Source organism: Pimephales promelas, chromosome 23 (assembly GCF_988280905.1).
Source record: "Pimephales promelas chromosome 23, fPimPro1.hap1.1, whole genome shotgun sequence".
NCBI lineage: Eukaryota > Metazoa > Chordata > Actinopteri > Cypriniformes > Leuciscidae > Pimephales > Pimephales promelas.
In genome coordinates this window covers 9,557,233-9,628,990 of record NC_142791.1, presented here as the reverse complement: position 1 = coordinate 9,628,990, position 71,758 = coordinate 9,557,233, and the positions used below count along the sequence as shown (strand labels likewise).

General features: G+C 38.2%; 4 protein-coding genes across 11 annotated transcripts; 3 read left to right on the top strand and 1 right to left on the bottom strand.

Moving 5' to 3' along the window:
- Positions 1–29,933: 29,933 nt before the first annotated feature.
- Positions 29,934–32,615, bottom strand: avd (avidin). The gene is made up of 4 exons (XM_039675635.2): positions 32,460–32,615; positions 32,157–32,367; positions 30,347–30,467; positions 29,934–30,262 (listed from the first exon to the last, which is right to left on the bottom strand). The coding sequence occupies exons 1-4, from the start codon at positions 32,586–32,588 to the stop codon at positions 30,226–30,228; spliced, it is 498 nt and encodes a 165-aa protein (XP_039531569.1). The 5' UTR covers positions 32,589–32,615; the 3' UTR covers positions 29,934–30,225.
- Positions 32,616–38,075: 5,460 nt separating this feature from the next.
- Positions 38,076–50,333, top strand: trpc7a (transient receptor potential cation channel, subfamily C, member 7a). Of its 2 annotated transcripts, none has more exons than XM_039675333.2 (12): positions 38,076–38,576; positions 40,651–41,413; positions 44,938–45,120; positions 45,201–45,365; positions 45,468–45,684; positions 46,032–46,076; positions 46,474–46,738; positions 47,733–47,928; positions 48,018–48,239; positions 48,313–48,390; positions 48,476–48,551; positions 48,752–50,333. In XM_039675333.2, the coding sequence occupies exons 1-12, from the start codon at positions 38,179–38,181 to the stop codon at positions 48,889–48,891; spliced, it is 2,748 nt and encodes a 915-aa protein (XP_039531267.2). In that variant the 5' UTR covers positions 38,076–38,178; the 3' UTR covers positions 48,892–50,333. The 2 variants fall into 2 exon arrangements, with proteins under 2 accessions (XP_039531267.2, XP_039531266.2); XM_039675332.2 differs by having other exon boundaries at positions 46,032–46,265; positions 48,752–50,332.
- Positions 50,334–50,976: 643 nt separating this feature from the next.
- etf1b (eukaryotic translation termination factor 1b) lies at positions 50,977–58,745 on the top strand. 4 transcript variants are annotated; one of them, XM_039675340.2, is made up of 11 exons: positions 50,977–51,182; positions 51,515–51,620; positions 53,138–53,313; positions 53,550–53,689; positions 53,772–53,910; positions 53,994–54,184; positions 54,268–54,397; positions 54,538–54,708; positions 54,802–54,866; positions 57,103–57,250; positions 57,332–58,745. In XM_039675340.2, the coding sequence occupies exons 2-11, from the start codon at positions 51,535–51,537 to the stop codon at positions 57,412–57,414; spliced, it is 1,329 nt and encodes a 442-aa protein (XP_039531274.1). In that variant the 5' UTR covers positions 50,977–51,182; positions 51,515–51,534; the 3' UTR covers positions 57,415–58,745. The 4 variants fall into 4 exon arrangements, with proteins under 4 accessions (XP_039531274.1, XP_039531273.1, XP_088982449.1 ...); XM_039675339.2 differs by having other exon boundaries at positions 50,981–51,182; positions 51,512–51,620; XM_089126323.1 differs by lacking the exon at positions 50,977–51,182 and adding an exon at positions 52,896–53,000 and having other exon boundaries at positions 51,512–51,620.
- Positions 58,746–59,164: 419 nt separating this feature from the next.
- On the top strand, positions 59,165–71,490 carry LOC120481604 (F-box and WD repeat domain-containing 11-B). Of its 4 annotated transcripts, none has more exons than XM_039675334.2 (13): positions 59,165–59,322; positions 61,932–61,991; positions 63,523–63,763; positions 64,291–64,477; positions 64,706–64,796; positions 65,137–65,274; positions 66,446–66,564; positions 66,705–66,954; positions 68,041–68,159; positions 68,451–68,561; positions 69,205–69,283; positions 70,401–70,565; positions 70,644–71,490. In XM_039675334.2, exons 1-12 carry the CDS (start codon positions 59,284–59,286, stop codon positions 70,560–70,562), a joined length of 1,596 nt encoding a protein of 531 aa, XP_039531268.1. In that variant the 5' UTR covers positions 59,165–59,283; the 3' UTR covers positions 70,563–70,565; positions 70,644–71,490. The 4 variants fall into 4 exon arrangements, with proteins under 4 accessions (XP_039531268.1, XP_088982446.1, XP_039531269.1 ...); XM_089126320.1 differs by having other exon boundaries at positions 61,932–61,996; positions 63,549–63,763; XM_039675335.2 differs by lacking the exon at positions 59,165–59,322 and adding an exon at positions 59,589–59,698.
- The last annotated feature ends 268 nt before the right edge of the window (positions 71,491–71,758 follow it).

Genomic DNA, 71,758 nt, shown 5'->3' with positions numbered 1-71,758 from the left:
ATAAAACTAAATTCAAATTTCTATTTTTTTTTTTTTTTTTTTTTTTTGAGAGCCTGGTTGCAAAAAACAAAAGTCTCCCCATTAAAAGTTATGTCACAAACACACAATTATAAAGTTCTCATCATAATTGTATGTAGCCTGACTTGCTGCACATGTATTTTCCTTTTTGAAGTGATTTCAATCATATTTCAAGCAATTCAAAACCATCATGGTGAACAGTGTGCATCTGAAGTGTCTACAGGGAATATTCCAATATTTATTGGCTTTAATAAATCGGGCACATTTTCTTATCAGATATATTGTGCATCCCTAGTATACATTGTAATATAATATTTTTTTAATTGAGTTTAAGGGGATAGAATACATATATAAACTTCTTACACACTAAAAACCATTACGCCTTATACATTGTAAAATATATATATATATATATATATATATATATATATATATATATATATATATATTTTAATTGAGTTTAAGTGGATAGAATACATATATATATAAACCTCTTACACACTGAAAACCATTACGCCTGTCGAAAGTTCCCGTAAACAACATATGCCAGTGTCTGTGTGTGTGTGTGTGTGTGTGTGTGTGTGTTTGATGTATTTGTAAACATTTTAAGGAACACTCAATATTAATGCAATTAATACCACACTATTTCTAAATAAGCCTATAATTATATTAACAATGTAGAGACTAAAATCCAACTAAAAACTAATACTTTGTTAATGATTTATAAGTACTTTAATACTGTAGGCCTATACTAATTATAAAGAGTTACCATATTTTATTATTAGGCCTATAGCATACATGCAATGTGGCCTTAATGGATTTGAATGGATGGTTAAGGGTCACATATCGCATCTTTTGCGCGCTCAAGTTCGTTATTTCAAATGTAGGCACGCGGAAGCGACCGGTAGCTCGTTTTTTTCTAAGCGCGTCCGCGCCGCTTCGAGATAAAAACATCTCAACTTTTCAGAATGCCACAAGCGCACCATAAGCGCACAGTAGGTCACGTGACAAGATTCAACCGGAGTGCTACCGCCCTAGCACTTTGGAAAAAGGAGAATGCGGCGCGCTCAGCGTTTTCTACACGCTTTTAGGCGCTATATGTGAATCCGGCCTAACTCTTGACCATTGTTGTTTACATTTAATTCAATATTCAACAATAATATTGATCTGCCTGCATTGACACTATTATACAAGAACTGAACTGAGCTGGACGATGACATCACGGTTTACTCCAGAGCATATATACTTTTTAGCATTCTTTTCCTATTATCTCCGTAAAGCTGCTTTGAAGAAATCTGCATTGTAAAAAGCGCTATATAAATAAATGTGACTTGACTTCTTGACCAAATATTCATCCTGTTGAAATGAGGGCATCACAGCACTAGTCCCAACCAAACAGACGTGTCTCATGAAACCAATCGCACTGCAGCAGATGTTTCAGATAGCACCAATCACACGGTGGCAGATGTTTCCCACAGAGCTATTTGGATACAAGCAATTACCTCTCAACATAAGCATCTAATACAGGCCGATGTCTCTTGCCGTGTACGTCGCGGTACAGGCCAGATGTTCTGCACGCAGGCATGAAGCAACAGCATCTGAAAAGTTCCAGCCGTGGTCTAAAGGAAACAAGGAACCGAAAGCGACGCTGTTTACAGAGAGAGATAGAGCTGTCAAAGCATGCAAAAGGTCAGGGTGTTGGTCAGGTTATAGTGCTGCTAGTGAACGCTGGCATGTGGTTTAACAACACAGAGGACACGCAGGGTCCTCCCACGGACTAAAGATATTGTGGATCTCGATGTTTTCACAGTTGTTTGAAGGCAAACAGCGAAGGTTGAGTTCTTTCTTTACTCTGGAAGGACGACCCTGTGAGAACTATTTCAGAAATGCTTTGAATGCCAGTTTTGCACATAATGATGCATGATCTCCAGCTGTACCTGTACCAATCTGAGTGTAGGTCATATTTATGAAAGCAAATATGGCATATACAGTATATTGGTACATTACTGCATTATGTGCTGTAAGAACGCAGTGACACACACACAAAAAAATGTTTAAAAAAAAACGCTGATGTGATGTCTAAAACTTTTCTTCTATTCACCTTTTAGATTCAGTGGAGAGCAAATGGAGACTTTCCTTCCTTTAATATAATGGCAGCTATATTGTTATGTACAAAGACTCATTGATACTGTGAGTATTAATATTAAGTGATTAAAGAAAATAAAATTAATGTATTTTTACATTGTCATTGCATTTTGGTTTTACCATTGCCAAGGCTGAAACCAATTATTAAAATTGTGTTTTTATTTATATTTCATAAGAATCATGAGTATATATTCATTTTACATTGATACTAGCTATAAACAGATTCACTTTTTGTATCACACCATACATTTTTTAAACCACTATTTATATTAGATGTATAGAATAAAAGAGAAAAAATATCAAAAACATTCATTAGTCAGTGTTTTCAGGAGATTTTGTTTCTAAACAGAAATATGACATTTATAATGCTACATTGCTGATACATTCTGTAAGATCACAGTAACTCGGATGCAGTGCACTGGAAAAACACACTGGAAAAAAAACACCCCTAAAAACTATGTTTATCAGAGAGGTTGGAAAAAGCTTCCATCAGTGCAGCCATTTAGAAAATAAAGCTGATTTTTACCCCATGTTTATGTTCTCTTTTCCATCCCTCCACTTTTGAACATGCCATACTCTGACACTTTTCGTCTAATGGAGATTTATGAATTCGCCCTGATGCCTGTAGCGTTTAAAACTTTTGGATCACACAAATGAGATAGTAACTCTTTCCATAATGTATATTGAGGGCTGGAGCCGGTACAGGCAGTTTGAACTTTAATCCTTCTTATGTGTCATCAACGCGTACAGACAGACTCCCATCTGTCATTACGAGACACATCAGAGGAAAAGAGAGAGAGAGAGAGAGAGCCAAGAAGAAAGACAGAAAAGTGGATGGGGGGTTGGGAGGATTCTGTGCAGAAATTCTGCCTTGGTTGAGTGTAAAGTACAGTGACATTTAGTTTGAAACCATTTGAATATATTGTAGAAGAATATCTATCTATCTACCTGTCTGTCTGTCTGTCTGTCTATCTATCTATCTATGAATGAATGTATGAATGTATGAATGTATCTACCTATCTATCTATCTATCTATCTATCTATCTATCTATCTATCTATCTATCTATCTATCTATCTATCTATCTATCTATCTATCTATCTATCTATCTATCTATCCGTATTTTGACCGTATTTTGTGACCGTATTTTGTGACCGTATTTTGATAGATACTCGAAGTTTACTCAAAGATGCCTTATTCATTTCCAGCCCATTCTCACCCCCAAGGCGTCACCTAACTGACGCCTTGGGAAGCATTTGGACATGCTTCAATATCTGACGCTTTAGGCGCCCTTTAGCGTCAGTTAGATGACGCCCTGGGATCGCGTGTACCCTACCCCCACCCCACACCTAAACCTAACCGCGTCCTCTAACTGACGCTTTCCTTTAGCGTCAGTTAGATGACGCCGTAGGATCGCGTCATGTAAGTGACGCTAAAGGGCGCCTAAAACGTCAAATATTGAAGCATGGTCAAAGGTGACGCCTTGGGGTGAGAATGCGTTGTCATTTCAATACATTTAAAGTAGGCTATGCCTCCTCTGTATGGACAGAAAATGGTTATAAGACACAAATTCGGATAGGCTTCTCAGAGATTACTCAACATGTTTTATTATGACATGTTTCAAAATTGGCTTTGCACAGCTGCACTACTTCCTGAACTTAAGCCAGCTCCTTTGTTTCCTGTCTGCCATTATTGGCCAAGCTTGATTAATTCAGGTGTGTCTGATTATTGTTGCCTTGACTACTGAGGTCAGGCACACCTGAACTTATCAATTTGACCAATAATGGAAGACAGGAAACAAAGGAGCTGGCTTAAGTTCAGGAAGTAGTGCAGCTGTGCATAAAGCCAATTAATGAAATAATGATCGAAATAATGTCTCTTTTGTATTAGAAAAATAATAAATACATAATAAATAACCAAAACAAATACCTCCAAATTGAACAAAAATAGCTCTAACAGACTCATAAACAAAAAAAAAAATGAATTAACAAAATACATTTATATCTTTAGTTTTGTTCCTCTTTATCCTGTTTTTCTTCCTTATCCTCCTTGTTTGCCCATCTATATTTTTCTGTAGAGCTGATCTTTCCCAGCAGTTTTTTTGAAAACCAGGACATTTTCATCACTTTATAAAAAAAAACTGCACGGAAAGGACGTGAAAACAGGACATGTCCTGGGAAAACAGAACTGTTGGTCACCCTAGGGGATATAACATACAGTTTTTGCAGTATACAAATCTTTATGTCTATTGTTAAGTCCCTGTGGTTGTATCTCTCTCTCTCTCTCTCTCTGACATTTACTTAGGCTCGCTCCACCACCTGTGGTCTGCTGTTGGCTTGGAGGGCTGTCTGTTTCTATCAACGGCGTGATGCCACCTTCCCCTGCAGCTAAAAAAGTTTCCTGCCCACAGTTAAAAGGAAAAGATCTCGGTTGCCATCTCGGTTTTGAAAATTGTTGTGATACTTTTCCTTTTACGTTCCATTTCTGCCTTTTGATGCCGTTGTTCGGCCAAGACAAAAATGGACAGGTCACATTACTTACACAAAACAACACCTAGGTATATATAAACCCTATGCCACCCTCTGTATGATTTGTGTATGTTAGATAGAGTATTTAAGTTAGGGCGGTTCAATCTGAAAATTAGATGTCTTTTTTTTCTTGTATTCAATTAGTTAAATTAGAGTAGAATGAGTTTTGTTTTGTTCTTTTCATTTCTTTTGGCTTCACTAATTGCGTCCCTTTTGTCTCTTGAGTTATTTATTTATCTGATAACTTTTTGATCTGTAAATATTTTGCTTATTTTTTTCCTTGCTTATATTCACCATTTTTTTTTATTATTACTATTATCCATCTTTCAGTTATGGATAATTGTCTCTTGTCACCTCAATCACACCAAATTGTATCATGACCTCAATGTTACCTCTTTTGACTATAGATCATAAGAGTTCGTAACATCTATGGAAAGTCCCCATAAAACATGAAAACCCAACATCAGATGAGTATATGGCTCTATATGAGCAAGGCTGTGATTAGGCCATAACCACGAGGTCATCAAAGCTGTGCTAATATAGCCATATCACATGATTACTAATGTGATATTGTGTTTATACAACAGGTCGACGGCACAATCTATTTGCTCTGGAATAAATAATAGATTAATATGACCAAAGATTGGCTGTTAGAGACGAATTAAATCTCATGTTTAACCACTAGACATCAGACCCAGCGGCTAATTCCAGAAGGACTGGCTGAGGTAACGCCGTGTATAGAAAAGTACCCCATGCCTGAGGTTAAAAATACTGCTGGATATTTAATGTTTTGTGCCTATTTTTATTTTTTCTTTGGACATCTTGTTCAGATACATGGTATTACACTCTAAAAATGCTGGGTTGCTTTAACCCAACTTTGGGTCAAATACGGACAAACCCAAACATTGGGTTAAAAATGTAATTAAAAAATTGAACCCAATGGCTGGGTTTGTCCATATTTGACCCAAAGTTGGGTTTTAAAGTATATGGATTCAATAAAAAAGATAAAAAATCAAAACCTGATGGCTTCTGCAGGAAATCTTATAATTGGGCCTTGGTTGGATCTTCCATCAGGACAACGATTCAAAACAAAAATCTGTCACTGAGCACAAAATGACACATCTGCCATGACCGTTGAAAATGAGTGGAGTAAACTGAAGAGAAGAAGCACCAACATGGATCTGAGCAGATTCTGTATGGAGGAATGTTCTCTAAACTCATAGGAGAAAACTCAAAAGGTTTTATCTTGGCAAAATGAGGTCGCAAAAAGTATGAAATAAAAGGGTGCCAATAATTATGGCCAACGTGTTTTGGAGAAAAACATTTATTTCTTAATGTGATTTCCTAAAGTATACCAAAGTGTTTTGCATCATCCAGTTATGGAAAATAGAAAATATGAAAGAAGATCTAATTAATCGAATGTTACCATTTCGTTAATTTGTTGTCTCATGCCAGAGGGAAGGTTTCAAAAATTGAGGCAATCGTGAAGAACCTTAGGGCGACAGCTCAGGATGTGGTGTCTTTACAGTGGTTAACGTCAGCGTTCATGAATAAATCATCAGCAATGCACTAAACATGACTGGTGTTACAATGAGATTATGAAGATGGAAATCCTTCCCTCTGAGAAAATCATTTGAAGTTTTCCAAAACCAGCGACTTCTGCAAGAATACTGCGGACACAAAAGTGAAGCACTTTTAGTGCAAACCTCAAAAGAATCCCATCTCAATATAAAGAATGCATTTTAAGACCTCTGGACTCAGTTGGTTCACAATTATCATGAGAACACAGATTTTGTAGAAAACCAGAAAACTTTCCAGTCTTTTATCCAACAAAAAACATGAATATTGGACAGATGAATATAGATGAAAGCATGTTTTATTTTTGTGCTATTTCTTCACTCATAGCCTCTTGTCAGGACACGGACGACAATCAACTCTCATTGCGTAACCTAACACAGATCATTTTGAAGGGTTCTCAAACTTTCAACGCTTTATATCCTTATTTAATTTTCTATTTTAACAACTGTCACTGGCACTTGCGTTTCATCATGTTAGGAAAAAATAAATAAATGTCTCAAATTTCCCGAGTCCTGTTCGGTAAATACATCAAGCCAAATGTTCGTCCCTCACACTGATATCAGTGTTTCTAATTATGTATGTGATTTGTTTGAACAGCCTCGACTAATGCAAATGCAGCATCAATTTACATGCAGCTATATTCCACAAAGTCATAGACACAATATTTCTATGATCATAGAGTTTGTTTGCCTAAGTTATTTTGCATGGAAGGCCTGGAAAGTTTTGCATGTTCTGGACCATTTCTCTGCTGCAGAACTATAGTGTCTATAAAAAAAGCCTACTCACCTATGCTATTCAATTTCACAACCATGCGATCATGTTACTGAATTTGATTGTGGAAACAGTCTAACACAGCATTTATTTTCTGATAAATCTCGCTGTTGTACTCACATATGCCTTTTTGGGAAGCTTGCAGGTGGAAGATAAGGTATTGCCACAATGCACAGATGGCTGAGAACAAAAACATGTTTGTTTTTTTCCCCACAGAGAAACTGAAACTAATAGGTTGGTTGAACAGAGTGAAATTTGTTATTATAAAATGATCTTATTCTCAAACACACTGTTCAAACGATACCTGGGGACATTTATTTCAATATTATACAAACATGGAAGACCTTTTCATATCAAAAATGACGTTTTAAAATGTTTCTTCTGTTCACACTTTAGATTCAAATGGAAACTTAAATAAATGCCTTCTATAGCGACTTTCCCATTAATATAGTCCAATTCCAGCCCAATTAAAAGGTTAGTTCACCCAAAAATGAAGATTAAGTCACTAATTACTCACCCCCATGCTATACCAATCCCACAAGGAACACAAATGAAGATATTTATGATTAAATTTGAGAGGTGGATCACTGCTACATAGGCTCCTAAGGGATTGAAACTTGAAAGTCATTGAAGAAAATGTTTAAATATTCCATGTGGCTCAACTATAAGTTTATCAAGCGACGAGAATACTTTTTTGTGCGGAAATAAAACGAAAATCAACTATTCCTTTTCTTCCTTCTGGGCCTGAGACAAGATTTTAAAGAGATTTCCACAATGAATGCGCAAGAATTGCGCAAGAAGTAGAAGAATAAGCATAGATAAGAAAGCAATTCTCACGCATGCGTCGTAGAAATCTCTTGAACTCTCGTCTCAGGCCCCGAAGGAAGAAAAGGAATAGTCGCGTAGACATCCAACGCGCATGGCACCCTTTAGCGTCAATATGAGACACAGATATATTTGTGGCAGAAAGCGCCTCCTAGTGGTCTAACCCTAACCCTACCCCAGACCTAAACCTACCCATAACCGAATAGTGTTATATTGATGCTAAAGGGTGCCGTGTGCGTTGGATGTATACAGTATATGTCAGTATATGACGCCTTGGGATGAGAAAGCGTTTTTTCTGTGGAACAAAAAAAGAAGTTATTTTAAAATAAAAAATAAAATAAAAATGTTTCAGCTGTTGTGTCCATAAAAACATACAAGAAAATGGTGTCTAAAACAACACTGGAGCAATGGCCATTTTCATTTTCACTAAGTCTGTATACAGCGCAAACATGCAGACACGCAAACATGCAAACAGGAAGTTTGTATACTAAAGCTGAGGCTCTGAAGAGCCAGCTGGACCAGAGAGCCTTTACAATCCCTGCCTAAGCTATTGTGTCTCAGCTGGGAACTGGTCAAATCTGACCTGGCAGGGACCGGAGCCAGTGGAGGCCGAGGAGTCGCCAGATATGGGCCATGATCCGGCAGCCGAAGACCAAGACTGTTGAACAGGTTTTGGAGTATGGTGACTCTAATTCCAAAGTGACACCAGCTGGATTCCTGACAGGAAGTGACCCGAGAGCAGCGGGAATGAGCCAGGACCCAGATGGAGCAGCTCAAAGGTGTGAATCCTGTTCTTCAGCAGAGTAGCACTTAACAATCTCTTTGTTATGATAGCTATGGTTGCAGCATATGCATCGAAAAGATGAATCCAAATAGGAAACAGAGAGGTAAAGGTCAACACCGCTTTTTGACGAGGTTTGTGCTTCATCTCTTGACATATGAAGTAAAGATATAAATGCTCCATATTTTTCACTCAGTTTATCTTCCCCTCAAGTTTATATTCTCACCTCCCTGCCTCTTTCTATTAAGACTGTTTTAATTGAACGACAACACTGTCTCATTTCATTTTTCTTTTAATTTAATTGATGCCAATGTCACTGCAGTCGTAAAGGCCAGACTGAATTCCAGCAAGAGCCGAGTGAGTGAATGCAGATGGAGAAGGCTGGTAATGAGAGAGCAGAAATGAGGCTCTGCTTTGATAAGATGTTTACACTGAAATGTGTGTGTGGGTTTTTTTATTTTTTTATTTTTTTATTTCAGCACAGTAAACTGAACTCCGAAGGTCTGGAGGGCAGAATGAAAGCGTGGGAGAGCATCGCAGAGCTGCTGAAACATTAGAAGTAAGGTATTCAAATAATTTCTTGTTTCAAGCGCACAAATTAGACCTTGAGGCCGTCAATCACAGGTTACAATCTACAAACATAAGAAAAGAGAACATTGCTACGGGTCCGGCAGACCAAATCAAATTAGATAAAGATTGTATTAAAACACTTCATGTGGTAAGAAAGCGTCAATATTACTATCGCATAATTTTTTACGCAAACCCCTTGACACGCTTAAGTGACTGTAGAAAGAAGATGATGAATTGTCTAAGTCTTTAATACCAAACTCAAGGAGAACTGTCAAATGCACGGCTGACACAAACAATAACCGAAAAAGGATAACAGAACAGGGAGTATAAAAACACAGTAAATGAGGACACTGATCGGATACATCTGACAAGAATTGACTTATTAGAAAACATAGAGACTAATTGAAACATAAACTGAACTGAATAGAACATAATTGTGACACCCCTAACCTTAAACGGTAACACTTTACTTGAAGGGGTGTGCATAAGACTAACATGACACCTTCATAATCATGACATGACATGTTATGAATATGAAGGAAGTTTTATTCATGTTTGTGACAACTGTCATTAAGTGTCATTCACTCAGTTATGACATTTTTAATACAAATATGACATTGTTTGAGATGTCAATACATCATAAGCTGTCAGTGTCTTTGTCATGACAACTTGACATACAACACAACCTGTCATAAACATGACATAGCATATTCATTATCAAACTTAAGAAACCACTTAGCTTTATTGGTTAACATTACATAAAACTATTAGGTGGTTGGTTTTGACATTGGCTGTCATGAAGCCATTATAACTTTTGGTCCCACTTTATATTAAGTGGCTTTAAGTACTATGTACTTACATTGAACAATAAGTACAATGTATTATTGTGTTCCTGTTGTGTTGTAAAACACTTTTGCTGATATTGAGGTGTGATACGGGTAAGGTTAGGGACAGGTGTGGGGGTATGGGTAGGTTTAAGGGTAGGTTAAGGTGTGAGGGGAGGGTCAACTGTGTAATTACACATGTAATTACATAAAGTAATTATAGCTGTAATTACATGCTGGAATTTTAAAATGTAAGTACAATGTAAAAACATGTATGTACACAATAAGTCCATTGTATCAAATTATTAATTTCTATGTAATTACATAGTACTTAAAGCCACTTTTTTTAATGACAAATTTAGTACCACTGTAGTTTAGGTCACGAAAAATATTCATGACACAGTTATAATGCCCTCATGACAGCCAATGACAGTTTAACTTAATTTTATACCAAGTTGTCATGACAAAGACAATGACATGTTGTGATGTTATGGTTTATGTCAAGATCATAACAAAGACATCTCAAAATGTCATTATTGAGCGAAAGACACTTATTGACAGTTGTCATAAACATGCATAAACCCTACTTCATATTCAAGACATGTCATGTTTAGGTGTCATGTCAGTCTTATGCACACCCCTTTAAGTAAAGTGTTACCCCATAAACATTAAAATCTTGAACATAGCTCAACCCACAACACTTGTCCTACAAACAAACCATTTTATATAATACAGCATATACACCTTTCAAAGAGTCATTTAATGCAACAAATGAATTATATTTCAAATTAATCCTTGGAAATATGGAAGTAAAAAAAAGAATTGAAAGTGATAAATTGGGCTTAGCAACCACATAACAACACCCCTGCAAGCCTCCAGAGCACCTTAGCATTCTGGCAGCAACATTTGCATGGATAAGCAGCACTCCTGTTTACTTCAGAAAATACAAAAAATTCGAGTTTTGTCTCTTTCACTTTCCCTTTCTACATTTGAAACATTATTACACAGGCTACCATACAGAAAAGCAATGATGTTTTGCACGAACGCAGCACTGAATGTAAAGCAGTTCTCTGTGAGCTGAGGAGAAACATCTGTATGTCTTTGTGTTCTCTGCTTCTTTTCTTGATTTAAGACAGATCAATTTCATAAAAGTTTGAACATAGGCATGCACAATGTATTGGCTGATATTAGCATTTTGACAGTTAATACTAGATATTTAATTGTTTGTGCTCGTTCTTTCCATTTTTATATTTAGATTACAAACATTAATAACACATTCAAATGCAATCTTCAGTGAATACTAAGACGGATAATGTTGTTATGCATGAATTCGCTTTTTTAGCATTTAGAATGGTTTCAAATTCTATACAACCATATCATTTTCATTTCAAGTCAAGTTTTAAGTCATAACATACTGTAAAATTATAATTACAAGCTTATTGTTATGAGGCTGGATTTTAATAGCCTAGTGAACACATGTATATGGCTGAATCCTGTATAACAGGGTTTAATTGTCACAGTTATCACTTTTCCTCACTCACATCACAGCATTTCAGTGTCTACAGCCCAGACTCCAGGTCTAGAAGCTCTGCAAGTCAACAACAGTTCTAGTCACAGATTCAGACAGAAAAAACAGACACACCGCAAGAGCTCAAAGCCGAGGTAAAGAAACTGAGAGGGAGCGAGCGAGCACAGGTAAAACATACTCTGTTATTCAGTTCTGTTTACTGCATCACACACAAACAGCTCGTGACAGGACAGAAAGAGATGAAAGGGTCTTTTTGTGCTCACAGACTGCGTACTCGCCAAAACAACAAAAGCTACTGGTTTTCTACAACCATCCGCTGGTGTGACAGCACAGACACGTCCATTGAATTCAGTCCAAATAAAAGACAAGATATGTCTGTGAAAGTATGCATTTGGCTTGCTTTACCAGTTTTTGATAAAGCATCTTGACATTGCTTTATTCTTTCTTTCATGAGGATTTACACATGGGGCCGTGCTGATGGAACAGAAAACATTACAGTAATATGTATAGCTTTGATGCATAGGTTCATGATTAGCAAACTAAAATTCTCTCTCAGCTCTCCAGTGTCCTCTAGTGGCCAATGGATTTCCATTTTCAATCAATTTTATATGGCAGAGAAATAAAATATGGAGTAATTGATTAAATGTTATAAAACTTGGACGAATATAAAATAGCCCTATAATACAAGCAGTATCCTAAACTCTCAAAAAGTTCAGCAAGTCATACTAAATAAGCCCGACTAATGAGCAACTGTTTTGCTGAATTCGAGTGCTGCTCATTTGTTCTCAAATCCTGAAGCTGTGATAAGCCCTTAAATCTTGACGGTAGCCCAGGCCTTGGACACTGAGACTCCACAATTCCACTGAGAGTCTGTCTGAAAAACAACATAACAAGCTGCGGAAGCTATCTGAGCTGGATGAGTTGCGTAGTTAGCAGGTTATCGTTAACTTGGCTGATAAGAGGTGGAACGCTATATTTTACTCTCACAAAAAGGTTTTGTGACAGCACCATGGTACAGTATCATCATGGTACCATCATGATAAACATATTCATGTACTATAGAATTTACATTCTTTGGTTTTTTTGGTCATTTAATTTGGTACTCCTACCCTGGAGTAATGTAATGGCACAGCGATTTTAGTACAATCCCTTAAAAAACACATTGGCACTTTGATTTCAATTGGTAATATGTGATGAATTTGGAATTGAAATATACCATGGTGCCATGGCCTTATTTTATATTTTATATTTGAACTATCTCCTTATATTTCAAAGTACCATATTATTAGCTTCTGTTACTATCACTAAACTATGGTACTGCCACAATAATTTTCTGTAAGGTATGTTCTTTTCATATTTGTGTGATTGTACTTTATTGTACAGTGTACAGAGTACTTCGTAATTTATGGAAGCACAGACTTAACTTTAACATCCACTGAACCTTTCCATTGCAAGAAAGGTTCTTGACAGTGGAAAAAATATTTACTAAGAAAAACATGGTTCACTAAAAAGGTACTTTGGAGAACACAAATTGGTTCTACTTTGGTATCGCTGATGCTGTGAAAACCCCCTATTGGAATCTCTAAATAAACAACGAAGTGTAAAACAAGAAGAGCCCATTCAAAGGTAGTTTTTTTGTTTGTTTTTTTTAAATGAACAACCATAACCAATGTCCAGATAAATGGATGTTAGAAATTGTATACAATACCAGCGGTGGCCTGATTCTACTCATTCATGTTTAATGAGGATGGAGTCTCCCCCAAGCTCTGTAATTACCTGAGTCATTTGCCTAAAATATAAAAGGACTGCATGATTCCCAGGAGAGCTGCTTTTGTCTCCCTTTGCCTCATTAGGGCGAGTACACAGATCTCCAGCTGTGGAGCTCATTGTAAGAGCTTAAGAAAGCCAGGCCAGGTAATTGGGAGGTAAGCCTAGGCTCTGAATTCCTGCGTTTGTGCTCTTCTGTTCGGTTTCCAAACGACACGTGCTGGGAGTCTTTAGCTCACCCACTCTGGCATTGAAATCTCTTGAAGTGAGGTCAAACTCAATGGAGAGGAAGGCAGCAAGACGAAATTGAGATGACAGCTAGAGTGCAGGAACTAAAGAGACAGGCTTCAGGTGTTTAACACCATCACTCAATGTCTGCATGCTCACATATTCATTGTTCTCTTACGAGAGGTTCTCTTGCATTGCGTAAGTTGCTTACGCTATTGGTAAAGTCATCTTTTCTCAAGATCTGAAGCCAAAAAATGTTCCTTGATATTGTATTTATTGTCAAAGCAGTGCAGCGAACAGCAGACCATCGCAGGCTGTATAAGCATGCTCATTGGCTGTCCTGCAGCAACTGCTGGAGCCTATCGGTGAGCCCCGCATGATGTTACGCCCAATGAGGGGCTCGCAGGCTGAACTCTGGTTTTCATTGACTGAAACGAATAAGCTCATGGCGTGAGCACGGCAGGTTACACAATACTCGTTCCCTCTTTTAGAGAGAACCGAGGTTACATTAGGTAACCAAGTATGTTCTCTTATGCAAGGTTTTCTCGTATTGCGTAAGTTGCTTACGCTACAGGAACCCCTTGTCAAGGCCCGTGCGCTCCAAGGGAGACCTGTGGAACAAAACATGCAGGACAACAGGCGGCCTCCAACGTGGGCCAGCACATGTAATAGACACTTGATAGGAACACAAAGCGGCTCTGCCGGCCTATGTATAAACATAGAATAAAGGCGGCCAGCAACGCAGCCCAGCACAGTTCACAAGCACATAATAGGGCAGATAATAGAGCTGGACTAGAAAGCATTACATCTTCGCGCAGCTGAATGGGAATAGGCGGTCAGCAAAGCGGGTCCTCACAGGTATAGCAGCGCGTCATAGGGAAATACAGACCGGCTCAGCCGGTCTATGTGTAGCGAGTCTCAATGATATGAGAGTGGCCTGCACATTAACAAGTGAGCAGAACATACACATCACTTTCGAACTTTCAGGTTATAGAATCTCACGAATGTAGAGGGGGAGGCCCAGCCTGCCGCCATACAAATATCGTGAATAGATATCCAAGGACCAAGACCACGACAAAGCCATACCTCTATTAGAATAATCATAGGGCACTGCAGGTGTTTGGGTGCGTAAGCTGCTGCGATAGCGTCTGGACAGGCTTTGTTTCGAGGCGGAGAGTCCCTTGGTGTGCCCTTCAAATGAAACATAGAGCTGCCCAGAACACCTGAAGGCAGCGGAGCACGTGATGTAAATTCTCAGAGCCCTGACGGGGCACAGAAAGTTACCATCGTCCTCGGTATCGGATGCCGGCAGCCGATAGGGAGATGACCTGTGCTCTCGCCGATAGGGAGAGGCGTGCCAATCGCCTTGGGGACGTAACCATGTCTCGGTTTGAGAATGACTTTAGAGTCATTTGGTCTGAACTCGAGAGACACGGGCCTGATAGACAGTGTGTGTAGGTCCCCCACACGTTTTACTGATGACAGAGCTATCAGAAAAACGGTCTTGAGCGAGAGGTATATTAAGCCTATGGATTCCAATGGTTCAAAGGGAAAATCTTTCAGGGCCTCCAAGACCACAGAAAGATGTCAGATTGGAACCGAAGGGGGCCACGGGGGATTCATCCTCTTGGCTCCGCTGAGGAAGCGAATGATGAGCTCGTTCCTTCCTATTGCGCGACTGAAAATCGACTCCACGAACACAGCAATAGTCACAAACGTACACTTTGAGTTTGGAAGGGGACCTGCCCTTGTCCAACAGCTCTTGGAGGAAGGAAAGTACCCACGAAACCCCACATGTGCGTGGGTCCAGGCTTTCAGTAGCACACCATTCGGAGAACACTACTAAGACGGCGGCTGAGCTGGAAGCTGGACAGAGCTTTGTGCAGGCTGTGTGCAGCAGAGCTAGATCGACGAGGCAGGAAAAGATTCATGGCCTGGGTGGCCTTTTGTACCTCCGAGAAGCGGTCCATGATCCTGCTGACCGCTCGGCCGAAGATGCCGTGGGTGAGAGCGGGGCGTTGAGGAAAACAGCCTGCTCGGATTGATTCCGGCGAGCTTCTGGGCGCCACATCTGTCTCTGTTGGCCTCTACACTCTAAAAAATGCTGGGTTGTTTTAACCCAACTTTGGGTCAAATATGGACTAACCCAGCCGTTGGGTTAAATTTTTACATTACATTTTTAACCCAACATTTCGGGTTTGTCCATATTTGACCCAAAATTGGGTTAAAACAACCCAGCATTTTTTAGAGTGTAGGAGTGGCACTTCTTCCTGTACGGTTCAGCAGAGACTGGTGGAGCACCAGCATCGTCATTAAAGATTTCAATTCGAGCTCGCAGACATTGACATCATTGAGATCTTTGCGCTCAAGACAGTCGCCCAAAGAGAGTGCGATGGCTGCGTGCTCACGGCCAAGACAGAGAGCGCAGATGAGATGGTGGCTCGAGCCACAGGAAGAGAGATAAAAACGCCTCGCGCTCTATTAGAAATATTTGTGTGCGTCACAGATGGCCGACTTGCCCAGACGCTTCCTACAAGCTTGTTGGTCGCTTGCTTCGACGGTAGCAGCTTCTCAAGATCCAGCGATGCGAAGAGTTTGGCTGAAGAGATGAAAATCAGAGTTCAGCCTGTGAGCCTCTCTTTTATATATGCTTGCCACTCGCATTCTGGCGGGCTGTGACGCGTAGAGGGCGCAAAGCCCCCTCATTGGGCATTATATCACGCGGGGCTCATCGAAGTTGCTGCAGGACAGCCAATGAGCACGCTTATACAGCCTGCTATGGTCTGCTGTCCGACACACTGCGTTGACAATAAATACAAAATTAAGGATCATTTTTTAGCTTCAGATCTCGAGAAAAGATGACTTTACCCGTAGCGTAAGCAACTTACGCAATACTCGTTTCATCTAGAGAGAACCGATGTAAATAGAAACCAAATTGATTAATTCAGGTGTGTCTGATTATTGTTGCCGTGACTGCTGAGGTAAAGCACACCTGGATTAATCAATTTGGCCAATAATGGCAGACAGGAAACAAGGAGCTGACTTAAGTTCAGGAAGTAGTGCAGCTGTGCATAAAGCCCATTGATTTATTTAATAATTTGCTTATTTTACTTCTATATATTTTTTTAAATGACCACAATAAAGCAAAGATTTTCATTATGTAAGTATATGTACACCAGCAGTACATACTGTCTACCATCTAATTTATTCGATACAATTTTAGCGTTAAGCTCAGGCAGTTGGTCTGAAACCCCTAGAGAACCAATCAAAGTTCACCTGGAGTCACCTAGATGAGCAAGAAACTTTGCTTATAGGCTCAATGACTGAAAAAAAGAACAACTTACTGTAATAACCTGGATTAGAGATGCTCTAATGAATGTTCTGACATAAAAAAAGGAATTTGAGGTACGAATCATTCACAAACACTTGATATTTACTGTATTTAGCGCTGATTGTTTGACTTAACATTGTATTTGAGATTTGACAGTGTCATGCTAGATTATTAGTCTTGGATCTGGATGACTGTCAGACTCTTGTGTGATTAGGCACTTGATGAGACGTGAGCTCTACAGGACGTCAACCGGAGAGACAACAGACGGGGATTGTCAGTGACAGTGCAGTCTTCTGTTATTCACACAAAAACACCAACAACAAAAAAATGACATCTACGCTGAACCACAGATGTGCTGGAGCCTCACAGGTACAGTTTTTCAAATTAAGACAGGACTCACATTTTTAACACACCTCTATTTATAATCACAGATCTGAGAGCTGTGTGTCCAGTCTTGTTAGATATGATTCCATGTTAGTTTGCAATTCAAAAGTTTGATACTTCAAATGTCTACATCTGAATATCAGCCTTTTTTGCTTGTCCTCATTCAAACAATACTGGGTTGCATTAACTAGTGACATCACTTTAATTGAAGCTGTGTAAAATACATTAAAAATATATATTTAGAATTGTTGTCTAAACACTTTATTCATGTTCAGTTCAACCTTGTTCAACACAATTATAATTAACCTTGTGGTTCTTTCAGTATTTCATCATGTACAATGACATTGGCCTTGTCAAGCTTAATAGTTCAAGTCTGTTATTTTTATTTAGCCTATTTATGTGCCCTCATAATCTTTAATCAAAGTAAGTGAGGTGTTTATTGGCGAGAGGGAGGGGCAACCTGTCACTCACATGAGTTCAACCAATAGCAAACCACAACTAAACAATCAATTCCCCACAGACAAAATCAAGTCCCGTCCTAAATGTTTTCTTACTAGAGAAACCGTTTCACTTGGATATACATCACAAAACGATAGCAAACGTAAAAACTATGAAGATTTAACAATCTTTTGGATTCTATGCAAATAGCGAAGTCCACAGCACAACAAGAATAACGACACATAAAAACAGTATCATTGGAATCACATTCAATATGATTTTTTTCAGCTGATGAACAATAAAAACATGAATAGACAATCAGAATCGAGCATTTAACGTGGCAGATGACATAACTGCAGCATATGCTTAATAAATCAAACGTTGTCATCCGTTGGTGTGGACGATTGTTATCGTTCTTGATGTGAACGAGGCATAACCCTATTACGTTTAGCCCCAACACATGTTGTACACACACTATAACTGGTAGGCTATGATTCGCACTGCAGTTTATTGTGTAAAATTGTCCATAGAGTATTCAAACAAAAGAGTAAGCACAAATAAAAGGCTTTGACTCAACAGTGAAATGACAATGACTTCCAAAATGAATTACTAGATGAAGTGGTTTTAGGCTACTTCCAGTATTATTTAAACAAACCTCTTTAATTTTACATGAGAAAATATGGTTTACTTAGTTTCTACCTTTATACCCCCAGACCACAATTATTAATGATATTTACCCTTATCCCTGCAACTCACCCTTTGCTTTCCTGCCAAAATCTCGCTGCAGTCTCTTGAGATCCAAAATGCTGCTCCTCAAGAATTTTTCACACAATTTGTCTTTTTTTCTCTCTCTCAAGTCTCGTGTTTCCCATAGCTGGCACTGGCACAGTCAGGCTCATGTAAGCAACCAACAGACTTTACCCCCTGCTGCTTGCAGCTATTATCAAATCATGTTTCAAAACTCCAAACGTGTGCAGTGCGGGACCAACAGTTCTGGCCAAAAAAACACAAATAAAACGCCATGGGCTTCAACGTTTGAGTAGCACAGACCTATGACCCTAAGTTATGTGGCCACAGACATTTTCTTGTAGGAGTATCCTCTGAGAGCATGTTCAATGTTTTATGATATTCCAGCTTACAGTTTGGCCCTGAATTCTGCTGAAAGGAGAATCTGAGCAGTAGGCAGCGGGTGAACGAGGCATCTGTCCCTCTCTGTTATCTTTTGAGCTCAGATAAACAATATATTTACATACTTATTTACCCAAGGCAGATATGGCTTAGATAACCAGTTCTTCAGCCCAAAATAAGAAATCCACACTCTTATTGGGACATTATTTGTATTATGCAAACAATCAGGCCATCAGACAGCAGGATGAGTCATCTAATAGGTGTGACAGGAGCATCAGTGGGACTGTCATAATACAGATAGAAAGAGGTCACAGTGCCCTCAGCATCCCAACAGAATTCAGCCATAGACGCTCGAAATCTTCAGCCAAAGAAAATTCTGCTGTCATTTATAAACATACATTTATGGAGCATTTTGAGGCGTGCAGATGAGTTAAGTGGTTTTTAATATTAAAAAAAAATGATGAAGTTAATAATGTGTTTTGTGTCAAAATAAATCATAAAAAAATGTTTCAATCTGTTCGTGATGCAAGTAGTTTTAATGTTTCACTCCATGGTTCCATGTTAGGAGAGTGATATCACCAAGAAACAAATGAACATCTGCTTGCCCTAAAAAAAAGAAAAGGAAAGAGGGCAGAAGCAGTCGTCAACAGCCAGACAAAACAGAGGAGCACAACTATAACTTACTATAACAGAAAATAAAATAAAATAAAAGAGGAGGCCAGAAATAGTGTACAGGTGCAACATACACACATCCATCCATCAATATCAAGAGACCAAGCATGCGGAAAGCAGCGTCTCAGACCTTAAAAGAAAACTTTCAAGTCTTCTTATGCTTGAACGGACAAATTCACACAAAAAAATGATATGAACGGTCAACATGCCCATCTTTGTGATTATACTAGCAAACATAGTAAGTTATGTCTTAAGTGAATGTAAATAGAGAAAGACAAAGCACTATGTCACGAAAAAAATTGAAGACCGAAAGTACGTCTTTTAGTAGGGATACGGCTCTTCCACTTAGCTTTTTAAAAAGGTGGAGTCTGTTAGATACCACTGGACCAAATCTCACCGCAACCTGCCTGAAGTATATGACGATGTGGTTCAGAGGGTAAATGAAAACTCTCAAGTGAGAAAGCGTGAAAGCTGGGGTATGGCTGTCTTCGTCTTGATGCAGAACAACAGCCGCAGGTAGCTCTAGCCGTTTGCCAGAAACGTTTCCATGGTAACAGCGAGTTGGACCAATCAGCAGACGTTGCTGCTACGCTTAGGATTGTGGGTAGTGTAGTTTTTTTATTTCCATAAGATCGCAGATAAAACATGTTTTTCTTTAAACGTGGTTGAGTTCATACAAACTTATAGCTTCAACAGGAGTAAAAACCTTTGTTTCACAACCTCATAGCTCGTGGTCTGTCTACCTCAGATGCTTTAGACGTTAGGGCTGATAATCTAAATCGAGAAATACTTTTGATCTGTGTCACGTTACGGAAGTCTTAAAATGGCAGCAGCCTCAACGCATTCTCATCCTAGGGCATCATCTAACTGACACTTTTGACCATGCGTCTAAATCCGACGCACATGGCAACCTCTAGCGTCAGTTAGATGACGCGGGTAGGTTGAGGTCTGGGGTAGGGTTAGGGTTAGACCACTAGGAGGCGCGTTGGGATGAGAACGGGCTGGCAGCCTAATGAATCTTCTGTGTTTTTAATGTTAATTAAACAGTAAAATGCAAATAAATCACTCACTGTTGTAACTTTAACAAGGATTACCTTTAGTTTTTACTGTGAAGATTATATGCAGAGTTACTTTATTCAATATAGCTGAAAACTAGTTAGTTCTACCTAAAAACCCTGAAAAGCAACGTGTATTTCATTTCTATCTTTGCTCTTGCTAGGGTTATTTAGGTCTGTTTAGTTTTATTATGTTTTGTTTTGTTTTTCCTGTTCTGATTTTTCCTGTGCTCCTGGTCATTGTTAGTTTCTATAGTTACTTATTAGTTCCTCGCCTGTTCTCAGTTCTGTTAATTACTCTGTCCGTGTATTTAAGCTCACAGTTTCGTCTATTCATTGTTCCGTGTTGTTTTGGTTTATGTGATTTTGTACTGTATTACTTTGTGTTCCTTTTGGATTTATTAAAGACTTGTTATATTCTCCGGCATTATTGCGCACTTCTACAGCCACAATACGTGACTGCTCTAATCTTAGATCAAGGTGTCGATCTGAGAAGCATGTGTGTTGATACGTAAGTTTAGGGTGGAAAGGTGGGAGAGCATTTTATCTTCATCCAAAACCACAACATAAAAGCCTCTTACATGAGACCCTGACATTGAAGACTCAAGAGTCTCATTTAAAACTGTCAAGAGAGAGCAGCCATGAGAGGAACATGACACAATGTGGCACCGAAATATGTATTAACATCTAAGCCTTACAACATTTTCATTGCACTGGATAACAAAATATCAAATGGAGCATTCATTTTAAAAGGAAAAAAAGTTGTGCATGAAATTAAAGCGAACTGACTTCCATCCTAAAAATAATTTTCCCCTTGACACCAGCTGTTTAAAAGAAAAAGAAAGAAAAATCAATGAAAATCATCCTCTGGTTTCACAGACTTAAGCCTAGTCCCAAATACATGTTTAAGCAGTTTTAACTGAAAGTAATTTGCACTGACATATGTTAAAATATGTCAATGTCATGTCTCAAGTTGTACACCAGTAATGTTTTTTTTTTTTTTCGAAACCATGTTTAAACCTAATGTCCTAATTTAAGCCTAATCCTGGCTTAATATAAACCCTTTCTGTAAAACCAAGCCAAAAATGTTTTAGCTTAAATATCCAAATACTTAGGGCCACAGCAACCAATGAGAGTACTTCTGAAGGGTGTATTGGGAGAAAGAGAAGTGACCCTCGTCACTCTTCCTGGATGATCATCCATCTGGTCTGAAAATAAGGTGTTGCTGTGCACTGTGGGGTCTGGACTGTACGTTTAGCGGCGAGAGTCTTTAATGGCAACTCCTCTGGTGTTTCTAACGGCAGGCGAATCCCAAAACAAAGCCATGAAATGAGATTTCAAGTTCAACTTCTTCAGCATCAATAAGCAAAACCAACACCTGGGCTGAAGAGTAGGGTCAGAAGGGTAATAATGACTCCGGGGAGGTTTCTGGAAAGCCAGGTATAAGATAGAAGTGTCACTGGAAGCTGGAGAGGTGGAGGTGGTGTGGCAGTAGGCCATGATAGTGGGCAGGTGGTGCAGCGAGGGGCTTTCCGGGTCAGAGGACAAAGGTGTGAGGTCTGGACCCAAGCTGGTGGGTCAGAGAGAGCCAGCTGGCTGACCACACCGCACAGCTGAATGACTCAAAGGTTAAAATCAAACTGTGGAAAATGGAAAAGCTGAAGAAATGAAGGTAAATACTCGTTTTGCTCGAAAAGCAGCTTCTGCATCATTTTATTTCTGTATTTTGTACACAAACTTATGGAAGTATCTTTGAGCTAATCATGAAAAAGTCTGACATTACTTTTCTATGCTAACGACAGTTATTTCAGTATGCATGTACTATTATACCATGAATTAATATAAATATATTAAGCTTATAAATATATAAGCTTTTTGATATTTCATTTCAGTCTAATTTCCATGAATTTGTAATTAGTTTAATATTTTCATGTGCTTTTGTCATTTTTAGTTTATTTTTTTGAGAATTTTGTGTGCATTAATTTGATCAATAATACTGTTATAAAACGGTACGCTATATTGTGAAATACTTTATTATTTATTATTATATAAGTAATTTATCACATGAGCATCCAGTGTCATGATTCTTCAGAAATCATTCTAATGCAGATTTGGTTTCTTATTATTATCAATAGTAGCTACATTTTTGTTAAAACTGTGGTTTTATTACATTTTGATAAATTGAATGTGCCTTGTTGAACATTATTTTATTTATTTTTTTATTTTTTTTTCACAGACCATCAGTGAGAAAAGCATTGGGCTTAAAGTGGGAGTAGGAGTGCTTAAAAAATGTTTTAAGAGCTTGAAATTTCAGCCTGGAATGTGTGCACAGATGCCCTGAGGATCAGGTCCAACACTATCGAGGTTCAAGCAGTAATGATGGATCTTACTATAAGCAGTAAAAGCCTCGAGCAAGCAAAGTGTATGAAAACTCTTTAACGAGATACCAGAGAAGATTCAACAAATATTAAGGTAGAATAAATGTACCAGTATGTTTAACAGAACACGATTCAAATACTCCAGAAAAGCCTCGAAGCACTAAAAGACAAACTCGCTAGCTCTGTGAAGTATAATACCACCGTGCTATACCACTTGTACACTAATAGACTGTGACGTACTGTTCCATTAGATTACCCTCTCTCAAGCTGTTCTTTCCAATCTGCTTCAAATCTAAAGTCAGACCGTGAACATGGTGTCTCTGTGGCCTGACTGTTCATGTGAGGTCTTTAGCGACGGCTAAATGTGAACCTAGCGCCGGAGGTGAATTGGCCTAAGGCGAAATTCTCGTGTGATATTATTCATTCAGCCCGTTCTCATCCTTTAACGTCATATAGAAGGCTATATGACAAAACGGCGCTATACTACGCACATGGCACCCTTTATCGTTAATATAACACGCGAACCCAAGACGTTATAAATCCTTTAGCGTGAATATGACACGCACACCATACCCCACACCTAAACTTAGCCCTCACAGCACGTGTTATATTAACGATAACTGGTGCCATGTCCGTAGTATAGCGCCGTTTTGTCATATAGCGTTCTATATGACGTTAAAGGATGAGAATGCGTTGATCCATTGCAGCGGTGGACAAAACCAAGCACTGACGCAGCAGCTTTATAAATGAGAACAGCATGATCAGGTTTTATTTATTGTTGTCAAAGTCTCCCTACAAGCATTTACATTTTGCTTAAAAAGGCTAATTTGTGCCTTTTAACAAAGTCTTGGTTTGAGTCTATAGGACAGGTTTTCATGATTGTTCAAAAAACTAATTATTTTTCACATACTGTTGCAGCGCCTCTCTTCACAGTCTGTCAGTAACGCTCTGTTTAGCTCCGGTCTCCTTTATGAGAGCTTGTTTTCCACCACAAAATAAAAAAATAAAAAAGGTAATTGCGACTTGTTATCACACAATTTGGACTTTTATCTCAGAATGAGCTATATGCATGCAGAAGTTCCGCATTTGATGCAAGGATGCTCTGTGGAAATTTACTGTCCCCCCGTCTTTGAAATGAAACTTTCATAGGTTTAGATGTAATTTTATATATAGTAATATTTATTTAATATAATTTTAAAAAGAAGCATAAACACAACGGGGGGTGTCTGTTTTATCTGTTTTTGTGACTAACGTTTCTTTAGTATAACCATGGAGTTTGAAATTCAATATAAATTCTCGGTATTGCATTGGACTCAACGATCGGCCGAAGTTATCGAGCATCCTTAGACCTTCACAGGAAATACCGCCGTGCATAGAGCCCATTGTGTGATATTAAAGTAACACCAGGTAGTTTTCGCTCTCGACGTCCCCTATACAGTTGGGAAACAGTATTGTCCTCTACTACTGTCGTAAACTCTGTCGTACATGCACGTGCATTTGTTGACAACCATGATAGCCGTGAACACTGTAGGAGGTGGTCACATGCAGGTGTTCTGCTTGCGTCGCATGTGAAATGTCTTCATCCCAGGTACAGTGGCATATATTTCAGCATGTCATATGAATATAATGTCATGGGTTTTATTTATTTTTTTCTAACGACAAATGATCGCGATGCTCATGTTTACAAGCCAGTGTCATTATAATAGCCTAGTCTTTTGGTTCCCATTTTACTGAATCTATTTGATACTTCAATGCAATGTTTGGTAGATAATAACCATATATCGTCAATATTATAATATCAATTCGTCATCTGAAAAAATTGCCACAAGAATCCTGTTTTCCTCTGTAGCTATCAATAATCGGAAATTACACAAGTAACTTTACACATGTACAAATGAGAAGCTATGAAAACAATGATAATACTAATAATCTTCCTCCTTTCTTTGAACATGTTGAGTAGACAACACTTTTTAGGTCAAACATTTGCTATTTGCATTTCATCGATTGCAAAGTTCAAATCGGAACGAGAATGCTAGCAATGGCTAACCATCAAAACTAGAATAGTTTACTAGCTAACAGATTGATAATTCGCAACTCTATCATTACTTGATTCATAAAGCTAACCGGAGGATAAGATAGCTTCTGTAACATAGTCAGGCAGACAAAAAACAAACAAAGAGATAGTATGTAAGCAATATACTTAAAATTCATAAACGTCCTGTTGCATTCTACATGTTGTTACTTGTTCTTGAATCTATCCATCATTGTCCGACTCCAGTTTAAACATAAAAGGCAGAACAGTTTCTGACATTTTTTTGCTCGTCTTCACGAGGTAGTCAGAGCTGCTATCACACACACACACACACACACACACACAAGCTCTTGAAGCTCCGCCCTCAGCGCCTGGAGCAGCAGCAGCTCATTTGCATTTAAAGGGACACACACAAAACAACATGTTTTTACTGATCCTCAAAAAAGAGACAATTTTAAAAATTATGTGTGAAGTATTTTGAGCTAAAACTTCACATACACACTCTGGGGACAACAGAGACTTCTTTTACAAATCATTAAAAATATATTATTTTTCATTATACCACATTTGAAAATATAAAAAAAAAAATCATAAGGAGGATTGATGAGAAGGCCAACTCCAGAGACAAGACAGAAGCCTGTTGTATTGACAATCTGAGGAGACAGAACACAAGTAAAAATCAGGCGTTTTCTCAAGGCAGAGAATATTTAAGGAGACACCTGCCTGCAAGCATTTGCCATCCTCAAGGCATTTTGGTATTGTTAGTTTATCTTCCAAAAATAATTTCGTTCTCTGTTTCCAGCTCAAAGAAACTGAAAAACCCGGAAAGATGGGAGCATCTTTTGGAGGAAGAGTCTGGTTCTTCAAAGACTCGAAGACATTGGGTGGTGAATCTCCGGGGAGAGGTTGACATGCTGAAGATAGGAAATGCGGGTAAATCAGATTCTGCTACATCTTTATTAAACAGATCACCTCTTTCTTGCATCCTGAGAGCCAAGGGCAAAAATCTAATTAGAAAGAAACTGGAACAAACCAAAATCGTGTTATATGACAGAACCCAGACATATGACAGAATTAATGATTCGAGATGAGTCGGTTTGAGGAGCTGTCAGTCACGGAAAATCTTTATGACAAGTCAAACTCCACAACAAATATGATTGGAGAGCTGAAAGTGTCTGCTATGGATAAATGGTTTGAAGATGAACAGAGAATGCATTGTGACCGTATGTCCTTTTGCTTTCTATACTGAATGCATCTTACTCCCACGTCTCACAGTTACTAAAGGATCAGACAGTCTTCGCTTTTTGTATTCAAAACGGAATACACTGAAATATAATACAGAAAAAGGATGTTTTTGTCACCTCGTACATCTTTCATGATATTTTCAATTCAAAGATTTTAAAAAGTTGGACACCTTTTAAAATGGAAAATGAAATGTTATTTATCCTTAATCACAGTACTTATAAATAAGAGAAGTGTTTCCACTGATATTCAGAGTCTCAACGTCAATTTTGACTCCAGTGGTGCGGTAAATCACTAGTTATGATGATTTTCATTTAATCTCAAAACAAATTCAGAAAATCCTCAACCTAGCTGTCATTTAAAAGTCAATGCTTCCACTATACAGGTAAGTGCCAATGCAGTAGAAAAGATGAATGTGAGAGGATATCAGAAGATCACTGAAAGCTTTTCAAACTAAACAAAAGCCCCAGCTATGCACAATATTTTTTACCATATTGGTTAAAATGACTGTATTATGTAAGTAGAAATTATAGTTCTGTTCATATTTAACACTAATTTGATAGAACGTAATTTATTCTTGTATATATATTATATATAACATAACATATATTTATCAAATACTCAATTATAATGAATCTTTACACTTTAAACAATTGCTATTACATTTTTAGTCTTCAGAAAATGGCAAAATATCCATTTTAATATGGCACATTGTAAATTTTGTAATTCCATCAACGCCCCCAAAGTTTGCAAAGTCGCTATCTCTCGAGTTCAACATTTCATTCGGTAATGTTAGGGAGTTTTGATTTATATGCTGTTTAATGTTTGATGATCGCATTAGCAATGGCTGCGTATGAAATTGCATACTCTCTAGGGCAGACACCAGCTCAACGGCAGCTCTCACTGTAGCAGGTACAATCAAGCAGAGGTTATTTAGATTTAAAATAACTAATGGGGCGATAACTTGTTGATATAAGTGCACTAATTCCAAACGAATGTCCAAAATTTAAATAAATAAATTTAATGCAAATTTAAATCGTTCTCTTCCTTGTCGCCCTCAGCGGCTGCCTTCGCCATTATAGGCATGCGCCGGCCCTGAGTGGGTACTTATTTTGAATGTGTAATTACTTCACAACTGCTAAAAATATGTTTTATATTAATGCTTTGAGTTTGAGAAAGGCACACAACAAATAAAATCTATTATTATAATTATTATATGTGTTGCGTCACTTCACTGTCATTCACAAATCCTGTAAAAATCATTGTGATTTTAACGGTAAAAGATGTTACAGTGCAAAACGGTTAATTGGTTAACAGAAAGTTTCCTTACTATACACGGTAAATAACTGTGATAAATCTAACGATAGATTTAACATGTAAGGCAAGGGTAAATGTAATGCATTTACATTTAAATTAATGTTTATTGCATTTTTAAAATGTCAAAAATGTGCATTAAACATTAAACACCATCATGTGTGTTACCATGATGGTGTTTAATGTTTGTGTAAATAACACTGTACAGCTTCTTTTACAATATTTTAAGCTTTTTATGAGGAAGACTGATAGTAATGAGCTTTGATTTATCATGTGACTCTTATCTCTGCTGGGATGATTGAAGGTTGTCAGTGTATTACAACAGTACAGAACAGATTTTAATTCTTCAGTAGGTTGGTACATTATATCAGATACATATTTGAAATACAGTTTATTACTGTAAATTTTGATATAAAAAGTTAAGTCTGTAAAACCATTACCACTGATACTATATTTTTTATGGTAATGTTCTGGTAACCACAGCTGCCAGCTTTTTTTTCTGTAAAAACAGTTTTTTTTTGTTTTTTTTTTTTTTTACAGTGATATAGCCTTATGAGAAAGTAAAGTGTCTATCGTATGGACACTTTAGAATCTCGGCAGAAGTAGGTCCGGATACTTTTTGCCTATACTTTTTATGAGTAGAGTACTGTGAATTCCAACATAGTCTACATATTTTGTCTGTTTTTCGCCTACTAGTAGGAAAGTATGCGATTTTGGATGCAGCCAATGGCTGTCTGCAGCTAACAGCTCCTGCAGTAATGAAAGGATGATATTAAAACAAACCCACATTTGACTAGAGGTTTGGTAAATGGATGCATGGATAACTTTATAATTTCCTTTTTTATAGACAAAATATTAATTAATGAATTTTTATATTGGCCATGACAATTTATTTGAATAATTAACAGCTACAATTTTAGCAATAACACAAAAGAACTGGTGTGTAAACAACATACAGATTTATTATAGATGCATTGACCTATAGTATTTCATTTTAGCGCAGATGCGCAACAAGATTTGTGATTTAGCTTGTGTAATTATTTAAACCAAACATTTTAAGAACCATTGTTGCCCTATACCAAAGACTCATTTGCACTGTTACTATCACCAATGGTTTATTTAGCGTACCTTACTGATACTCATAAGATTCTTCAGAAATTTAATGTGCATGCCTTAATATCTGGCATATCTCATCTATAACCAGCCACCAAAGAACTTGTGTACTTAAAATGCTCATAAAGTCTCCTGCCTGAAGAATACAATGATTAATTGGCTACATTAGCCTCCTTTTGGGACTTATTCAACTAAGTGCCTTGTACATACCAACTGCAGTTAAAAATCTGCCTATTTTGTGGGTATATATAGCAATAGTTTCAGCTCAGGTCCATCAGAGCGCATCACCTGAAGCATGCTGTTCTCAATGGGAGTGCGCTGATAGCTGTATTAAGCCATGCTCTACACTGAAGGCCTTAAGAGATCTTGACTAATAGGCTGCAGAACCGTTCATGTGGAAGAGACAGAATCAAAAGTGTGTAGAAATCAGTACATTAGGTCATTAAATGTTACTCAATTCTCATTTTTGCATGTAAAAACATGCATAAGGCAATAATATTGTGAAGATCAGGCTTAAGGAATTAAAAATTCAAGGCGAGACACTCAAATCATAATGCAGCTGTGTATACTTGGTATTAAAAGAGTAAAACATTTAGTTGAGTTTATTTGTATAGCACACATACATATATATATCTAAAATGAATTAAAGAAAACAACTATTGTTGCCCTGCCAAAGACTCATGCACTGTTAATATCATGTTAGTCAATGAAGACATAATGTGATTGCAATGACGCATACAATTTGAAGATAATATTGATATTTTGGATGTCGATCCAAAGTTAGCATTCTCTAAAGTCTTTGCATTAATGTCATTTCAGCTGAAGGTGCAGGATGAAATGTCCAGCTGCAGGTTAGGAGAAGTTGGCCTGTAGAGACTAGGTTGGAAAAACTGAACAGTAGTGCAAGTCATCATATATTCTCCCACTGTGTAAACAGGATAATGTTTTTTTACTCTAGCTTCCCCATCTCCAAGCAGCATTTGTAACTGAAATGACAAGATCATGCATAATTTAAACTGCACTAGACTACCTGCAGAGGTTTCGGTGGCCGAAGGGAGCCGGTGGAATGCTTGGGAATTGGGAAGCCAATTTCTCAATTCTGTTTGGTGCTGCATTTTTCAATTCCATTTCTGAACCACTAGAATCCCTAAACTCACACCACTGATTGAGTCAACATTGCTATGTGGACCTGGTTGGGAGGCTCAAAAACGCCACCAGTTTACACTTCAAGGAAATTAACCAATGAATGGTTTTGCTTCAATAGTAGTCTCTGCACTTTAAGCTCAAATTAAATACTTTAATATTAAAATCACTTTTACACCCAACGACACTTGGTATAGAATTAGTATTAAAAGCTCAAATAAGACATGTCAGCCTAAAGGTGATGAAATATTGTCTGTGTAAAGACTGTCACAACACAAACCATTTAAAGCTTTCTTTTTTGTTCTGCCTTTTATTAAGCTCGAGGGTTTTATACAAGGATTTTAAATGTCTCAGTAGGTTTAAACTCTACAAGCTCCTTGAAAAAACACCTTCAAGGAATTTAAATGATGTTGAATCTATTACGGAGTTAATTTTAAATTGAAGTCTTGAAAAAAAGATCTTCTCCCAACCTAGAATACAAAAAGAGGGAGACATGGAGTCATAGACATTCAATAGACTTTTCAAAGAAATCCTTGAATTTACGCACAGCTTACCTGGTACTTCCCCAGTCACCAGCCAAGCTGTCAGCCAAACTGCGCAACATCCAGAGCGTTTTCAGCACTTGTGCACCGTCACCTAAAATAAAGCACTGACCAACCCAAGCAGAACATGAACCTGCACAAAAACAACACATTATAGGATTGTGCGCCTAATCAAAGTCAACAAAACTATACAGAAGAGAAAAAAATAAAAATAAAAACCAGTTTCTAACAAATTACCATTTGCCAGCAGGAAGCGAGAAAGAAAAAAAAGCCTTTTTAAGCACTAAATGCAGTAGCAGCATCATTATGCTGTCAAAAAGCTTTCCCCAATGACGTCCATTCAAAAGTAACCATGCATCTTGACAAAATAAAAAAGCACTGTAGTTTGGCATATAGCCTAGTGTGCTTAAGCCATTCTACTAAAGTGGTGTTATTTCATCTGTTTTTTTATTTATTTATTTTCAAGAGTGAAACTCATCCATGGATTAAACCTTAGCAATTAATACTTTTTTAACCGACAGCTCAACTGAAAAAAAAAAAGTCTATCACCACATTACAATTTGCATATTTGGACATGCATGTTTTCATGCCCTTTAATTAAAAAAAATAGTAATAAAAAGTCTAACACATACTGTGTATATTTTAGCCATGTGAAAGTTGAAAACAACATCTGCCAGCTGAAATATGACTTGTGTGGCCATTTTCAAGTAAATATTAATAAATGAATGCAAAATCTGGTGTATCTTTGTATGCACTTAAATAGTATGCTACATAAGTATTAATTTGTAGCAGATAGCCTATGGGTATATTATATATATATATATATATATATATATATATAAATATATAAAAAAAAAACGAACACTGTTACAGTCGAAACAAAATAGTGACTTTATACAACTATGAACGGCAACGGTGTTCTACGCATGCGCGACATTAACTGCTACCTAGTGACGTTCTGCTGTAACAGTCAGGATGTAACAGATTAGATAAGTAATGTTATATTTTATGGTTATGTATCATTTTAACTGTATCTGTTATGTAATTTAAGGCCAAAAGCAACAATTCTATTACTTTTTGTGGGCTAGTTTGTTAAATTATCACTTACGCCGCCCTTTTTATGGGCTATATGCACGCATTAGTTCCGCATTTGACGTAAGGATGCTCGTCCATTTCCGGTTGTGTAGATTAAAGCGGAGGAAAACCGGAGAAAACGGGATTATGGCAGAGTCTTCAATATTTACTGTCCTCCCGTCTTTGAAACGAAACGTACATACGTTTAGATGTAATTTTATATATAGTTATGTTTATTTAATATAATTTTAAAAAGAAGGATAAACACAACGAGGGGTGTCTGTTTTATCTGTTTTTGTGACTAACGTTTCATTAGTATAACCATGGAGTATAAAATTCAATATAAATTCTCGGTATTGCATTGGACTCTATGATCGGCGGAAGTTATCGAGCATCCCTAATGCTTCACCGGAAATAACGCCGTGCATAGAGCCCATTGTGGTTAACGTTACTTTGTTAGTCAAAGGTTTACTTCCGGTAGCCATTGTTCTGCCCCTTTTAAGGCCTATGCCTTTTACCTGGTTCTGCCGAATAATACTACTCTATATAACACTATATTTGCATTGTTGTAATGCTATGCTTACGGTAATGTATGGGCGTTAATAAAGCCTAAAACCACATGTGATGCTAACCCAGCAAGCGTTTGCTTATAGTCCCTAACGTTAAATGTGTTACATTGAACGGTCACCCCTAGCCAAATAAGTAACATATTGTTGAGGGAATGTGTGGTTACTTAAGTGTATTTTACCTTTCTCCCACAGTACGGAGAATGAAACAGTGGGTTGAGTCCCATCACCAACTAGCCCGATGACTTTGGCTGTGCGGTCTAACCCAGCGGCGCCGCTCATACTCTCCACTGCGGTCTGATACACACCTCTGATCTCCGACCCATCCGCCTTCACATGCAGCGTGGAGCCCAGCTCGTTGCGCCAAACGCCGGTAATATTACAAGCATCGACCTTAGGTGATGATTAACGATTACTTTCATCACATGCATGAAAAAGTCTGTTTTTCAAAAAGGTCTTTTATTTTATACTTAAACGTAAAATACCTTCATGTTCTGCGTTGAGGACTCATTTGCAGGCACAGTTGGAGAAGTTATCAAAGTCACAAAGAGCAAATACCACATTAATGAGCTCATCTTGGTAAAAAGCTGTGAGATATTGTGGGTCAGACTCATATTTCACTCTTCACCCTGCCGTAATTTTCAGTTAATTAATTTGCATATGCAGGTAATCATGTCATTGGTCGCATTTAAATTAGAATATTGCTTATTCCTTCGTTGGGAACTACTAATTAGAACTACCAGAGGGAGGCAGTGTTGTCTCAGAAGATATATATTTTAAAAGAATTTTAAGATTCACTGATTAATAATGATTTGTTATTTAGCTTGCTGCAAAATGTTACACAATATAAGGAAGATCGGGGATAGCTATCACACTTTTTACTCTGATGAAAAGCCTATCAGTGTAAGTCACTAAATGGTCACAAATCTATTTGAAAAAACACAAGATAAAATCTATTCTTCAAACATCTATTGAACATTTTCACCTTTATTTCCTAATAGTCCACTGAACAGTACCATTTCCAAATTGATTAAAAGTGTCAGTGAAGACAGTTATGTTTTTATGTTCTTTTTATCAAAGGCCTATATACATATATATATATATATATATATATAGGCCTATAATGGTTTCCACAAAAATATTAAGCAGCACACTTGTTTTCAACATTGATAATAATGAGAAATGTTTCTTGAGAATTAAATCAACATATTAAAATGATTTGACACTGAAGACACTGTATGATGATGATGAAAATCCAGCTTTGCCAACAGAAATAAATAACATTTTAAAATATATTCAAATAGAAAACACTGAAAACACTTATGTTAAATTGTAATAATATTTCACAATATTACTGTTTTTCACAGCATTTTTGATCAAACACATGAAACTTTTGTGTGTAGACCAATAATGTGGCAAATCATCACAATGAAACCTGCTATTAAACATCTTATTCAAGGTTTTTCAGTTGATTTTAAATGGTAAAACCGTTATGAACAAACTAAGCAATTAATTAAATGGGTTTGTGAAAGTAAAAATGGCAGGTGACATATAATCCCAAACTCTCTGGTAATTATCATCCAGTGCCATTGACCTTTTCAATTCCCAGTGCATCTAGTATTTAATGTGAGTCTGCCTCGGCTGATTCTAAGTATATGCTTCCGCTGTATGAGAAAATCTCCTGTAATGACTCAGCAAGTAAACATTGTGTGAAATGACAGGTTACTCCAGGCTGCTGCATGGCCTTTTGTGCCATTAATGGGTTTTCACTCAACAGCTGCAGAGAGGAAGCGACTCTTATTTGGCATTTCAGAGAGCATTATGTCATGTGCTCATATCCAGCTTTTTCTTTGTATTTTCTCTCTTTTTTTTTTTCTTTTTTTTCACGAAGGAACTGCTGTTCTTCTGTGAATTTGAATCGGCCATAGTTTATATATATGAAACCACCACACATGTGAGTAGCATCACAGCAGTGGTCATCTGGAATGTTTTATTTATATTCTAACATGTGATGTTGCTGCATCAAACTAGCTGCTCTCCCCTGATATAAATATGTACACGTTTATGGGAGGCTAGAGAGCAGAAGATTGATGTAAAAATATAAATAGAAGTTGCAGCTTGTGTCTGGCCTGATTTTTTTTCTGTCCCTCTCCTTTTGAAAGAAAAGTGGGTGTATCTCTAGCTTTCTCTCTTTCCTCTCTGAAAGGATTATTGTGTCACTTGGGCAATGGTTGCATCAGTAATCCTTGTCCCATTGGACATCATTGCTAGTTTAACAACAAACCTCAAAATACACAGTGAAAAAAAAATCCATCCATCCATTCTCCACCTATTCAGGGTCACAGGACACCAAAAATAAATAGGAAGAAGAAAAAAAGTCTAGTTGAGTCTATACCTAAAATAATTGAAAACATTTGCTAATATTCAAGATGCATTATCTAAAAACTCATTTTAATATTCCATCTATTTTTTTATTAAGTTTTTCAAACTGGATAAGTTAAAATAACTAAAAAAAAAGTTGAAACTGATTGCATTGCAAATTTTAAGTGATACTAACTAGAAACATCATTTTTTTAAGTAACTGGTACTAGGTCATTTTAACTGAATCTTACAAGTTACTGTAACATAATTGATCAAGTCATTTTACAAGGAGTGTTTAGGTTCACAGAACATAATTAAATTAAAGATAACTTAAAATGTGTTACATTACAATTTATTTTACATTCATATAAACAATTTTAATTTCTCAGTAACAAATTACTCACTTTATTCGTTTTTGTAAGTTTTTAAATTCACATTTTCAAGTAACTAAACTGCTAACTATACACATTCTGAAATAAAAAAGGCATGTGTCCAATCTTAACCGTCCTATTTCATTAGAAACGATCTTAAAACTCCAAAACTGTAAAATTCCAAACTTGTCCTTTAGCTCCTTTTATCATAGATAGAAACACAAAGTTTGCACTTTAGTGCACGACACTGATTTTTTCCCCCCTTTTTTAATTTGTGTTGTGCAATAAATAGTATTAATTCACATTTTAATTCAAGTCAAGTCACCTTTACACTTTTTACAATACAGCTTGTATCAAAGCAGCTTCACAGTGATAACATGAAAATAAAACAAACAAATTTGTTTCTAAAAGAAAATTGCGTCATCGTCCACCTTAAGTAAGGCCTATAGTACATTTGAATATTAAATGTCCCCAACTTAGCAAGCCAAAAGCCAAGACAACAGTAGCAAGGAACCAAAACTCCATCAGGTGACAGAATGGAGAAGAAAAAAAAAAACTTAGGAGAACCCAGGCTCAGTAGGGGGCCAGTTCTACTCTGGCAAAACGAGTGAACAGTGTTTATGATTCAGGCAGCATTACAGGTCAGAAGTCCGATTGGATCAGAACATTCAGAATATTAATCCAGTTCCATCTGGTTGGAAGCTGGAGTCATCACGCCGGTGGTGGAGATGAGTTTGTTGAGGATCAGTGTCGATGACTGTCGTGTCGATGAGACCTTCAAAGGGCTGATGAGGCTGGCACTTCAGGGATGTGTCATGGATGGGTCCAGGTGCAGGTCCACCATCTGATCTGGATACGGCCACGATCCGGCTGACTTCAGTAAACAGGAAAGGGACTGGCTGACACTGCGGACTGTGTTGTCATTGTGTCTTGGCCCAAGTTCTGCATTAGATCTGGATACGGCCTAGGATCCAGCAGACTGAGGTAAACCTCGGATAAACAGACTAATATTAGTGTAGATGCCATCCTTCTTGTGATGTAACAAGTACACCAGGATTCATGGGGAGTGTTCGCTCTTCTGGCTGATCTAAACTTTGTCAGTTAAAATCTAGACTAAAAACATATCTCTTTGGCCTAGCAGACTCATAACTGCAGAGTGTGTCTGTTTCCTGGACAATGTTAGGAACATTGTTCCAAAGTTTTGGTGCTAAAAAGGGAAAGGATCTACCGCCAGCAGTCGATTTTGATATTCTACTATTACCAACTGGAAGAAATTTTGAGATTACAATATATATGAAAGACTATAATGCGTTAAGAGCTCGCTCATACTGGGGAGTTTGCGTTTTTAAAGAAAGTGTTATTTCTAATTTCATCTCCGTCTTCCTCGAACCTCCCTGTGACAGTCATGAATGCATGAACTAATTGTTCAGCATTTTTCATTGAGAGCATATGATGCAATTTATATATATATATATATATATATATATATATAAATAGTATCTCTATGCAATGAAAGTGTATTAAAATTAATAATTGGATATAAACATACCAAACTTAACTGCCAGCTGCTTCACTCTTGGCCTGAATAGAAAGATTGGGACCTTTAAGTTAGTCAGGTTTTAATATTTACCAAAATACTAGGAAAAATATGTGTGAAGCACAGGCTAATCGGTTATGTAACTTAATAGGCATTATTTGCTCATCTATAGGCTCATCTTACCTACACTCCTATCCCAACATCTGCTGAAAGAGATTGTACTGCAACATACCTCTTCTATTTCCCCAATTGCAGAAGAATCTCTATATTGTATGAGCAGAACTGTGAGTAAAGACTTTGACAGACTTATTAGAATATCGACCAGGTCTCTGAGATTTTTTGTGGTTACCACATGATTTGATGTTGTTAAGTATTTGTATTCTTTAGGACACTGTGTTACATGGAGATATTTGATTATACTTTTTTTGCTTTTAAGATTTCTGAGCATCAGTTGGCTTCATCTCTGTCCATTTGAATTGTAAACTCTGACATCACATAATTAAGTTTGAGAATCATATGAGATGATATGGGCCAGACCTCAGAGAAAGAACTCCTTGCATGAAGCCTTTGATGAGCATCAAAGCACCGTCCTCAACAGGTGATCTCCTGCGGTCCATCTAACAGCTGCTCTGCATTAGCCTGAAGGGGTTTAGAATCAGTCCATTCGATTTCAATGAGACCTGGTTAGTTGTCATGCAATATTTCAAATTTCCAAATATGCACGCATATGATTGTTCTCTCTGTGAGTTTCAAACAACTTATTTTATGAATTAGTTATTATCAATAACACAATAAAACTCATAATTAATATATTTTAAATAAGGAATAATTGAAGATGGGGCTTTCAATTATAGGTAAAATAAAAAATAGATTGGGGCTAGTTAATATTTATTTTTAGTATGTAAGCAATAAGGTACGAGAGGCTGTGCTGTATTGCGAATAAGTAACGGCTGAAGGGCATCGTTAGGCACGACGCGAAGCGGAGTCGAGTTCAGTTGATGGAGATTTGTGTGATGCACATCCAGGGCATGAAGCTCCCATTCCACCACATCCTAAAGATACTCTATTGGGTTGAGATCTGGTGTCTGTGGGGGCCATTTTAGTACAGTGAACTCATTGTCATGTTCAAGAAACCAATTGGAAATGATTCAAGCTTTGTGACACTGTGCATTATCCTGATGGGTACATGGTGGCCATAAACGGATGGACATGGTCAGAAACAATGCTCAGGAAGGCCGTGGCATTTAAACGATGCCCAATTGGCACTAAGGGGCCTAAAGAAAACATCCCCCACCATTACACCACCACCACCAGCCTGCACAGTGGTAACAAGGCATGATGGATCCATGTTCCCATTCTGTCTGAGGCCCAGAGTCTCTGGTATTTAAAAATCCCAACCCCATCAGGGCTAAAATTTGCCCATTGGGCCATTGTCCTCTGTCCATCATGGCCCCCTAATCATCCCCATATATAGTGATTGGCTTCATCACTCTCACACCAGTAAGCTGGTGTATGTGGGCATTCTGGCACAATGGCTGCTGATCTATCATCCAAGTGGATGCTGCACATTGGTGGTAGTTGAGAAGATTCCCCCTTCTATATAAAGTGCTTTAAGTGCAGAGAAAAATCACTATATATATATATATATATATATATATATATATATATATATATATATATATATATATATATATATCCTACCTTTATTGAAATAAAAACAAAAGTATAGTCTAGTAAACATAATTTATTTGTTTACTTTGTCAACTGTTCATAGAAATGGTGGGAGGTGTTAACCTGAAGGGTGGGGGCGGGAGAACCAGTAGAAAAAGTGCGTATTTTACAAAAAGGCGAGGGACAGGCTATCACACTTGTTGCAGAACATGACATGGACCGGCACCGGACCTCTTGCTGATCAGCAGTTTCTTTGCTTTTAAAATGCTGAGTGATAGAGACGAGCGCGATATGCACGCCAAGGAGCAATTCATCATATCTCACGCAGCACTCTGCACTATACCGCTCGCGCTTACCGCGGGAGATGATGCTGTCGCCTCAGAGACCGAAACTCACGGAGACCAGTTTCCTTACAGCGATAGAGACAGCTGCTGTCGCCCCGAAGTGCCCATGTTAAACAGGTGCAGGACTCTTCCTGGTACTCTGATAGACAGTCGAAGAGAAAACGACCCTACTGAGACAGAGTTATCAGATAGTCATGAAGTCGAGGGATCCAAACACGAGTTTGGCCATCACGCGCACAGGTTATTCGAAAGCGATGATGACCTGGACTATCCTGCGCACCATCACTGGCATCCTCATGACAGCAGCTCGCACTATTCGTAAGTACGACACATCACGTGATCAGTTTGTCATCATGCAACAAATGTGGACTGGATATGTTCAAAAGATTGAATCAGTCAGTCTATTTTAAATTATGATATTATAATAATAAGGTCAAATAAATGTAGATTCAGTTTTATTTGTTTTTGATGCAGACACAAACAAATCAACTTATTTTCTGTAACATGTAACAATCAAAGATGTGAAAAAAAGAATATTAAACAGAGTAACACACAAGAAATGTCACTGCAAGTGGGTAGACATCCTTTAAGTGCTACATTAAAATTGTCTTGGTTGCACTTTATTTTAATGGTCCTTTTGACACATTCTGTTGAATTTAAAAAGTAACGTTGGACCTATACATGTCTACTAACTGTCATTAGAGTGTTAGTAGAGTATTAGTAAACTGGTAGGGTTAGAAAGTTGACAAGTTGCAAAGTTACTTAGTATAAAATGTCTGTTGGATGACCATCACAATAAAGAGTTAGCAGATATTAATACTCTAATCAGAGTTAGTTGACATGTAGATGCAGATTTACTTATTGTCAACAGAATATTTAAACAATAAAGTATTACCATTCTCTTGTCACGCTCCAGTTCCACGCAGCTGTGTATGGCTTTCCTCCAAAGTTGACACTTCAAAAACCATGCATGAACAAACACGACAAATATCCATAACCCCAGTTGATGAATCAGTGTCTTCTGAAGTGAAATGTGTGTGTAAGAAAAATGCTATTTTAAAACTTTTCAATTAAAAACCATCACTTTTGGCTAATATGTGCATTCATGAGTTCACACTTGGTGTACATTTTCATTTTTGTGTGGAGTATCCCTTTAATTCTCAACTCTTCAACATGAAATTCTGATTTATTGACAACTTTCAAAAGCATTACAAATTCTTACCCTCCTCAAATTTTGAACAATTGTGTATTTACCCAGATACTTTCAAGACTGAATCGTCTGATCTAAGTTAATATTCTAGTTTCATACTCTTAATTTATGTCAACAGTGTCACTTGTTTCAATTTTTACAAATTCATCTTGAGACAAAGTTGATTCCTTAATTAAAGTGAGTTGGGAAAGAGCAGTGAAATCTCCTTGGCCTTCTCATGAATGATTCTGAACATTGCAGTTATTAGATTGGCACAGTTCACACAGACCATATTGAAACATAAATAATTTAGCTTGCTTATTTCAATATCATTTAATTTCAGGGCTGTTGACAGATACATTTGCAGACTTACAATTCCTTGTCCCCTGTGCACCCCAAAAACAGATCAGTAAAGATTTAGAGATGGAAAAAAAATCCCATTTTGCACACTACAAAATCGTAATGTTTGATTTATCATGTTGCGAAGCAAGGAATGAGTTTTATTCCAAGTGACACCCTCAATTGTGATCCGTTACACAGTACAATTTGTGCCGAGGCTTGTGCAAAAATGCAATAAAATTAGATTTCACCCTTTGCTGTCTACCTGGCTTGTGTTTGAATATAACTTGCTTACAATTTTAGTTCAGTGTCTTTGAAGGCTTTTTAAGTTCAAGGAAAATTGACACTACAAAGCACTTCCGGTTAATTCAATAAAGAAAATGAATGAAGTCATGAGACGATCACACTATAATAGGATGTTAAGAACATCTGTTCTTAGAGGTGGTTTCTGTAATGAGATGAATCTTTAGTAAAGGATGCGCATAATTAGAAGTCCATCTGCATTGATCTCATTGACCGCCACTGTAATTGATGGTCCTGTACTGTTACTGTAAAACCATGCAGTGTGTGGTTTACCCAAAGAGATCTGTAGCACTTGGAGAAAAGAGCACGTTATCATTATCCTATGGGTCATTCTTGTGACTAATTATATCTCTAATCTTTTTTTACAAATATAGCCTGTGTTGAGCATGTTTTAACCTGTCCTTATTTCATAAAGAATAAAAAAGGTTAATTCAAATAGATAGATAGATCAGATGTTCTTATAGATGAATTGGTGTCATAGACCAATTTTCTCCCAAAGCATTCAAGTTTCATAGTTTCACCAAATCCTATGTGATCAGCCTCATTCTCTGGGTTCTCCAGGTTTGAGGCCATGCAGCGCAGACACACCACCCTGAGAGAGAAATGCCGACGACAGGCGGTCCGTGGCCCCGCGTACATGTTCAGCGAGAGAGGCACCAATCTGACCGAAGAGGAAGAGCGTTTCATAGATGCCGCAGAGTATGGAAACATCCCTGTGGTCCGTAAGATGCTTGAAGAGTCCAAGACGCTGAATGTAAACTGTGTGGACTACATGGGCCAGAATGCATTGCAGCTTGCTGTAGGAAATGAGCACTTGGAGGTCACAGAACTGTTGCTGAAGAAAGAGGGGCTGGCACGAGTGGGTGATGCCTTGTTGTTAGCCATTAGCAAGGGCTACGTGCGGATAGTGGAGGCCATCCTGGCCCATCCGGCATTCGAAGGTGGCCTCCGTCTGACTCTCAGTCCCCTGGAGCAAGAGCTACGCGATGACGACTTCTATGCGTACGATGAGGACGGGACTCGTTTCTCTCAGGACATCACGCCCATGATCCTGGCGGCCCACTGCAAGGAGTACGAGATTGTGCACATCTTATTACTCAAGGGGGCTCGCATTGAGAAACCCCACGACTATTTCTGCAAGTGCGGCGAGTGTGCGGAGAAACAGAAGCAGGATTCTTTCAGTCACTCTCGATTAAGGATGAACGCCTATAAAGGCCTCGCCAGCGCTGCATATCTGTCACTGTCTAGTGAAGACCCTGTGCTCACAGCCCTGGAGCTCAGCAATGAGTTGGCACAACTTGCCAACATTGAGACTGAGTTTAAGGTGAGGAGGTGCACACTTACACCATATCCATGGGTCACTCAAATTCACGGGCGGGCACAGGACAGAATTACTAGATGTGGTTGCACAGGTTACATTAGGAGTTTGTGATGATCCCTTTAAATAGAAAATGCAGTATATATCTGAATATTTTCATATAGAGACCCATATAGTTTTTGAGAAAAATAATAAAGGAATAATTCATCCAGTCATATATTTTTATCTCATATTCAACTTTTTGTCACCATACTTAAAGGCTTTATGCCATAATTAGGGCCCAAGCCTTGAAAAGGCGAAAGCCCTATTGTTTTCCTTAGGAAAATTATTATTTTACTAACTTTTGGGCACTTTTGGGGCCCTTAACGTGTTTGAAAACTCTTGAAACTTTGCACACCGGTCAGAACCCACGGCTATCAGGGCTGAAGTTGGTACCCGGGCGTGGCAGGGGGGCTCAACGGCTCCCCCTGGAACGGGGTCCGAAAACTTGGTCCATAAATCAAACACGCTTGCATGTAATAATATGAAACTCTGTACACTTATAGATCTCATCGGGCCAAACAACTTTCATGCTCTTAAGTTTTACGCCAGCCCAACAGGAAGTCGGTTATTTAGGGTTGTTTGGAAAACGCATGCAATGGAATTTAAAGTACTCCTCCTTCAAACAAATAGAATTCAAACAAATCCCACAAAACTTCAGCATGAAGTCAAGACATTGAGGACAAAAAAAAATTGCCAGGGGATTTTTGATATCTCGAACGGTTTTGCCGTGGCGAGGAAAGAAATTTATGGCGAGCAACGTGAAACAGGAAGTGTGTTATAACTTCAGCATGCATCAACTGATCTTGATGAAATTTCAGCAGTGTGTTTGTTGTAAGAGGCCAATCACATGGATTTGACTATTGTGAGTTAAAGTTATAGCGCCACCAACTGGCAGAAGGAAGTGTGTCACTTTCAAAATGCTTTGAAATCATCCTCTTATTTTTACATGGTTTGCTTCAAACTTTATGTGTATAATGTAAACACACGCAAGATGTAGACCTGTGAAAAGATTATTGATATCTTAGATACTGTTACCGTGGTAACGCATCAAACTTTAATATTCTTGTTTGATGCTTTTGAGACTCTTAGCATGCTTAAAATTGCATGAAACTTGACAGACACATTACATTTATCAGCTAGTAGACATGTGCAAAGTTTCCTAAACGGGCGTGGTGAGGGCTTACTTGGGGAGTGATGCTTCTATGGTAGCCCTTATGTACCGAAAAGCTATGACAGGATGTCCTCTAAAAGCATTTCGTCAAGTGTTCCTTCTGGTGAACGGGTTTGTTATTTCAAACAAACAGCAACTTGACACAACGCAGAAACGAATGTTACAATATGAATTACTGACTGTGAAAAACATTAACTAGTAGGCTGGTTTCATTAATCACTCTGGTGATTAATGAAATTTGACTCCTGTTGCTGATCTTTGCTGCAACATTCGTTCAGCTCACAATTAAGTAAGCAAACACATTCAGGTTTTGATTGTAGTGACTAAATGATTTTATTGAACACAAACAAACACACACACATCAAATTGACAGTGGGGGCAATGGTATATTTAAATCTACATATTGTAATATCTGCAGGGCACACCCTAGTCTAGTCTTATTAAATGTATGCTTCATCTTTCATTTGTAATTTGTAAATTCGATCAATAAATTCAATTATTTAGAATAATAAGACACTGGCTGTTACCCTAAGTAGGGCTGATCAAATTAAATCGTTTACACTGAAAAATAACAATGCATTATTTTTTTATGCGTTATTTACGCATTAGTATGCATTATAATGCATAATGCTATGGCTCTTCTGGGATCTTTGTTTAACCAGTTTCACTGCTGAAACAGAAAAGAAAAGTCAATATTGCATCTAAAATGTAAGTGACTTGACTTGTGTGTGTGACTGTGTTTGTTACAGTGATAAGAGTTTAACCCTTATCACAAAGTTTAAGGCCTTGTCTTTTTGGGTATATATCTTTTTTTCACAAAATATGCATACAACCCATTTATTGTAAATGTATTGTTTGCTTTAAATTAAATTAAGATTGTATTTTTGGTAAGTGAACCTGAATTAATTTTAAATGAATGTGCTATATTTCAGATCATATATTTGTTTTTCTTAAAATCTGAACTACACTAACTTTATTCTCAGCGGAATTATACATTTATTTCTGCATAAAATAAAAACACATTTGATTTTTCTTTTTTAATCAATGTAGAATGTGTAACTTTCGCCCAGGCTTGAGACTTGGGCACAGGTGGTCCTAGTGGAAACCCAGTGGGCACAGGTGCTTTCTGTGGGGACTCGACACCCACTGGTGCTTCCTGTGGCTTTCTCTGCCTCCAGTTTCCCTGCTGTTCTGTGGATCTCAGTGTTTTAACTGAGTTCAGGGCCTTCTCAGATGCATCCTTGAAGGATGAGGTGAGGTGCAACTTCTGAAAACTGGCATGCACAGGTGATTCGTGTTGGGACCTGGTGGGCACAGCAGCTCCCTGTGTCTTGTTTTGGCTCCACTGCTTCGTGGACTTCAGGGATGTGGGGCATGGAAATTCTTCTGCCTACGGTGTTCCCCACCAGTTCCTCCTCAGAGATGGGACTTAAAACCTCCATAATAGCCCACCACTCCCCTGCAACAAGGGCCATGGTGAGCTCATCTGAGAGTTCACATTTTAAACAGCTTCTCAGTTAATCTAGGAATTGTCCAAATCGTGAAGAGTGTGTTTATGGCCCTGCGATGAGCTGCTTCTCTCTGAGAGAAACGTCTATGCTCATTCCAGCTCATAGACCAGCACAAAATTCCACACAAAAACCAATTTCCCACCCTTGAGATTAGCCTCATTATAAATTAGAGGCTTTTCAATGACAGTTTCTGGTTCAGTAGAATCTCAGTACACAACATTTTTCCAAAAGAAAACGTTCCTCCAGGGAGCTCCATGCGCTTCGGCGATGTGTGTTGTTTTATATTTAAATGTGTACAAGAGACTTTCTTCACTGAAAGTCACTCTGGGGAAATATCTAATCAGGAGTTCTCAAATCCAGACAGTTTTCCCCCTTATTGTGGTTAGCGAGCTATTAATTGAAACTGCTCCATCGAGAGCTTCCAGTAATCACCCCGTTATTATTCTCTCATCACCGTTTTTCTCTACAGACGATCACTTTCGACAGTTGTAATGGCGTGTCAGTGATTCCGCTTCTGTAATTCCACATAAAATGTTTGTTCTTGTAAAACAATGCAATGCTATAATTAGCAGGATGGGCTTCTCTCGGGTGCCCTCCATTAGGTACATTTCTGTTTGAGAAGATCCGATGCAAACATCAATCAGACTTCCATTTAGAGGTGCGACATGGGATTTTCGCGAATGTTCAGGCGTTGCGTCTTTCATAGCAGAGCGTTCACTGTTTGCTCCCAGTTGGAGTGAGTTATTTTTTACATGTGATTAATAGCCCGTCTGAAGTCATAATGCTGTGGCTCTGTTTTGATTTAGAATGACTATAGGAAACTCTCCATGCAGTGTAAGGACTTTGTGGTTGGCGTTCTGGATCTCTGCAGAAACACAGAGGAAGTGGAGGCCATTCTGAACGGAGATGTTGACCAGAGCCCTCTGAGCGAACACCACCGGCCCTGCCTTAGCCGGGTCAAACTGGCCATTAAGTACGAAGTCAAAAAGGTACTGGCTATTGATTTCTGAAGTGGAACGGTTTCCCATGTGCTTGCAAGGCAATGTCTAATTCAATGATATCCCTACAGTTTGTGGCTCATCCTAATTGCCAGCAGCAGTTACTGACGCTTTGGTATGAGAACCTATCAGGCCTTAGGCAAACGTCGATCGGTGTGAAATGTTGGACAGTGCTGGGAGTGATGGTGGGCTTGCCATTTCTTGCCATTGCATATTGGATTATGCCCTGCAGCAAGGTACATCATCATCATGCAGATTCTGTTCATCTAATAACATTGGGAAGGCTTCCCTTTTCTTCTATTGTTACAAAATTGTCTGCATTTGATCTTTTTTTCCAGGTGGGCCAGGTTCTCCGCAGTCCGTTTATGAAGTTTGTAGCTCACGCAGTGTCATTCACCCTCTTCCTGGGTCTTCTGGTTCTCAACGCCTCGGACCGCTTCGCAGGAGTCAAAAACCTTCCTAACGAAACCATCACTGATCATCCGCGGCAAATCTTTCGCATCAAAACCACTCAGTTCTCTTGGACAGAGATGTTGATAATGAAGTGGGTACTTGGTGAGTATCAGTCAAGCATGAGCTGCAGAACAGTGTTAGATCATAGAAAATCATATGGGTCAATATTTTTTACAGCGTAATTTATTCATTTAACGCAAAACTGAATTTTCCGCATCATTAAGGCCTGTTTACACCAATGATAACTATGACGATAAAAAAAATATTGTTCTAAAAATCTTTATAGTTATCGTTCTTGGTGTGAACGGGCCTTTATTCTAGTTTTCAGTGTCACACAGCCTTCAGAAATCATTCTAATATGCTGACTTACTGCTAAAGAAAACTGTATAGGGCTTAACCATAAACATGATGAATTTCCCTTATGCCTTTTCTTTGATTTCTCTGAACAGGAATGATCTGGACGGAGTGTAAGGAAGTTTGGGCTGATGGGCCGCGTGAGTACATCATGCATTTGTGGAATGTGTTAGACTTCGGCATGCTGTCAGTCTTCGTGGCGTCATTCACTGCACGGCTCATGGCTTTCCTGCGAGCCTCCCATGCACAGCTGTATGTGGATTTGCATGTGACCAATGCTGACTTGATCAATGCCTCATTACCAGCAGACGTGGCCTACTTCACTTATGGTATGTCACACAAAAAAAGTTTATTCAATACATAAAAGTCTAACGAACTGTAACATACCAGTATAAGACCATAAGACCAGTCTTCTCTTCTTTCTGTTCTCAATGCAATGCTAAAAATAAAGTTGCGCAGACTTTCTTGCAGCTGTCTGAAATGAAACAAAATGCTGCCATCAAGTGGTAATACCAAAAAGTTCTTCCTCTCTCTTAGCCAGGAACAAGTGGCTTCCCTCTGATCCTCAGCTCATCTCTGAAGGGTTGTACTCCATCGCTGTGGTCCTCAGTTTCTCTCGTATCGCCTACGTTCTGCCAGCCAACGAGAGCTTCGGACCCTTACAAATATCCCTTGGGCGCACTGTTAAAGATATTTTTAAATTCATGGTCATATTCATCATGGTCTTCCTTGCTTTCATGATTGGCATGTTTAATTTGTATTCCTACTACTTGGGAGCAAAGTACAACCCTGCTTTTACCACGTAAGTCCATAAAAGGATGATTTGAAAATATAGGATAGTTCACCAAAAAAGAAACATTCTGCCATTTACTCACCCTCATGTTACAAATTAGAAGGTTTTACAAATTTCTCTTGTGGAACACAAAAGAAGATATTTTACAGAATGTTCAGGCTGCTCTTTTGTGACCAAGCTTTATTTTTATTTTTTATTATAAATAAAATAAATAATAAAGTAAAATAAAACGAGTCTATATCAATATGTTCCAAGTCTATTCTACAGTTCAAAAGTTTGGGACCTTTATTTTGTTAAATTAATGCTTTTATATTTAGCAAGGGTTTAACACAAATTAAACATATTTCTAGTGTTACCAAAAAAAAAAACATTTTAAATAAACTGTTTTATTCATCAAATAATTAAAAAATAAAGTATCACAGTCTTTTATAAAAAAAAATAGTAAGCAGCAAAACTGTTTTCAACATTGATAATAATAAGAAATGTTTCTTAAGCATCAAATTAGCATATTAGAATGATTTCTGGAGGATCATGACACTGAAAACTGGAGTAATGATGCTAAAAATTCAGCTATGATCACAGGAATAAATTACATTTTTTAAATATATTAAAATAGAAAAATATCATCTTAAATTGTAATAATATTTCACAATATTACTGTTTTTATTGTATTTTAAAATAAAAAAATGGCTTGGTCAGCAAGAGACTTCTTTCAAAGGACATAACAGAAATCTTACAGACTCCTAACTTTTGGAATGGTTAGTGTATAAATAGCTTGTAAGAAAAAGTAAAATTTAAGTTGATAATCTTCCACTCAACTCTTTCCACTCAACTCTAACTCCTTAAATAAATTTTGGTGTTTGATATCTCAAAAATGCCTCTTTTTGTGTTCCACCAATAAAAGACTGCAATGCAGGTTTTTAATAAATGCAAGTAAATTATGTTGCAATTTAGGAACCATTTGTGTCTAATTGTTTCCTTGTCATGTTTGTGTCTATTGCAGGGTAGAGGAAAGCTTTAAAACGCTGTTCTGGTCTATCTTTGGTTTATCTGAGGTCATCTCTGTGGTCTTGAAGTATGATCATAAGTTCATTGAAAACATTGGTTACATACTTTATGGGGTCTATAATGTCACAATGGTGGTGGTCCTGCTTAATATGCTCATAGCCATGATTAACCACTCATACCAGGAAATTGAGGTGAGACAAATGTATTTTGCAAACAAATAATAATACTTAAAATGACCATTTGTCATAATAAATGGTTATTTGTGAATGTGTGTGAACAGGAGGATTCTGATGTAGAATGGAAGTTTGCTCGTGCAAAGCTGTGGCTCTCCTATTTTGATGAAGGCAGCACTCTTCCACCCCCCTTTAATCTAATGCCCAGCCCCAAATCCTTTTATTACATGGCTCAGCGCACCAAAGCATGCCTAGTGAGTTTATGCAAGGCCAGGGTCCGTAGCAACAGCAGCCAGCAGGACATGGGAATGGCCAATTCACGAGCTAAGGTCAGAGATCAGCAAGGGTTTTCAAATTGTTCTGATCAAGAAACGGTCATTCTTAATTGTTATATCTTTACAGCTTCATCGGTTTCGACCTTACCATGCACAAGAGGGATTCACAGTTAGGAATCCCATCAAACACCCCACAAGATATCAGGTACTAATTGTTTTGTTTTATTATCCTAAAATGTTCCTGTACAGTATTTCCCAGGGAAAATCTTATTCTAAATCTTCTCTCATAGAAACTCATGAAGCGTCTCATCAAGCGGTACGTCCTGAAAGCCCAAATTGACAGTGAAAGTGATGAGATCAATGAAGGTAAAATGTATCCATTTTAATTGTCTAATTTCTTCATCCATTAGTGTCCCTAAATATATTTTACTGACATTCCAGAACACATACATGTCCTGTTAAGGTTCCTAATACAATACAAGGTTTTCATGCATCTAAGGCCGAAAAACTGCCAAGTTTTTCTTGAAATCAGTCAAACACATTTTCGCATTGCCTCTTTTCCACAGGTGAGTTGAAAGAAATCAAGCAGGACATTTCCAGCCTCCGCTATGAGCTCCTGGAGGAAAAATCACAGGCGACTGAAGAACTAGCTGAACTGATCCAGGAGCTTGGAGACAAACTCAGCAAAGGAACCAAGAGACCATGAAAAATGAATGTAGCTGAAAGTTTCCTAGACCGAAACTACAAGTCATTAAATACACATTTGCTGAAATATTTAGTTTAGATACAAACTTTAAAGTCTCTTTATACTCTGAAGACATTAGTTTGTGAAGTAGGTATGATTTGTGGTTGCCATTTGGGTGTGGGATGCCATATAATAAAGTAATTCTAGTAGCATGGGAGAGATGCAATGCTATATAATAATACCAATAAATTCAGGTGAATGTATTACCACAATACCTACTACACTGTATATATATATATATATATATATATATATATATATACTGTATATATATATTATGACAACTTGTGTTTTCTCAACCACAACTCACCAAATATTTTAAGCAATTTAAAACTTTTTTTTACAAGCTATACAAGATTCAACTTATTTTTTTAAGTCAGTTTAATCTAATTTAAGTTCAGTAAGTTAAGTAAGAAATGACTTAAACATCCAAGTTGATTGTAAAAAAAAGTTGCAGCTTTAATTTTTTAAGTACAGTGTATCAACATGAGTTTTGTATATTATGACATTAGTCCTGGTCCTGGAGTATCCCGGTGCTACACATTATGGTATTTTAATGCTTGACTTATGAGCTTATGATATAAATAAAGGTGTGTTATGACAAAGACATCAACAACGTGCTTGAGGAACTACAGAGATGCAAAAGCATTTTTCTCTCTTTTTAAAATTATTTAAAGGGGTGGTAAAGTATGATTTCACTTTTCTAGCTTTAGTTAGTGTGTAATGTTGCTGTTTGAGCATAAACAACATTTTCAAAGTCACAACGCTCAAAGTTCAAAGCAAAGGAAGATATTTGCTTTTAAAGAAACGGTTTGGAGGGACTGCATGACATTCCTCTAGGGTTAATGACGTCACCAACCCTAAAATGTGCATAAACCCTCTGGAACACGCAGTCCACGTTGAGGAGAGGAAAAGTTGTTGTATAAGAGTACATTTGTGAGTCAGCTCAAACTTTAGCATCCATCTTTTCACATGCAATAGAAAGTCACTCTGTGTGCATCTCACAACAGTTCCCATATGAGTGATTTATAGATTAGCCACACATGACAGAATATCCTAATTGAAGATAGTTAATCCACATGCGTTGGAACCCCTAAAAGGTTCTATACAACCCTTTTTAAGGGTTCAATAATAAGAACCCTTTAGGGTTCTTTGTAACCAGGAAAAAGGTTATATATGGAACCTTTTGGGTTCATTCATTATCATTTATTTTTGTCCTTTCTGGATTAAATATTTCATGTTATTGACAAACATCAAGACCCTAAAATGTATTTATGGAATGTATGTGAATGATCACAAAATTCAAGATATGGGGGTTAGAAAATGTATATATTTATATCATTTTATGTAGTTAATCAATATGAGGAGTGCCATTTCAGTTTTTCTCCTCTAAAAATCAGCATGATTAAAATGTGATATTAAGTTACAACAACAGTTTAATAAACAATGATTCAATTATAACTACAAAATGTTGCAGAATAATGTAATATATGAATGAATAATAGCATATAAAGAACCTCTGTGCCAAAAGGGTTCTTTCTTGTCATTATAGAACCTTTTTAGCAAAATGTTCTTTGGAGTTGAGTAAAGAATCCTATGCTTCATATATAACCCCAATGAACCCTTTTTAGAGTGTGCATCCTAAACATGTCAAGGGAACAGCAACTGGCAGTACTGTTTTGTTTAAGTCCATTCTCCTATTTTTTGGCATTATTTTCATGACAAGCATTTATGAAAACTTAAAAAAGGTGCATTACAGTAGCATAATAAAGAAGGGGAAAAGTAAGATAAGCGAAATAACGCAAAACGATGCAAAAACAACATATCAAGGTGCTGCGCTTCTCAAAAGGCATCGTGATACTACTGGTGCCAAATTATGTCTTTTTACGATGCATTTGAGAAACGCAGCCCTGCCCTGTCCAGGACGTTTTCGTACGTATCACCCCCAGACACCACCTCAAAGGCTCGCCGAGTTCTGACTCAAAAGTCATTGTTCCACCCTTTTTGTTTGACAGCAAAACCCTCCAATAACCCACCTCCAACTACACCCCCACGCGTGGCGTTTTCAGGAAGTGATACTAAATGGAATTTCTGCCTTTCCCCACGTGAGCCTCCATCGAAGCACCACGCGCAGCAAGACTAAACCGGCTGCTAACGATAAGTATATCACGTCACTGGGAAACAGCGGCGAGCGAGTTCTGGACCACAAAATACCTGCCGTACGGACGCGGCGGAGCAGATCTTTCGAGTCTGTGAGTACGCTGCAATAATATCAGTTAACGAAAGCGCTTTGACTATTTTAATCACGTGTTGAAGATAAAATATTGCAAAAGGGTGGTTTTGCACGAGCCGCGCGTGGCAGCAGGGATGTTTTCGGGCGCGAGAGGCCCGCGCGAAAGGCTGCGTTAGCACATCCAACTTGAGTCGCTCTTTTCTCTTCCACCCACAACAAGCCTTCTTTTAATCAAGTAACAATTCTGTCCGGTCCATTCAGGTTTCCGTAGTGAATGATCCGCCTTTAAAATCTCTGACAATTCAAGCACTTCGCGCTAGCAAGCTAAAGTTGGATTCTCTTTTTCAGCAGGTCCAGACAGCGCGAGGAAGATGGCGGACGACCCCAGCGCAGCGGACAGGAACGTGGAAATTTGGAAGATTAAGAAGTTGATCAAAAGCCTTGAGGCAGCCAGGGGGTGAGATTTGCTCTGTCAGATCCTGTATATTTGTATACAGGTGTCGAATGACAAATAATAACACCTCTAGTGTGCGATTTGATTCGTTCTTTGGGGGAGGACCACATGCTAACCAGCTTGCTAACAGCTGTTGTACAGAGAAGCATGATGGACGTAGAACGGGACCGTTCTTAGTACAACTCTTTATTTCCAAAATATTGTGTTTTTGGATAAAGAGCGGGAAATGTAACAAATGTGGTGTCGTTTGAAATGTCAAGTACCTTCGGGTGGACGCTTTAAACGGGCTGGTGGAGGTGACGTGTGTTTGATGGGAGAGACTGCTAACGTTAAATATCTTGTTTTTTTGTGAGAAGATTAGTATTTTTTTTGAATGTCAGATCATTACGGTTCGATAACATCGTTGTTATTGTAGTTTTAGTGTACTATAGCTATTCAACCAGTCGCCTTGAGGATGTATGCATATTGTTTCATCGTTTTTACAACAATGATAGTCAATGTTTTACATAATGACATCCTCGGATATCTTCTCTTTTTTCAAGTTATGAACTACCCATTTAATGTTGACTCAAATATACTAAATATACCTTGGCAAATATTCTCAGTTTAGTTGTCAAGTTAGCATGATGCTTATTCAGTAACTTAGTGTTCAAGGGAACAGTTAAAGGGTTAGTTCACCCAAAAATGAAAATTATGTCATTAACGACTCGGACTCATGTTGTTCCAAGCCTGTAAGACCTCCGTTCATCTTCGGAACACAGTTTAAGATATTTTAGATTTAGTCTGAGAGTTTTCTGTCCCTCCATTGAAAATGTATGTATGATATACTGTCCTTGTCCAGAAAGGAAATACAGACATAATCAAAGTAGTCCATGTGACATCAGTGGGTTAATTAGAATATTTTGAAGCATCAAAAATACATTTGGTCCAAAAATAACAAAAACTATGACTTTATTAGACATTGTATTCTCTTCCGATTCTGTCCGCAGTGACGCTGCTGACGTGTGTCTTACGTTACCAGCGCCACTGCGGACTTAACTGGAATAGAATACAATGTTTAATAAAGTCGTATTTTTTGTTATTTTTGGACCAAAATGTATTTCCGATGCTTCAAAACATTTAAGGCACATAATGTTACAGAAGAGTTCTAGTTTAAATGCCGTTCTTTTGAACTTTCTATTCAAATAATCCTGAAAAAAAATGTATTGTTTCCACAAAAATATGCAGCACAATTGTTTTCAGCATTGATGATAATAATAAGAAATGTTTCTTCAGCAGCAATCACCATATTAGAATGATTTCTGAAGGATCATGTGACTGAGGACTGGAATAATGATGCTGAAAATTCAGCTTTGCCATCACAGGAATAAATTACATTTATAAGTATATTCACATAATAAATTCACTTATTTTAATATTTCACAATATGATCATATAAACAAATCTTACTGACCCCAAACTTTTGAACAGTACTATGTTCATGAAAAGGTCTCAGACTGTTCTATTCTCTTTTTCCTCAGAAATGGCACCAGTATGATATCCCTCATCATTCCACCCAAGGATCAGATTTCACGTGTTGCTAAGATGTTGGCCGATGAGTTCGGCACGGCTTCGAACATCAAGAGCAGAGTCAACAGACTGTCTGTTCTAGGAGCCATTACCTCCGTACAGCAGAGACTCAAACTCTACAACAAAGGTAAGTATGTGAGATTAGTTTAATCTAAGAGCTATTTAACTTCTCAGATGATGGAATTTCATTATACTTGGTTTGTTTAACTTATCCAAACTGGTTCTGTTCAAATATTAAACTGGCAGTTGATAAACATTTGCTGTGTTTGTGTGGGTATGATAGAGAGTGGCGCCTGATTGAATCTTTTCATTAGGTGTGGTCTCTCCTGATCCCCTCACACGAGTCTGCTGTTTATCTTGCAGTGCCTCCTAATGGCCTGGTGGTGTATTGTGGCACCATTGTGACTGAGGAAGGCAAAGAGAAGAAAGTAAACATTGATTTTGAGCCCTTTAAACCAATCAACACATCCTTGTATTTATGTGACAACAAGTTCCACACTGAGGTAAATTATCTATCTGTCTATTTATCTAACTATCTATCCTTATATCCTATCTATCTTAACTATTGTAATTTTTTGTTCTCAGGCTCTAACAGCTCTGCTGTCAGACGACAGCAAGTTTGGTTTCATTGTGATTGATGGTAGCGGTGCCCTGTTTGGGACTTTACAAGGCAACACAAGAGAGGTGCTGCACAAATTTACCGTGGACCTGCCCAAAAAACATGGTAAACATGTCTTCAAATCACTGTGACTCTTGCTCTTTATAAGATTTTGAATGCACCAACTTGTTTCCTTTAACCTTCTTTAGGTAGAGGAGGACAGTCCGCTCTTCGATTTGCACGTTTGAGGATGGAGAAGAGACATAACTATGTGCGTAAGGTAGCGGAGACTGCTGTGCAACTCTTCGTGTCCAATGACAAGGTCAACGTGGCAGGACTGGTTCTTGCCGGGTCAGCAGACTTCAAGACTGAGCTCAGCCAGTCAGACATGTTTGATCCAGTATGTTCTCTTAGCATCAAATGATTTGCAAACTTAATTCAGAGTTTTTGGTTCTTTTCTGACTTTGGTTCTTCTACACGTAGAGGTTACAAGCAAAGGTTCTCAAGCTGGTTGACATATCATATGGAGGAGAAAACGGTTTCAACCAGGCCATTGAGCTCTCAGCGGAAGTGCTCTCCAATGTCAAGTTCATCCAAGAAAAGAAACTAATAGGTAGTTAATCAAAGAAGCATTTACAGGCTTGATAAAGGTTATAGACATTCTGGGAACATTTTTTTGTGGACTAAAACACTGGGCTTTCAGTAGATTTTATGTTTTTTTTCTTGTGTAGTGACTTGTGTCTCTGATTTCAGGACGATATTTTGATGAGATCAGTCAGGACACAGGGAAGTATTGTTTTGGAGTTGAAGACACGCTCAAAGCGCTGGAAATGGGAGCGGTGGAGATTCTTATAGTTTACGAGAACCTGGACACTATGCGTTACGTCCTGCGTTGTCATGGAGAAAATACTACACCAGAAAATGGTATGCACTCTTGTATGTGCAATTGCACAATATTTGCTAAATATAAAATTATTCCTTGCTCGGATTAATTTCATTGTTTTTTTTTTATATCAGATGAAAAGACACTCTATCTGACACCAGAACAAGAGAAGGACAAGTCTCATTTCACTGACAAAGAGGTATGTAAAACTGTCAAAAAAAAAAATTCAGATTATTCATTGTATGTTATTCAGCAGATTTTCTTATTTATTTTAAAAGAGTAGTGCAGATGCTCCAATGTCTGGAACTCTTTCCCCTGAATGACTTTTGAGTTTAAGGGCCATACTCACGCAAACACTGATGATCTCATGGCCTGAAATGAGACCAGCAGCCTTTGAGCTAAAACCCTTTATCTTTAAGGTTTTATCCACCAATTAGTACCAAGCTCATTGCAGCTCTGTTTTGATTTATCTGGATTATGCATTGCAGATCCTAAAGTCTGAGACTACATTGAATACATTGCCCTTTGTGCAAAGGAAAGTTTCTATGGATGTTAAAGTTGACTGTAATTGACTGTTTATCAGCTCTGGCCAATATTAGACAATGCAGCGCAAGCTCGGTGGCACGACACCGTTACTACACAGTGCTGGGAGATCCAGTGAGGAGAAAATGTTTGTTATAAACCAAATATCTAACAGAGCTGATGTGGAAACCAAGAGCAACATTGTGCCATGAACGAACAAATTATGGCTCAAATTATGCAAATTAAGGCTTTTCAATCAACAACATTCACCATGGATTTAATGTAGTAACACTAACTGTAACCATAGTATTGTAGCAGAAATAATCGAATGTGTTTTACATTATCCCTCTCAGGCTTCGTACAACCTTTTGAGAGTGAAATTCAAGCCATTTTTAATGGCTTTCAAGTGCTTTACACTTTTTCCAACAATCAAAATAATCTATTTTTTTTTTTTTTTTTAAAACTAAAAGTTTAAAGATGATAGATGGAGAACTAACACTTCATTCACTTTAAAGTGTTAGTGTATTTTACACTTAAAGCCCTGTTTTAAGATCGTTTCTGATGAAATAGAACGGTTAAGATTGAAATTTGGACAAATTCTACTGTCCCGAGAATTTTAGGTTTCTGTGTTAGCACCCCCACCTCCACAATGCCTATGTGCACTGGAACTATCATTCATTAAACACATTAAACTTTAGTTTACAAAGATGTGAAACTCACCGAGTGGTCTGGAGTGTTCACTGATATACTCGGACAAACAATCGCTGCAAAATATGCTTTCCAAAAGGTTTTATCATAGTTTTTGTACTAAGTCAAGTAAATGGAGTCGGACAAATCTGTATTACATAGATTGTGTTTAACACACACAAGAGTGATTAGTAGTACAACACACAGAGTTATAGAAATTCTACTTAATTAAAAAAAAAAAAAACTGCGCTCGGATCGGTATTGGTTGATGCTCAGAATTTTTGGGATCGGATCTATTCTGAAAAAGATGGTATCCGTACATCCCAATGTTACATTTACTATGTTCATTTGCTATTGCTAAGAAAATTAACATCTCTAATATGGGAGAATCAGCGCCCGCTAGCCATGCGAAAGACTCTAAGCACCAGGCAGTACTATCACTCGCTTACTTTTGTCACACCTGTGCGTCCTGAAATGTTTCGCGGTGTTGGTGAATTATAAAAAAAAAAAAATGAAAATTGAAAACTTCCGCACAGGACTTCACGATGAGCGGACTCTTTCAGAAATACATAGTCATGGAAATGTGCCGAAATGTCATGGAAAAGTATTGGTTAAAATGTGTATGAACCCTGTGGGGCAACGGGGCTGGCAACGTTCTGTACGCCATGAGAATATCGCGATACATACTGTGGGTGGTGAATCGTGGTATTTCACAGCACATTTGAGTTTAAGCAAGAGTTTTTTTTTTGTGCTTCAAACAGGTTCGGTTGAGCTTCTGTTGCTCGCTGATCAATGTTTATATATGAATAAAAGCCTATTACCCCAACTACCCTGCTCAATGCATATGGATTAGTTTTATTATCTCTTTATGAAAGGTTTGAAGCTTTAATTTCAGTTGCTTAACTGTCTATGGAGGGACAGAAAGCTGTCAGATTTCTTCAAACAGATCTTCATTTGTGTTCAAAAGATAAACGGGAGTCTTACTGGTTTGGAGCAACACTAGAAATTAAATGACAGTTTTCCATTTTTGTGTGAACGAACCCTTTGGTCGTTTATGTCTTAAGTATATGTTAAACAGCTGAGAAATGTAACTTGTATTAGTGTTGGATTCATGCATTCACCACTTGCACACTTGGCTGTACTGATCACTTATCCCTTTCGCGTTGCACTATAACCAATGTGTGCGCCAATGTATAATGTTAACTGGTACTATGTGTTTGTTTTAGACGGGTCAGGAGCATGAGCTGATCGAAAGCATGCCACTGCTTGAGTGGTTCGCCAATAACTACAAGAAGTTTGGGGCCACGCTGGAAATAGTTACAGACAAAAGTCAGGAGGGCTCACAGTTTGTGAAAGGATTCGGGGGCATCGGTGGTAAGTACTCCACAGATTTTGAAATGTTAGGAAATGGAAAAATATTGTTTTATCAATACAATTTCTCTCCCCTCCCCCCAGGAATCTTGAGGTACCGGGTGGATTTCCAAGGAATGGAGTACCAGGGAGAGGATGATGAGTTCTTTGATTTAGATGACTACTAGGTAGTCGGGACTGACATAATTCAAATATAAGATCCCTCCCCCCCCACCTACCCCGCAAACAGCAGGGGAGCGAAGGAGAAGGAATCAGCAGGAGGGAGATTAAGAATTTGAGATGGTGGCGGATGGTCTGCGCGTCCCTGGCTTTAGAATACAGTGACTCCATCTCTGGACTGGAAGAGGTGGAGTTTCTCATCTCCACTAATTAGCAGGTTATCGCAACATCATGGCCCGTCTGCCTGTCCTGCCTCAGCTCTTCACAAAACACTCTAGGCTTTCAGATCTACTTTTTCTTCCCTTCCAGTCTCACTCCTTTCTTCCTTTTGCCTCTCCTTTTATAATGGCATCTGCTGCTGTTGTATTTTATTCAAATGTATTATATTTTCTCTTATTCAGTGTATGAAGAAAGCAGTAGCAAACTATTAGACCAGTGCTGCTTACCCAGCCACCTCAAGCCCATTGCTAGGCCTGCGTTTTAATTTCCTGGTTAGTCCAGACTTGATTTGTTGCCTTGTTTCTGCTGTAAACCAGTGGTGGTGGTGCACTCTGAGCCAGCGGTACACCCCGCTCCGCCCATCGCATTGTGCCCACGTTGAGGCGTGTCTTGCTCTCAAATGGACCATTTTAGTAACTGGACCCATCCCTCCATGAAGACCGAGAACCGTCTTTTACAGTGCATTTCCCTCGCTTGTTTTCCTCAGCCCCCAGGAGATGCTACTTCTCGAAATAAACTATATGAGTGCCTGAATTTTGCAGTTTGTGAGATATGAGCACAGTGTACCAGCATCTGGACCATAACTTCAGCCTCCTGCTGTTTCTGAACAAAAAATCTTAGCTCGAGCCTTCAGCACTCATTGGTATACAACGGCTTTACCGGCAGAACACATGCATGGGAATGTCCTTTCGGACCGATTATGGGGTGGGGGGGGTTACTGTTTTAACTGTGATGTGTGAAAGTATACGTCAGTTTGGCTGTTTCCTTCCCTTTTAGAAGACCTGCCACAAACTACAAGCCTCTAATTTCTTTCCATTTTGTCCAGTCATATTTTATCAGCAGATTGTTTTTTTGTTTTTGTTTTTTAGAAAAAAGACATAGAAAGTGATATTTTGGACCTTTAACAATTATGGCATGGTTGGTGTTCTGAAGCCTACTAAAACGAACAGATAACCCAATAATGAAAAAGGAGAGAAATATCCAAATTACGGGCCCAAAATATTTTAGCAAATATTATGTTGTATATTTTCGCATTTTCTTTGATCCGTCACTATTTTGTATAAATCATTTGTTACATCTGGACACAGACATTAAACGTTCTCATTGTTTGCAAATTGCACTTATAGCTTGTTTATTTTGTAAAGCTATTGTATCTTAATAGATTCTAGAGCTGTAGTTTGATAAGTTTGAAAAGATTAGTTTGCCTGCTGAATTAATACATGCAGGTTGAAGAAGTCGATTAATTAAAAAAAATGTTACATCTACTTGATGCTTCTGGCATAGTTGGCACCAGCATACAATCAGCTATGTTTTTAATGTGTGAATCATTGGGGATAACCCCATTCTTTACCCTAGTACCAGATGGCAGCCAATAGCTGTACATTTTACAAAACGGACAAAACCCTTTTTGTCAATCGGCGACCAACCACGAATGTTGTTAGATTATGGTCATGACGTAGTCCGTCTGTACCCGCTTTGTACCTTAGCAGCAGGAATTATCCAATCACAACGCGGACAACGCCCATTTGGTCAGCTTTGGTTATTTGACAGCCAATCGCAGAGTTTGAATCAAGTATTCTATCTCCGCCTCCTTTTTGTGACGTGTTTGTGTCGCAGGGCGGGGTTTCCATTTTCACTGCGAGTTTCGGGGAACAAACATGGAGCCGGAGATGGAGGACAAAACCTTAGAGCTTATGGTGAGTAATCGGTTGTGCTTCGAGAAAGATTTTCGGGTATTTTTTAAAGACTTTCGCGTTTATACGTTCATATTACCGGTTACAAGCACAGCCTGATCGAACACAACCAGCTTGTGGAGTGGGTAGGGATCGGTTGAGTTGAGGGGGAAGGAGGGGTGAGGAGCGATAGAGAAATGGCTGGCTCGGCTGACAGGGAGGGCCCTGCTATGTATCGCTGTCTCACTTGGTGGTTTTGACGTCTATCCCCCTTCTTTTCCCTTTTATAGAAAAGCTGATACGTTAGTAGACAAGACCAGCAGATGTTATTGGTGGTGCTTGAGGATAATTGTTGAGCTAGTGGCGGATGTGGAGGGAGAGAAGCTGCCGCGGCATCGCGGTGAGTCCGAAGCTCGTCGACTTTAGCCGGTGACTTGAGCTTCACTGCGGTGCCTCTGCGCCACTCACTCCAGTCTAAAATCTGATCGTACAGACGAGTTGTGGTTCATATGCAGTCTCAGAATCCTTCACTATGTTTTAAAGTTTTCAAAATCCACCACTTCTCTCGGACTAAAACGTCTCATTTACGTGACACGACATATTTTAACTGGAGTTAAAGCTGCGTAATAGGAAGTAACCGCTCGTGCTGTCAATTGCAAATAACAATTCTGAGCCAAACGACGAAGAAATATAAATTACAAATATTGTAACTTTTATAAGAATCATGATTTAATGGTAATGAATCGGTGTGTTTTAGTAACCACGCATCTTTTTAGGGAAATACAAATCTTCATTGTTGATGTGAAGGAAGTAGTAATGGCAAGCGGCTAGGTGGCTAACCGCATCAAACCATTAGCCTACGACAACTAATTTCGATATTTTCTTATTAAACTCACTGATTTTTGTTTCAGACTTTTATGAATGTAAGCTTTATACGACTCACAATAAAAATAAACCTAATCCATTTAGTTTAACATCACATTTGATATGATTTACCGTTACGTCTGTCTGTAGTCTCAATCAATTTTAATAATTAAAACATGTCTGTTAATCTAAAACATTTTTTAGTGCCTTTGAGTGTATTGACATTTAAATATGCCATTTCATTAATTAGGAAGTCTCTGACCCAACATCTTGCCAATACAATATCGTTATAGAATCAGTTTTACAGATTAGATTTGCTTCTTGTTTCTATGGATACACTCTAATGGTAGGAGTGAATGCTCTTGAGTTTGTCCACTTTGTATTGTGAAGCTTGAGAAAGATGATTTTTGCGTGAAGATAACAAGCCACGTGCATTTGTGTATAGACAGCAGGGGACTCATAATGAAACAAAGTCATGCAAATGTCAAAAACACAAAATACTAAGAAGAACCATAAAATGTCTAGACAAACTAATTCAATATCTTTATTAAACTAATAGAACAACACTTGTGTCTAGCTTTGATATCAGCTTTGAGTATGGATTAAAGCAGGTGCTGAGTCGTGGATCTTAAGGGCATCATCTCTGTTTGGGATGTAAGCATATCCTTGTGGTGGCCTTGGCTAGGGGACAGCTGTTGACACGATACCCAAACGCCTACACACCCTGCCCCATCCTACATCTTAACAGCATGCTGATGGAGAATCTGTCCAATTATTCAGCACACAGAGATCGTAGGCTGGTGCTCAGTCCTTTCATCTGCTTTCCAACAAACAATGCGATGGAATTATGAATGCATGCGAGCAGATGATGAAAGGGTGATGTTTAGTGTCGCTGTCAAGCGAAAACCTTGTCTCCAATAACTGCTTTTCAGGAAATAGGAAAAAAAAACTCTACTCCGTCAAAGTTGATAATGTCTTTATATGGTCAGACACTTGCATATGTCATTATATTATTAACATTTACCAAAATCAAGCTCAATTGAGTTACAAGGTTTTTGACTGGAGAATTTCTGACATGTTTTGTCTGTCATTAGAACGCCAACAAGTGCATCACATTTTGTGTTCATCAGCTATAAAGTTTACTGTAGCTGTGTGGGCGGCTGAGTGCTCATTTTCTTTCTGTCTTTTGGCCGAAATTTCATATTATGAAAGATGAAGTGCTATGCACTGGCTTTTTAAGACCATATTGGCTATGACTTGATGAAAAATGCTAGACTTAAGACACTCTTCTCCACTTATTTATACATGCACATACATGTGTAATATGTGTTTCTTGAGTAAATAAAATGTTACTTTTTAATAGAACCATTACTTTATTTACCTTTTCATTGCAAACAAGCAGAGACTGTCCAAAAACTGTGTGCCGCACTTCATTCGCGATAGAGGTGGGTGGAATTATTATGTTTTAAAGACAGTTTGAGGATCCAGTGTAGTTACAAGTTTCAGTCACAAGCTCTTTTTAATAATTTTAACTGGGTTAAAATGTGCACACCCCACATACAGATGTAAAGGGTGACCAAAAGATATGATTTCTGAAAAAAAAAAAAAAAAAAGACAATATGGAGATACAAGGTTTCCGCCCGACAGCGACAATAGGTCTGGTATAGGAGTGGTTCCAATTTATATTGTGATCCTCTTTTTGCATTTTTGGTTCAATTTGATGTAAAGATGACATTGTGAAAGAATGGTTTTTTTTTTTTCTTCTGCAGAACACCTCTGTCATGGACTCGCAGACTGCAGACCGCTCCCCAAAGATTACAATTTTTAAGGTGAGGTGGATGAGCCGTACCTCCATGTTTGTCAAAGCCAGTAAAAATAATAATCAGGTACTACAATAAGGACCAGTTGAGTAGCCTCTCCCTGGACTATGAAGGATTTTCCATATTGAAGTACTGTTGACTTAGGGTTTTGTTGTAGGGCACTGCCTAATCTGTGTCTGGAAAACCTCTGTGTCCATTTCCGCATGCCTTTATTGCATCCGTGTTTAGGATCAATGTGTCCTCTCTTACATTTTTGAGATGTTCTGGGTAGTAACAAAATGATGACATTTATAGTACCGTAATGTTTTAGTAAGAAATCTCTTATCACCAAGGCTTTTTTATTAGATTTTAAAAATTATTTGATTTTAAAATAACTTTTTTGGATCTATATTAAGATACAATTTATTTCTGGCAAAGCATCCGTGGTGAATATAAGTAATATTTTTTGAAAAAAATCTTATTGACCCCAAACTTTCGAACATTGATTCAAGTCACACTTCAGTACAAACTGTCTGAATTTGATATTTAAACAAGTGGCATCTGCAAACATATAATGCTAGACCTTTTTCTCACTCAACTTCGCTTATCTGAGACATTTGTGTTATTTTAGTGGATGTGTGAGATCAGTTCTCCTGAAGCTCACACAGATGATCACACATTTGACTACCAGAAAATGAAAGTGTCCAGAATCTTTTATATATATTTTTCCAACAAAGAATCAAACATCTTTTTGTGAAATGTTTAAGTTTGTTGTGCTTTTTTGTGTTCTAATGCCTCATTTCCACCAAGCGGTACTGTACGATTTGGGACCGGAAACCCTGATCTAGTTTGCGTACTGTTTGGTGGAAGCTAGGCATAAATGTTGTTTTTGATTAAAAGCAGGAGAATTTATACTTAACTATCACTATATCTTAAGTCAGTGACTATGCAGCTCTTGCGTTTTTTAACCCCAAGTGTTGTGCTGGTGTTACACCCCATGTGAAAAAACATTTGTAATCAAATTACTAAACAACCACTGAATGGAATAACACCGAATATGTATCATTTTAAAGCTTAGAAACTAGAACTTGTTAATGCATGTAACCATTTTGATCAGATCTTGCGAGTGCTAACTTATCCCTAAACCGCGCTGTGCCGCCGGCGGCCGCCACTTAGCAACAAAACAATTAATAATCATGTTTTTTTTTTAAAAACTACTGGCTTGACTCAAAATAGGGATCATTTGAAAGCTTAGTCTCAACTTCACAATGCATGTAGCCAATTTGATTAACTCCTAAGTAGTACAGTGACTAAACTTTAGCAAGTTTTTGTACGTAAATGAGTCTTTACGTTGTCATTCCAAAAAAAAAAAAAAAAAAAAATCCTCAAATGCCTTCAGGGCTTAAAGGGTTAATAGTTTAACACTTTTCTGAGTAAATGCATCTGCCTTGAAATACTGTGATAGTTTTCATTCTCCCTTTGCCCAATCCATTCCAATACAGATTTGTTTTGGTCTCATCTAACATCTATTTATTTGTTTTTCCTTGTACGATTCTCCCAGCCTATCTTTATCTGTCCTCAGGTGAGTAATGGACCTTTGACGGGCTCTAGGAAGCGGCCATCGGAAGGAAATTACGAGAAGGAGAAGGACGTGTGTATCCAGCTCTTTGATCAGTGGTCTGAAGCGGACCAGGTGGAGTTTGTGGAACACCTGATCTCACGCATGTGCCATTACCAACACGGCCACATAAACTCCTACCTCAAACCCATGCTCCAAAGGGACTTCATTACGGCACTGCCAGGTATTACAGTGTGAAAGTCCGTTTTTTTTCTATGAGGATCTATGCATTCAATTTAGCCTTAAGATTAAAGATTTGTAAAAGCCTGTTTTAGTATATCTCTAATATATATCAAACTTTAATTTCAAGTTAATCATTTAACACTTGTTCCTGGTATTATTGTACACAATTCAACAGTGCATGTTATTCTAAGATTAAAACTTCATGTTCATATTTATTTATTAATATTTAAGAAATTAATACTTTTTTCAGCAAGACATTTATAATTTTGCAACAAAAATAAATTTCAATTAAATACTATTGACTAAATAATTTAATCTTGCATCATCTTTACACCTTTTTTACTTTTGATTATCCTGCTTCTTTTAGAAAATGCATCAGATTTTAAAAGTCAAATGTATTGTGACAATTTTTTTTTTATGTAGAACACAAATATTCTTTGACCGGTGTTCTTAAATATTATTTATCCTGCTTTTATAGCTTTTAAGTCTTGCATCCTTTAAAAAAAAATCTTTCTTTTTGTGTTCCAGCTCAGGGTCTGGATCATATAGCGGAGAATATCTTGTCCTTCCTGGACGCACGCTCGCTTTGTTCGGCCGAGCTGGTGTGTAAGGAGTGGCAGCGTGTCATTTCTGAAGGCATGTTGTGGAAGAAGCTGATCGAGAGGATGGTTCGGACAGACCCGCTGTGGAAAGGCCTTTCAGAGAGACACCAGTGGTGAGCCAAGTCATGGTGCTGATATGACTGTTTACATCACTCAAAGCCCCTCAATTATACATGAGGTTGAACAACCACCTCGTCATTATCTGTCAGTGGTGTAATTCACCACCAGACATGCTAGGAACCTCCATTTAGACTGTCTTGTACATCAAATTTGGCCTTGAATTATAAAGGGGCTTGTTTGTGTCAGTTTATCAGGGATGTTTATTGCTGTTTGATTCACAGGGAAAAATACCTGTTCAAGAACCGCACAACAGAAGTTCCTCCGAACTCATACTACCGTTCTCTTTATCCGAAAATCATTCAGGACATCGAGGTGGGCAAATCAATCATTGTTTCTGTCTGTCTTTTATGGGTGTAATATGAGATTAGCTCTCGTCTGCTCATGCCAGAAACGAGCCAATGTTTTTTTTTTAAGGAAAGGGAGGCAGTAACTCAGCATTTGTTTGTTCATTTGAAGCAAGCAGGAACAGTGATTTTAACCTCAGGGGTGGGCGGCAGGCCTCATGCAACCTAGCTCTGTCTTTTTCATAGTAATCAGATTGTGCAGCCATCAGCTATTTAAATATTACTTTTTCAAATGGTCTGCTTTTTTATTTTGTCAATGTGTTATCATTTTGATCAAATGGAGTAAAATAATTACTTGCTGTTCCCAGACCATCGAGGCGAACTGGAGGTGTGGCCGACATAACTTGCAAAGGATCCAGTGTAGGTCGGAGAACAGCAAAGGTGTTTACTGCCTCCAGTATGACGATGAAAAGATCATCAGCGGTCTACGAGATAACTCCATCAAGGTGACCATGCTCTGCCTGTGTATTTCTCGTGAACCTCGTGTGGGTATACTGTAGTCATCACTGGTAAAAACCACAGTCTGACTGCATCCTTCCTTACGCAGGTGCCATTTAAAAATGCTAACCACTTTTGACCTCAAGCGTGTTCTAGTGAATTATGCTGATGTTTAATCACTTTTTGCAAATGCACAATTTTGTGATAGTTTGCTGTACTGATGTTACTCGAACCAAAGGGGTTCAAGATGTCTGCATTTAGATGGAGGATGCTTTTAAAACTCTTAAAACAGAAACATCACTCGAGTTTTAGATTTACACAATTAAAACTCTCCCCTTATATATTATACTAAAACTAGTGAGTGTATTGAAACCAGTGAGATGATTGAAGTGACAAGAATGACTAATTACAGTAGTCCGCATTTGAAGTAGATCAAAACCTTTCAAAGTTATATGTGAATTTTGAACAGTACCCGTTCTTGTTTTTAGTCAACGTTTGATGTAGATCAAAAAAGTTAAAAGTTTGCCTCTGCTTATTGGTCTCTCTTTTTTCTTGTTCTTGAAATTCAGCTTGTGTATCTCAAGGGATGTGTCTCTTCAGTTGATCAAAAGTGCCAGTAATGACATTTATTTTAGAAAAGATTAATATTTCAAATATATGCTGTTTTTATATTTTTTTTTTATCCCAGTTCAAAAATACACTATTCAACATTGAAAATAAGAAATGTTTCTTGAACATCAAATCAGCATGTTAGAATTATTTCTTAAGGATAATGTGACACTGGAGAAATATGTCAATGTTCCTTAGACAACAGGTCCTTTTAAATTGTAATATTTCGCAGTATTATACTTGGTTTTATTTAAAAAAAAAATACAGCTTTGGCCCTTTTTGAGCATTAGCAATTTTTAAACATTAAAACATCTTCAAACTGTGTAACAGTAGTCTATTTTAACTCATATTTAATTAAATATATTAGATAAAAAAATCGAATTGATATTGGCCATAATATAAATAATTATTGGCTGACAACAACAAAATATCAATTAGCATTGCGTAATTATTGGCAAATTTAAATTACTGTCCAATAACGATTGCGTTCCTGCTAAAAGAAGTGTATTTTTGAGATGCTGAAATTCATAGTGTTTTACAAATGTGAAAAGATGTGGTATGTGTGTTCAGATATGGGATAAACAGACTCTGGAGTGTTTGAAGATCCTGACAGGGCACACAGGCTCTGTGCTGTGTCTGCAATACGATGAGAGAGTCATTGTTACCGGCTCCTCTGATTCCACCGTCAGGTCAGATTTCTATCCTTCTCTAGCTTTCTATAACTCCTCTGTTCATTTCTCCATCCCCCCTCCTCCATCACTCCATGTCTGTTCAGCTGGAATGAGTAAGGGACTGATAAAAATTGGCGCTGCCTTCTCTTTTTACCCAGAGTTTGGGATGTGAACTCGGGGGAGGTTTTGAACACTCTGATCCATCACAACGAGGCCGTGCTCCACCTGCGATTTTGTAACGGGTTGATGGTCACCTGCTCGAAGGATCGCTCCATCGCCGTGTGGGACATGGCCTCTCCCACAGACATCAGTCTCCGCCGAGTCCTCGTCGGTCACAGGGCGGCCGTCAATGTGGTCGACTTTGACGACAAGTACATTGTCTCTGCCTCTGGTGATCGGACCATAAAGGTCAGTGCTCTTCTCTCTGACTGACTTATCAGCTGTCAATCAAACCACGAATCAATGCTCTTAGAGTTGTATCCAAATATATCTGCACCCAGTACATGTCACATTGGGGTATTTATTTATTTATACAGATTTCTGTATTTTATGGCCTGAAAAGTATGACCGTGAAATGGTTTTTGGGTGGGGGTGGATTGTGTGCTGGTTAGGGCTGTCAAAATGGCTCAAACTAAATTTGAATTTTATACTTGCCGTTTAAATTGAAATATTAGTAATTAGCATTCAAGTTCGAGATCTTTGCTTGTCTCCGTGCCACAAGAGGGTGCTATGAGCAAAATATTAATGCTTTGCATTGAACTGTTTATTCAAGGAACTTAAGTAACATGGCTGTTTGTAGTGCGTAAAATGTAAACTATCTGGTTCTGAAGTGCCACTGTCCTGCAGAGTTTAGCTCAAACTCTGTGTTTGGTTCGATTTGGAACTAAACTCTGCAGGGAAATGGTCCTCCATTTTTCCGCCAAAATAAGTTCAATGGTTTAGTGCTGCATTGGACCAGACTAAATTTGTCGTGCGGCTAGGCTTGGACTATGCAGGTGTCCCCTGGATCTGTCCAATGCCAGAAATACCCAGCAGAGGGCAGCAGTGTAATGGCTTCTCAATTCTCTGTAGACTGGAGAAGCGCTACAGTCCGCTGCTCTTGCCCAGAGCCCTCGTCAGCACTCGTATTCTTCAGCCGCTCTCTCCTAGATGCTGGAATCTGGGCAATCGGGATTCCAGGAACAGACAGCCCTGAGCCAGCACACCCATCGCTCTGGGAGGGGTGCCAAGTCATTCTGCAGCCCCCACCCTCTGAAAACATTCCCCAAATAATGAGGCAGGGCAGTATGGGCTGGTGTGTGGGGTTTCTAGGGGTGTTTTCACATGTGCGCGCACACACAAACTTTCCTGAGTTTGAATGTTCTGGTGCTTTATTAAATGCGCTAATGGAATATTCTAAAGGAAAAATGTTACTGGTTAGAAAATATACAAACAAGGTTTAAACAGTACACATTTAGATCATAGTTTTAAAGTGTTTGATGTAATGTTTTGCAGGTGTGGAGTACAAGCACTTGCGAGTTTGTTCGGACACTAAACGGTCATAAGCGAGGAATCGCCTGCCTACAATACAGAGACAGACTCGTGGTCAGTGGCTCCTCAGACAACACCATCAGGTCTGTGCCAATAAATTGAGTTTACATATAAACATCATTGGGTAAATCTCAAAAATATATCCAGGTCACATTTCACCCTAGGACAATTAAAGTGATTTTTTTTTCTTTAACCAAAAAATCTTAAGGGTTTTGATGTTAAACTTTATTTTCTTAATACTGAATATAACACAATTCTTCTTTTCCTTGTTGGTATAGTTCTTTTTTGGGATATAATGTGACCTGGGTTCACCCAGTTAGTGTTACTTGCATTTGATTTATTTTCTCTTGAAATATGTTAATCTCTTTCTCCAGGCTGTGGGATATTGAGTGTGGAGCCTGTTTGCGGGTTTTGGAAGGGCATGAGGAGCTTGTTCGCTGTATTCGTTTTGATAACAAGCGGATTGTGAGTGGAGCGTATGACGGGTATGCCCTAATCTGATTTATTCAAAGTTGAAAGGAGTTTTATTGCATTGCATTGCAGTGCATTGAAGAATAACAAAATGTGGAAAAATGTTTGCATTTGTTTGCTAACAGCCAAAAAAGACTGAGAGGAAGTTTCTGTAAAGTTAATTTAAAAAAAAAAAACAGCATTTCAAAATTTGTTGCATTGGAGATTGGAGATTTAACACTTGATAAATTAAGATGCTTTTACTAAAATGCACTTGTCTAGAGGATTAACTTTGGGCAGTATTAATGATTCCTTTCTTTTTTTTTTTTTTTTTTTTTTGTCTGGATTATGGCTGGTTTATTGCTGGCCTTAATGTGAATAATCTCTTTATTCTCACATCTTTAATTGCGGAATTGTATTTGTATGCTCTCTGTGCTCCAGTCATTAATCTGATACTTGAGCAGTACACTATACCCACACAGCCGAGGGAGCAGTCACTTTTAATCCTAGAAAGCCCACAATTGAATCACGGATTATCTGTAGATTATGTGTGAAATGCGGCTGTGGAGCTGCTTTACAAGAGAAGAATGAGAGAGGGATATTTTAACCAATGTATTGTGGTTTATGATGGTAATATTTTTGTCCATTATCTAATGTGCGTTTAATGTGTGTGTGCAGTAAAATTAAAGTATGGGACCTACAAGCTGCTCTCGACCCACGAGCCCCAGCCAGCACTCTGTGTCTACGTACACTAGTGGTAAGTTCCCAACCCCTCATAGCCCCGCCACCTGACACAGAAAACACTTCAGAACATACATGGGCTCAATTCATTCTCTAAATAAAATAACATTAGAGGTCAGCAAGTTATTAATATTATATTTTAATTAGTATTCAGCATTGTTTTTTCTCTTCATCAGAGAATCCTGAATTATCATTATTTTTTTTATTTTATTTTTTTCCTTTCCATAGAATTGAAAACGTAATTTAAAGGATTAGTTCACCCAAAAATGAAAATTGTCATTAATGACTCACCCTCATGTTGTCTGTCCCTCAATTTAAAATGCATGTACGATATACTGTCCTTGTCCAGAAAGGTTAGAAAAACATCAAAGTCTAGTCCATGTGACATCGGTGGGTTAGTTAGAATGTTTTGAAGCATCAAAAATACATTTTGGTCCAAAAATTCATTGACTTACTTATAAAATACTACTTATAAATTACTTGTATTGTAGTAACATCATGACTGGATGAACATAATGTAAGCGAGTCTCAACTAAACTCCACAGACTTCATTGAACAGATGAATCGCAACAGATAAGGAGTGCAGTGATTCTGACTAAAATATACATTTTGCTAAATTATTGTTGGACTTAAATTTGCCATGTATAGAATTTTAAACCTACAAGTGTTTTTTTTTTTTTTTTATGATGGCAGTAACTGTAAAGTGACTATTGTAATGAGGTAATTAGATTTGTCTACATTTGATTAAGATCACATGAGTCAATTTGTGTTCCTCTTAGCAATTTATTCTGTGCTTTTCTTATCATTTTTAGTGTAATAAAATCAGAAAAAAAAAATATATATATATATATATAATTTTTTTTTTTTTTAAATGAAGATGAATGTAAAAAATGCAGAGATGTATAACCCTAAATTGTCATTCAGCCAAAAATAAAGAGATGATATTGGCCATATCACCCAGCCCTATGCCTACCCGTTCTACTCGGTGTTACTGATTCCTAACAATCTCTGATCTGTCACGGAGCCCTGTCATGTATAGTTAATCCGCATTTATAGCACCATATATGGTCTGATCTGCATCACGTCGATCCACAGCAGTGATGTCGCTTCAATAATAGTCTGTCTGCGTATAGGAACATTCTGGCCGAGTGTTCCGGCTCCAATTCGATGAGTTCCAGATCATCAGCAGCTCCCACGACGACACTATCCTTATCTGGGACTTCCTCAACGTGTCAACCAACGGGCAGACGGAAGGGCGATCGCCGTCCCGCACGTATACCTATATATCCAGATAGCAGGTAACGCATGTTTCGAATTCGTTTAAATTCAACACGCGGCAATTAAAACTAACTTGCATGCGTGTGATCTCTTGACAGGGAAGCTCTGGTGGCGTGCGGAGTGTGTGCGAGTGTGTGTGGGGACTGTTCGGGTGACCCAGTCTCCGTGGAAGTGTGCCAGGATCAAAGGTCGAGGAACGCCACCACCACCCCCCCTCCCCTTCACCCTCCTCTCTCCATCTGTCCGTTTTATTTCTCCCCCTCTTCGGTCATACTGAGGGCCGCCCCACAAAACACAAACTGCGTCAGTTCTCTTTCTCCCTCTCTGCGGAGGAGGAGGTGGAGAAACGGTGGAGAGAGCGATGCCATTAAGCAGAGAACCTGAGGGTGGGCGTGGAGCCCTCCTCTCACCCCCCGCCACTGCGTACAGGGTGACGGCTGCCCCAGCTCCGCCCCCTGGGCCCATGAACTCTGTATCTATCTTTTGTTTGTTTTGTTTTTGATTTAAAAAAGAAAAACTAAAGGGAGAAGGCAAGGTCTGAGTGCCTTCCTTCCCTCAGGACTGTTCTGCATGAATGAGCGAGCGATGGGACGTATAATGTGTGCTGGTCAACTCCTCGGTTTCTGATTTTTTTTTTTTTTTTTTTTTTAATGCTTTTCCTTTTTTTAAGTTGGGAAATTGACTTCATATTTTTTTTTTTCTTGTGAAATCGTATGAATAATTGTAGTTTTTGACTTCTTCTGATATGTCCTTCCATTTCTCGTTTTAGCGCTGTCCGTCTCGTTCCCCTTTTCATTGTCTGCTTGTCTAGGTTCTGAATGACCCATAACTGATCTGAATTTAGTTGTAAACCGAAAATGTCTTGTCTAAAATGGTGTTGTATATTGAAAAGATTTTTTTAAAGAAAAAAGCGTTATTAATAAGAATAAAGTACTTGACTGTGAAGGAGTGTTAAGAAGCTTGCACCAGCGCGTCGTGTTTTTAGTGTGCGTGTTCGGACGCATGATGATTCGCCCCTTCGAGATAAAGGCTTTCCAACAGGCCTGAATTTCAGTAACCTGCCGTGATGGCTGCCAAGACCTTCCAAAAGCGCAGGGCCGCTGTTCAAATATTTAAGTTTACCTCCTGCTCCGAATATGTGGAAATTGGCAGTACTGTCATTTTCGTCTTATGATCGCCGCCATGGCAACGGCCACAATACATCATTTCAGCG

Coding starts and splice junctions, on each gene's coding strand:
- etf1b (XM_039675340.2), top strand. CDS start 51,535: ATGGCGGACGACCCCAGCGCAGCGGACAGGAACGTGGAAATTTGGAAG. Junction 54,867..57,102: donor CTCATTTCACTGACAAAGAG/GTATGTAAAACT, acceptor TGTTTGTTTTAG/ACGGGTCAGGAGCATGAGCT. Junction 57,251..57,331: donor AGGATTCGGGGGCATCGGTG/GTAAGTACTCCA, acceptor CCCTCCCCCCAG/GAATCTTGAGGTACCGGGTG.
- trpc7a (XM_039675332.2), top strand. CDS start 38,179: ATGCTGAGTGATAGAGACGAGCGCGATATGCACGCCAAGGAGCAATTC. Junction 41,414..44,937: donor ACATTGAGACTGAGTTTAAG/GTGAGGAGGTGC, acceptor GTTTTGATTTAG/AATGACTATAGGAAACTCTC. Junction 45,121..45,200: donor TTAAGTACGAAGTCAAAAAG/GTACTGGCTATT, acceptor ATATCCCTACAG/TTTGTGGCTCATCCTAATTG.
- avd (XM_039675635.2), bottom strand. CDS start 32,588: ATGAGTCTGACCCACAATATCTCACAGCTTTTTACCAAGATGAGCTCA. Junction 32,368..32,459: donor CCTCAACGCAGAACATGAAG/GTATTTTACGTT, acceptor TCATCACCTAAG/GTCGATGCTTGTAATATTAC. Junction 30,468..32,156: donor CTCCGTACTGTGGGAGAAAG/GTAAAATACACT, acceptor GTTTTTGTGCAG/GTTCATGTTCTGCTTGGGTT.
- LOC120481604 (XM_039675334.2), top strand. CDS start 59,284: ATGGAGCCGGAGATGGAGGACAAAACCTTAGAGCTTATG. Junction 59,323..61,931: donor ACAAAACCTTAGAGCTTATG/GTGAGTAATCGG, acceptor TTTCTTCTGCAG/AACACCTCTGTCATGGACTC. Junction 69,284..70,400: donor TGTGTCTACGTACACTAGTG/GTAAGTTCCCAA, acceptor GTCTGCGTATAG/GAACATTCTGGCCGAGTGTT.